The following is a 72,089-nucleotide window of genomic DNA, read 5'->3' as shown; positions in this document are numbered from 1 at the left end:
TTTGGCTTGCTCAGGAGGTACCTCTTCTATAAATTTATTAATTAACTGCTCAGCAATTATATCATTATAGGCAGTTAACAATTCTGGTGTCTTACTCAGTTCGCGGAGCTGAGCCTTTAACTGTCCATATGCCATTCTGTAATTAGTGGGCAATCCACGGAAGTCGTACCCAGTATTGTCCAGATTCAAATTTCACATCTCTCAGGTACTGCTCCTGAGTAAAAGAATCGTCTGGACTTTCTTCATTTACATTTATTCCAATGCTGTCTAATTCCCACAATTTATGCACTGGCTCAACACCATTCTCTATGGATGAATTATACTGGGGTACAACATCATGAGTAAGACACACAGTTATGGTATTTGTAGTTTCCTCTAGTCATGAATTATTATTACGAGGAATCCTACCATACATTATATGGCCTCCTGCAGTCTTCAAAAGGGTGACACCACATTTCTTTACCATACCCTTTACAAAGGAGGCATAATAGTCACTACCTATCAAAATATTTATTGGGCCTACAGAATCATCACTTACACCAGAAGGTGCTAAATTTACATTATGTGAAAGTCTTTCTGTAGCTTTACTAAGCCCTACTGCAGATATTTTCTCTGGAAGTCTATCTACAATTACTGCATTAACACGTTTTTTCTCATTGCCCAACCTGACAGTTACATAAACAGTGTCATACAATTGAGCTCTTTTATCTGAGAGAAAACCAGATAATTTTAGAGCTGTAGGATCTCCCATCTGTACTTTCATACCATTAAGACAGTGGTTCCCAAACTTTTTCAGCTTGTTACCCAATTTAACATGCCACATAAAGCATGTTACCCCTTTCACAAAATGTTGTTATTATTGATATATATGGCTAAATTAAAACACTTTTATTTATTGTATTTGAACATTGTGCATCTCTAATGACTATTACCAAAGATGTCAAGAACATCAGTGGGATGGATGGAGTTGCATACTTGAAGCTAGTTTAGGAATTCTTGGCTTCGTGGTTGAAAGTGCCAGCCTGGCATCGTTTGCAACATTCAAGCGAGTCCTCTTTTTTGTTTTCATACCCAGCACAGTTGAGAAGCCCTTCTCGCACAGATACGTTGTTGAGAATGATACCAACAACTTCAAGGCTCTCTTGGACAGAGTTGGCGAGTCAGGTAGTCGTGAAATCCAAAAGGAATCTGCATTTTGGTTTTGGAATTCGATTTTCAAGGCTTCATTGGCTCGCATTGTGATCCACTCCTCCTTTGCAGGGAAATCATCATCATGAATGGCATCATCAGGTACAGAGAAGGGATGAATGATCCACTGAAGAGTCGCTGTTTCTTGGTCACTCTCTGGAAAGTAGTGATGCATGCTTGTTTCAAGCCCCTTCAAATGGTCGCTCATTTCTTTGTTGATGGTCTGTAGAAGTGATCCAGTATCATGACTATTCTCCTCAACAAACTGGTCTAGGGTGGGAAACTGGGCGATCACTCCTTTCTCCAAGCGCCGAATCCAGAGTCTCAGTTTCCCCAGAAATGCAGTCACAGTGTGATGGGCATCAATGACAGTCGTGTTTCTGCCCTGGAGTTGCAGATTACCACTGATTTTCAAATTTCCCTTTTTTTTTTTTTTCTGTCACCCCCCATTCCCCCCAAAAATGGTTAGGGAATGAAATTTTTTGGGAACCACGGTTAAGAATTTACGTTTTTTTAAAAATCGTTGGGACCCTTGGTCTAAAAAGAAAGGTTCATTTTTTGATTTGCCTTTTAAATCACCCAATTTTTTCCTGTAACACGGGCCCAAGGCTCTTCAAAAAAATATTTTCCTTGCAAAATTTTTACATTGTTTTATTTTGTGTCAGGTTTAAACCCAACATTATCTTTAAATTACCCAAGTTTTATCATATGGGCCTTTCCCTGGTTTATGGTTTTCCCCAAAAGACATTGATAAAAAAATTTAATTTGGCAAACAACCCCTTTGCCTGGGGTTCCAAAACACCTGATACACCCCTTAAAGGTTCCCCCAATCTTAATTTTATCATTCCGGGAAATTTATGCATTGCAATTCTTGAAAAAAAAGGTACCCTTCAGAAGACAATCCCCATTTCTTTGCGGGTTTTTCTTATTAACGGGGGCTGTTTTGGGGGTACTTATTCTTCTTGTTGGGGAAAAATTTTATTTTTCTGATTCCCTGCTAATTTATGCCCCTTATGCAACTTTTTTTAAGAAATTTTTTGATTATTACCTTTTGGATTTTTTCCTTTATGAAACTTGACAGATACCTCAGGTTATTTTTATTTCACCCCAAAAATGAGTTATTTGGGCCCGGTCTCCTTTTGCACAATTAATTCTTTGGCCCCTGGTCTTTTTCCCCCAGCCCCAAAATAACCGATTTTTTTCAGGGGGTCACCAAGTTTTTATAGTTTAATTTATTTTTGTCCAATGGCACCCCAAAAACCAAACCCTTTTCCCTTCAGTTTATTTTATTATTTAAAAGTTTAAAGGAGTGTCCCCGGTTTAACTCTAAAGCTGTAAAACCCTTTAAGTGTGATCGGGAAATTTTTAAAATTGCAATGATTTCATAGACCCAAACCCAAATTTTTTCTAAAACCCCATAAAGTGCCCTTTTCAAAAAAGTCAACTGCTTCCTTTGGGGAGTCATCTACTTTTGGGAAAGGTTTTGTATCAGTATGGGGGCATCTCCTCTTACCTGTCCTTTGAGGTAAAATAATTTGGGTTAAAAGGCTGGGGTCACCCCTATCATCACAGCTGTTTTAAAAGGGGGTTTTGGAAAATTCCTCCCAATTTTCCCCAGGATTAAATACGGGTGGATATTTCCCTGGGAGTTTTGGTAAAAATTTTATTATTTGTTGGAGCGGACGTTATCTGCCGGGTTTTAAAATTTAATTTATTAAAAGGCCTATTTTTTACAAAAAAAAATTTTTCTTCTAATTCATAAAAACTGATTAATCATGAGATCAACCCCAGTCCCCATCTAAAATTTTACTAACAAATCTCCTTCATATTTGTTGTAATATAATTTGTATGAACCCCATATTTTACCTGGCATCTAAATCCAATTTTAAATCACCCAGTATTAAATTTTTTTTGATTCATTAATTTAAACATTTTTTTGTTTTGTTTATGACCCTTTTTTGCCTGCAGTGTTTTTTTTTGCTCTTTTTCCCATATGTTTTCTTCTATTTTAAATTCCCTCATTTTCAGCCATGATGCAATGTCCCAAAATTAAACAATTATGCTGTTTTAACCCAAACGCATTCAATTTTGTTGCGTACAACCAATCTGTTTAACACAACAATTCAACACCTTGCTAATTACACCCTTAACACTGTTCAATTTTAACCCTTTAACCCAACCTTACATCACAATCAATTTACAACATTTTACAACTTACAACACTGATACAACACCTTTAAAATAAACCCAAAATTTCTTAACTTGAATTACATGAAAAAATTATAATAAAAATTTTTAAATGTACATTAATAAAACCTTTTAAAAAAACCTTCAAAATTAATATTAAAAAATTAAATTAAACCCTTCCCAGAATTTGGAAAGGGGTTTAAATTATCCCTGTTTTAAAAAATAAATTTATAAAATTACACTTAAAAAATATAAATTTTTCCAAATTATCTTATCAAATTAACTTATACAAATAATTAATATAAACCCTAACCACTTTCTTTAAAATTAATACATTAATATAATTAGCCACAAACCATCAATTAAAATACATTTATAAAATTAATATAATCTTTAGCCACACTTACCTTAATTTTTGAATAATTATAATCCACTAAAATTTAAAAAAATTTTGAACTTAACATCCCCCTCCTTCTTTATTTCATATATAATTATTAAAATTTTAAATAATTAATGGCTTCACTATTTTCCCCCGGGTTTAAAAAGGACCAACGGCAAAAATTTAAAAGTGGAAAAAATTTCATTTTTTTTTGAATGTATCCCCAAAATAAAATTCATAACAGTAAATGAACAAAAATAATTATTATTTATCGGGTTAACAAAGAGGGTTTTGGGCAAGGTCACCCAAAAAAGTCCCCTTAAAAACCCCCACCCCTGTCATATCACCGTTTTCCGGACCTAAAATCATAAAAAAATATACATCACCAGGGAAAGCTGGTAAATATAAAATTTTGGACTGTATTTAAATTAAAAATGATTATATATAAATACACATTTATATAACAGAAAAAAAAATATCTTAATCATTTGCACTCCTTTGGGGTTTTTTTTGGGATTAATGTGTCATTGTGGACCCCCTTTTCCCCATTTTGAAGGAATTTACTGGCCCGAAATTTAAAACCCCAAAATTTTGACCCGCTTATCTAGGGTTCCTGGAGGTTTTTCCCGTCCTGTGCCTGATTCCTCAAATTGGGGAAAACTTTAACAATTTTTTTCTCTATTTGGGGGTGTCAAATTTTAACCTCTAAAACAGAAAAAATTTTTCCCATTAAACTTTTTCTAATAATTCAAACAAAAAGGCGACTCCTTCTGCCCCGGCTCAGTTTCCCCTTTTTTATGACATAAATGTTAATTTAAAAACCCCGTAGAAATCTATATACATATAAATAATTTAATTTCCGGGAAAAAATGTACCCCCTGTCTGGAAAAACCCTTCCCGCTCCTATAACATTTTTGTCTGGGATTTCCCCTTAAAAGGGACCTAAAATGGAGGAATATTTAAAAAAATTTTTTGCAAAAAAAAAACTTTGGGGGGCAGCTCGGTAAAACACTCCATAACTTTTAAATTTTGCACAAAATTCAAAAATTTTAAAAAGCAAAAAATAGAACCCCACTAGAAAAGGAGAATACACTGGGGGTCATCTTCACCCTTTTGATAATCTGATGAAATATCACCCCTATCAAAAACAAATACTCAGATCACAAACATTTGGGGTTCGTCATGCCTTTCGGGCCCCAGACCGACATAATGTTAATCCCGAGGGGCATTCACCAAATTTTTAATTAATAACAAAAACATAAAATGGGGAACCAAAAAAAAAGTCCCCAACCAAAAAATGCTGGGGGGAAAATATCTACCCTTAACCGGCCCCAACCCCGCCTCGAACCCGTTCTCCGGGGGCACTCCCATGTATCAAAACTTTTTCCGGAAGAAAAAGGAGGGTGGGTGTAAAACCGAAAGAGACGGGCGCTCCCTTTTTCGGGGGGCGGAAAAAAATAACAGGCGGGTAAAAAAAGGTCAAATATATCTGAAATGCGTAGGGAGGGCACTGGGGGGAAATAGAAGCATCAACTTAAGCTAAAAAAACCTTTTTGGAGTCGGAATTGGGAAGAAATAAAAGCCATAAATAAATCGAAAAGAAACCCCAAAATATTTCTTCTCCTTTCCAAATCAAAATCCAAAACGTCAGTATTGGGCCCCTATTAAAAAAGATGGGTCCCACACAGATGACAACAAAGGGAAAAGGTAAACCCTCAAGTCCCAATATTTACTCAGTTTTTTAGGCCCCTAACCGGGCTGGGGTGAAGATCAAAAAGAATTTTTATTGAGAGAGCCACAAAAAATTTATTAACACAATATCCGATGTTATCCCCCTAAATGACTTCGGGCCCATAAATAAAATTTCCATACCCCTGCCCCGGGGGAAATCATGGAACTCTGTTTCATCAAGGGCTTCGAAGCCCCCATCACGAGCCTTTTCCATCCTTGGGAGGGGAGCATGGACACGGGGGCGTCCCCAGTTACTAAAAACAACAGACATGTTACTCCACAAAGGGGGAGTAAAGCCCAAAAAGAACACAGACCCAAAAGCACTAACATCATATCATAAAAAAACTTTGAGGTCCTAAAACAAGATCCCCACCCATCTGAGCCCCTCAGTTACACAACCCCGGGCAGCATGGGTTTTTGGCAAGTCGCTCCTGTCTGTCTCAACTATTGGACCACTCAACAAGGTCCCAAATGCACTAGAAGACAAAAAAAAAATGCAGATGTAAATATACAGACTTTTCAAAAACCCCAAAAAAGTGTGACCATGGCGTAATGGGGCCCCAAAATGCGTGCTAAAGGGAAAAATTGGGGAAAAAAGATCAAAAGGATCTATAATTTTTTCCTAACGGGAAAACCCGAGAGTGGGCTCCCCAGGGAAAAGTCAAGGGGGCAGCTCGGGGAAAAAATCTGTTCCCCAAGGCACAATTTAACTCCCCCTCTTTTCCTCATCCTTATATCCGACATAGACAAGGGTTCCCAAACACCGTGTCTTCCTTTTCAAAATAGGGAAACCCATGACAATGTCTTCCCTTCCCGACACTCAAAACTCCAGGCAGACATAAACCTCTTTCAGTGAGCGAAAAATTGAAGTTCAGCTTTGGAAATTTCAATTACTCAGATTTTGGAAAAAACATGGGGAAATTAAATCTTAATCAGAGTACAAAAAAAATTTCCCAAACCACAAAATGAGGCAAAAACACCAATCAAAAAGACCGGGGTGATCATGTCGGGGGACCCACCTTCAAGGACCATAACTTTTAATAATCCCTCTGCTAGAAAAATGACAGGATGGATAATGAAAACCCTTTAAAACTGGGAAAGGGCCAAGCCAAAACAAATTCCTTCCACAAAATAGAGCAAAAAACTAACATCAAAGACCTGGGAGTGATCATGTCGGAGGATCTCACCTTCCTGGAGTTTACCTGGAGAGAGTTCCGGGGGTCAACGCCCCCGCTGCCCGGTCTGTGACCAGGCCTCCTGGTGGATCAGAGCCTGATCAACCAGGCTGTTACTGCTGGCTGCACGCAAACCAACGTACGAGCCACAGCCCGGCTGGTCAGGAACCGACTTTAGGTGCTTGTCCAGTGCCAGCTGCTAGAAAAATGACAGGATGGATAATAAGAACCTTCAGAACTAGGGATGCCAAGCCCATGATGACACTCTTCAGGTCGCTTGTTCTATCTAGGCTGGAATATTGCTGCACACTAACAGCACCTTTCAAGGCCGGTGAAATTGCTGACCTAGAAAATGTACAGAGAACCTTCACGGTGTACATAACGAAGATAAAACACCTCAATTACTGGGAGCGCTTGAAGTTCCTGAATCTGTACTCCCTGGAATGCAGGCGGGAGAGATACATGATTATATATACCTGGAAAATCCTAGAGGGACTAGTACCGAACTTGCACACGAAAATCACTCACAACGAAAGCAAAAGACTTGGCAGACGATGCAACATGCCCCTAATGAAAAGCAGGGGCGTCACTAGCACGTTAAGAGACAATACAATAAGTGTGAGGGGCCCGAGACTGTTCAACTGCCTCCCAGCATACATAAGGGGGATTACCAATAGACCCCTGGCTGTCTTCAAGCAGGCATTGGACAAGCACCTAAAGTCGATACCTGACCAGCCGGGCTGTGGCTCGTATGTTGGATTGCGTGCAGCCACCAGTAACAGCCTGGTTGATCAGGCTCTGATCCACCATGAGGCCTGGTCACAGACCGGGCCGCGGGGGCGTTGACCCCCGGAACTCTCTCCAGGTAAACTCCAGTAACCCAGGTATTAAGTTGGTTGGTTAATAGGGTTGAAGCTTATCGACTACACTACGGTCAGTATTAAAGCTGTAAACCAGTGGAAGGACTCGGTCAGATGACCAAAAGCTCCAGCTGGGGGCCATCATATACCTAAGACCCGCGTCAGGAAACACTTGTCCTGTTTCCTGACAAACATTACCTAACCTATTCCAAGGTAAAATACAAATAAATTGGTTGGAACGGTTTATTTAAACAATACTTAAAATTCCTTCCTCAAAACTTGGGCTAACAAGTCCTCACACTGCAGTGTGTCTAATGACAAACTATTTCAGCGGTTAAGCTATCTGAGGAAGGTAGCTTGATAAGTATTGTTAAGTAAGACACATGTGCAACAGTTGGGTATCCTTATCCCTAAACGTTTCGCCTACACAGTAGACTTCTTCAGTCGAAAACAGAGGCAGCATTAGCTGTAGAGATGTCAAGATGGTGGACTGATTATATTCACAACCCGATGCCTTGCATATGATTGTGAATATTTCCTTGTTTAGATTCCTGAAAGCCACTCTTAAAAAAATGCTATTCCGCATTGCTGAGGTAATTATTCGGTTGAGTTGTGCCTCAAGCAATGTGCTGACAACTATGAGGTCTTGGGGGGTCCCTGAGGTCTTTCTCTTTCAGAGATTCTCAGGCTTCGTCTCCTGATCCTGTACCATTTCTGGTCGTCTTTGCCCTTCCACAATTTTCATAACTTTGCATTTGCTGGGGTTAAATTTTGATAGCCACTTGTCAGACCAGTCCTGCAGGCTTGTCCAGATCCATTTATAGTCTTTCTTGGTGTGCTTCTGGTTGTATTCTCACCAGTACTACGTCAACAGCGAACTGGAACACCTCTGACTTGATTTCTTCTGTCATGTCGTTTACATACAAAAATCTCAGTCCCAGTATGAGCCGAATATCAAAATGGTATACAATACCGACAGGTTGGTAAGTAAGACACATGGGCAACATTTAGTCATCTTTATTCTGAAACGTTTCGCCTACACAGTAGGCTTCTTCAGTCGACAGACAGTAGGCAGAAGCAGTAGAGATGTGAAGACGATATAATCAGTTCTTCTTCACTGTCTGTACTCGACTGAAGAAGCCTACTGTGTAGGCGAAACGTTTCAGAATAAAGATGACTAACTGTTGCCCATGTGTCTTACTTAGCACCCAGTATGAGCCCTTGTGGGGTCCCACTCATCACTCTCCCATCTCAACAGCTCACAGACAATAACTGTTATTTTCCTGTTAGGTAGTCTTTAATATATTGTAGTACTATTCCTGCTTGTTCCTCTAGGTTTTCTCCCTCTTGTGAGGTGCTGTATCTTACAGTCCATCAATCTTCTCAAGTGTTCCTGTGTGTAGGTACAGGTACATATAAATATAGTTACACAAATTGTCATACATAGTAACATGTGTAAATTACCTTAGATAACCCAAAAAAGTCAGACAGAAAGCCTATGGTTATCCAAAGCATTTCGGGAAACCTTAAAGGGCACATCAGTTGCCTTATTAATCTTAAGATAGTTAAGTTTGCTCGAAATGAGGATGTTCTTGCATGCTCACCTAAATGTCTTTCACACTTGTACATTGTATCATGATGAAATAATCTTTAATCTTTAAAAAATTGTCTATCATCTCAATTTTACCTTTAACTTTGTACAGTATCATATAGATGATAATAATGCAAATTAATGAAAATTATTATTAATACTTAACATTATTTTAAATCAAAATGAGCGGGAGTTCCATCAATGTCACACTACAACAATAATAATAATTATATAACATTTATCAGGATTTGAACATCTACAATGAACGTCAGAAAACATTTATGCTTTCTGACCTTCATTGTAGGTGATCAAAATCGTAATATATATTATACAATCATTATTACTGCGGTGTGACACTAATTGAACTTCCCGCTCATTTTGATTTAAATAAATGCAAAAAAATATTGGTAATTACTTTCTTTCATTAGTAAGTAAGTTTATTTAGGTACAGGTACATATAAATACAATTATCATATATAGTGTAAATTATCTATGATAACCCCAAAAAAGTCAGACAAAATGACTTATTCCCATTGTGGTAATATCTTATTTTTTAAACTTTAAAAGTTAAAAACAGCATCATTACAACACATTAGATAAACTGACCCTCATCATCTATATAATGAGGGTAATCGGATTGTTATATATACAATAAATAATATATTTTGATTGTTTTAAAAGAGTTAGTGAGTGAGAGAGAGAGAGAGAGAGGCGGGAGGCTCGGCTCTGATAGTAAACAAACACGTCTCTAGTCTCTCCTCACAGTATTAATGGTCTTTATTTTGTTAATTAATGGCCTGAACAGTAGTAATGGCGTCTCTTCTGCCATCTGAAGTAGCCAGGCTTGTGTTAGGTGGGTGACTTTATTTCTTGGGTATAATGTTGGTGTTGATTTACACAGTTGAAGCAAAAGTTCAGTCTGTGTCGAAGGTATTTTTTCAGATTAAGTTTATTTAGGTACAAACATATAGTTACAAAATTATTATACATAGTAACATATGTATAAATTACCACCAGGATAACCTTAAAAACTTTACAGTGACTTATTTCCATTTGGGTCCTTGTTAACCCAGGATAACCCAGTAAAGCCACTGTACATTACTTGCCTTTGTGGTCCTTTGATAACAACTTGCCAGATCATTTTTTCTTCCAGGATACAAGCCGCAGCTGTCAGGTAATACTTATTCACCTACCTACTTACTGCTATGTGACCTCTACAGGTTTAGCGCTTCCCTGTTAAATTAATGATACTGTTAGGTACAAGAACAACCACTGGCAGGAAACAGGCTCATCATCATAGAATTTCTAATAGGTGTTCTTCAGATGTAAGCCAAATGTAAGGACCCCAATGGAATTAAGTCACTTAGACTTTCGGGTTATTCTAAATAGTTTACGCTGTATGATAATTGCACTTGTGTGTACCTCTGCCTAGATAAACTTATTTACCATTTAAATCCAGTAATTTCTGAACTGTTTGCATATCTCTAAGTTTTCAGGGCTCTGTATTGATAGACGTTAGCTATACATATGCTGTTATGTATGATTATCTACGTAACTGTATTTAAGTATACCTGAATAAACTTCGACCGACCAACCGGTTGTATGGCTCTTCATTCTCCATCTACATGGATGGCTCGGCACGGACCTCCCCCCTTTCCACATCCTCTGCGGCCTTCTTCGCTAATCTCTCCTTGTGTCAAACCTGGTGGTTAGACTCTGCTCATTCTGTACAGGCAGGGGAGCTCTTCGCCATTCACCAGGCTCTGGCTTTTGTCCTAGATCACATTCCCCCACAGCCATTGGTTCTGTTCTCTGATTCCCAATCCTCTCTGGCACTTTTGTGCTCTGCCCGTCCACGGTCACTACGCGTCCTTGTTCATCGGACACAATCTCTCCTTGTGCGCTTCTTGCGGAGCCCAGGTTGGAGCATCTCCCTTCAGTGGGTACCTGCCCATGTTGGAATCTGGGGCAGTGAAGTGGCGGATGGAGCACCCTCTCTCGCGCACACACTTCCTACTATTACCCCTCTTGCCCTGGGCCACAGTGATTTCACAAGGGCTGTTTGGAAGGGAATCCACCATCAGTGGCAGGAGGGCCTGGCACACTCCCTCTCTTCTTCGGCGTTGGGCTCTGTCCGATCTTTTAATGGCCCCTGCCCTTGGGCTCGCCATTCCAACCGCTCGGTGGATGTTGCACTGACTCGCCTTCGAGTCAGGCACTCACGACTGGCGGCTCATCTGTACCGCCTTTGGATGACGGACTCTCCGTACTGCCCATGGTGTCCCTCACAGCCTGAGACGGTGGAACACTTCCTGTTGTGGTGCCCACGTTACCACTCTGCACGGACTACTCTCCGTGCGGCCTTGCGCATGCTTCGGGTGCGCACTTTCACTACCTCTCCTTCTCAACGGGGAAGGGTTTTGCCATCTGGACCGTCAGGAGATATTGGCCTGTACCTGCTACTTCCTGCTGGCTTCAGGGTGTATCAGGGACATATAATACAGAGTTACTAGTCAAAACATTCTTCCACTTTGGTTGAGGTCCCCTCTCCTAGCACTGGACGGCCAGGCTCAATATGGCGTATGCTGTCAGTGGCCCTGAAACTCAACAGAAGACGACGACTGACAGACCGACCATATAAATGAGTTAGAAAACTCACAAGTTGAAGAATTAGACACTTGCATCATTTGAGAATCTTTATTGTGGAAATGTTTTGTCAACAAGTTGCTTCCTCAGTGTAGTACAGAGATGAATGGTGGAAGATGAGCAGGGGTTTGAGGTAATCAGTCTCTCAGCCTTGAGTTGACTATTGATAACAAATTGGCACCAGTACATCATCAGAGCCCCACCCAGAATAAATGAAATCATGTGTCGCAACTATCTGGGTACATACTAACCTGTGCAACGCTTCGGAACCTTCGGAACCTTTCTATTTGTGGTGTCATGTTGGTGCTTGATGAAAGATTTGAATTTCGGATTTTTTTTTAATTTTGGATGAGGAATACTCAACCTGTAGTAATAATTGATACTTACTTTGTGTTTATTGATACTGTATTTTTATAATCATTTTCTTTACAGGTTTTTTAGAGGAAAACAAGTGCCAAAAAGCATCAGAATGTCTCCTAAAAGAATTACCAATGTTAGAAGAATGTGCACAATTGAGGAGAAGAGGACGAAAAGCTAATTTGCGCATTGGGAACAAATCTCTGGAAGATATGTTAGCTGATTACACTGACACAAAGGACCATGGTTAGTCCTTATGCAATTAGGAACTGAATTTGGTCCTGTGATTTGTTAGCTTTACCATTGTAATGGTATTGACTTAAGCACAGTACATGCACTTGCTGTTCTTAATAAGGAATGTTTTAAATAACAAAAAAAGGCACAATACCGTGACTGGAACGATACACAAATAACCCGCACATAAAAGAGAGAAGCTTACGACGACGTTTCGGTCCAAGTCAGACCAAAACGTCGTCGTAAGCTTCTCTCTTTTATGTGCGGGTTATTTGTGTAATGTTTTAAAGTAATTAACAGACTCAGTTTTTTCTGTGGAAGCAATGTGGTTGTTTAAATTTTGCATCAGAGTTAAAAGAATGTAATTACAGATACTGTTAATATTAATGATGTAGAAGGAAATTAGTGGAAACATATTAATACTGGAAGATAGTAAAAAAGGAATGGGATTATTCTATAAATTTTTCTTATTAGAAAAATATTGCCAGTTTTGCACAGATCAACAATTTAAACCTTGCCCTTATTCCAGTTGCAGATTGCTCGAAGAATTACCCAGCATCTTTTAGCAAAGTATCAAGTACAGATAGTTTGTATGAACAGGTTAAAAAAATAACATCAATTGTTATTGAGGCTAAAGATTTAGTTAACCAGGTAAGCTATACAGTAATTCATTTGTAAAATAATTTTTTAATATTTGTAAGTTTCTGATATTATGAGCCATCTTTGTCATTAGTGAGTTTGCAAGAGAACTGATAACAGGGAGGTTCCCAACCTGTAAGCAGGTTGAGTACCTTGTGTTTCAGTGTAGAAATAAGCTGTTTGTATGGAAAACAGTAGTATAAAACAACATGATTCACACATTTGTACTATGGATTTGTGTTTGTAAAACTTCAGTTAGAGCATGTGTGTCCCATTAGTGAGGAGGGATGTCTGTGACTTTGGGTATGTGTTTTGTTACTCTTTAAATATTGATGTGTGTAATTTGAGATGTACTTTTATATATTGGGGACTCCTTGCATTGTACATATCACATTTGATAATTTGATTAACTTTTTTTTGGCAGTGTTATTTACCTTTATTTAGTCTTGTATTGCTCTTCACAAATGCTGTATACCAGTATGTAAAGATAACAGTTGTTTGTCTTTTTTCTTTGATAACATTAGGAAAAAGCATCCCAGTAGTTTCTGTATTTAAATGTATTATGTTCTAATTGATTTTTGGAAGAAATATTCTATTTACATTATCTATTTTTTTTGCAGCTTTGGTATTCAGAATTCTCATAAATTAAAAAAAAAATATTTTGGCTTTAAATGATAAATGAAATTCTGATTTCTTGTTAAGAAGAGCAAAAAGTCTTTATTTCAGTTTAAATACTGTATCAGATTCAGAGTTTTTCAGATGATCTAGAATTCTTTCCAACATTTTATATAGTAATGTTCTCCAAAATTAAAATTTTGGAATATTATTATTATTATTATCACACTGGCCGATTCCCACCAAGGCAGGGTGGCCCCAAAAAGAAAAACTTTCACCATCATTCACTCCATCACTGTCTTGCCAGAAGGGTGCTTTACACTACAGTTTTTAAACTGCAACATTAACACCCCTCCTTCAGAGTGCAGGCACTGTACTTCCCATCTCCAGGACTCAAGTCCGGCCTGCCGGTTTCCCTGAATCCCTTCATAAATGTTACTTTGCTCACACTCCAACAGCACGTCAAGTATTAAAAACCATTTGTCTCCATTCACTCCTATCAAACACGCTCACGCATGCCTGCTGGAAGTCCAAGCCCCTCACACACAAAACCTCCTTTACCCCCTCCCTCCAACCTTTCCTAGGCTGACCCCTACCCCACCTTCCTTCCACTACAGACTGATACACTCTTGAAGTCATTCTGTTTCGCTCCATTCTCTCTACATGTCCGAACCACCTCAACAACCCTTCCTCAGCCCTCTGGACAACAGTTTTGGTAATCCCGCACCTCCTCCTAACTTCCAAACTACGAATTCTCTGCATTATATTCACACCACACATTGCCCTCAGACATGACATCTCCACTGCCTCCAGCCTTCTCCTCGCTGCAACATTTATCACCCACGCTTCACACCCATATAAGAGCATTGGTAAAACTATACTCTCATACATTCCCCTCTTTGCCTCCAAGGACAAAGTTCTTTGTCTCCACAGACTCCTAAGTGCACCACTCACTCTTTTTCCCTCATCAATTCTATGATTCACCTCATCTTTCATAGACCCATCCGCTGACATGTCCACTCCCAAATATCTGAATACGTTCACCTCCTCCATACTCTCTCCCTCCAATCTGATATCCAATCTTTCATCACCTAATCTTTTTGTTATCCTCATAACCTTACTCTTTCCTGTATTCACCTTTAATTTTCTTCTTTTGCACACCCTACCAAATTCATCCACCAATCTCTGCAACTTCTCTTCAGAATCTCCCAAGAGCACAGTGTCATCAGCAAAGAGCAGCTGTGACAACTCCCACTTTGTGTGTGATTCTTTATCTTTTAACTCCACGCCTCTTGCCAAGACCCTCGCATTTACTTCTCTTACAACCCCATCTATAAATATATTAAACAACCACGGTGACATCACACATCCTTGTCTAAGGCCTACTTTTACTGGGAAAAAATTTCCCTCTTTCCTACATACTCTAACTTGAGCCTCACTATCCTCGTAAAAACTCTTCACTGCTTTCAGTAACCTACCTCCTACACCATACACCTGCAACATCTGCCACATTGCCCCCCTATCCACCCTGTCATACGCCTTTTCCAAATCCATAAATGCCACAAAGACCTCTTTAGCCTTATCTAAATACTGTTCACTTATATGTTTCACTGTAAACACCTGGTCCACACACCCCTACCTTTCCTAAAGCCTCCTTGTTCATCTGCTATCCTATTCTCCGTCTTACTCTTAATTCTTTCAATTATAACTCTACCATACACTTTACCAGGTATACTCAACAGACTTATCCCCCTATAATTTTTGCACTCTCTTTTATCCCCTTTGCCTTTATACAAAGGAACTATGCATGCTCTCTGCCAATCCCTAGGTACCTTACCCTCTTCCATACATTTATTAAATAATTGCACCAACCACTCCAAAACTATATCCCCACCTGCTTTTAACATTTCTATCTTTATCCCATCAATCCCGGCTGCCTTACCTCCTTTCATTTTACCTACTGCCTCACGAACTTCCCCCACACTCACAACTGGCTCTTCCTCACTCCTACAAGATGTTATTCCTCCTTGCCCTATACACGAAATCACAGCTTCCCTATCTTCATCAACATTTAACAATTCCTCAAAATATTCCCTCCATCTTCCCAATACCTCTAACTCTCCATTTAATAACTCTCCTCTCCTATTTTTAACTGACAAATCCATTTGTTCTCTAGGCTTTCTTAACTTGTTAATCTCACTCCAAAACTTTTTCTTATTTTCAACAAAATTTGTTGATAACATCTCACCCACTCTCTCATTTGCTCTCTTTTTACATTGCTTCACCACTCTCTTAACCTCTCTCTTTTTCTCCATATACTCTTCCCTCCTTGCATCACTTCTACTTTGTAAAAACTTCTCATATGCTAACTTTTTCTCCCTTACTACTCTCTTTACATCATCATTCCACTAATCGCTCCTCTTCCCTCCTGCACCCACTTTCCTGTAACCACAAACTTCTGCTGAACACACTAACACTACATTTTTAAACCTACCCCATACCTCTTCGACCCCATTGCCTATGCTCTCATTAGCCCATCTATCCTCCAATAGCTGTTTATATCTTACCCTAACTGCCTCCTCTTTTAGTTTATAAACCTTCACCTCTCTCTTCCCTGATGCTTCTATTCTCCTTGTATCCCATCTACCTTTTACTCTCAGTGTAGCTACAACTAGAAAGTGATCTGATGTATCTGTGGCCCCTCTATAAACATGTACATCCTGAAGTCTACTCAACAGTCTTTTATCTACCAATACATAATCCAACAAACTACTGTCATTTCGCCCTACATCATATCATGTATACTTATTTATCCTCTTTTTCTTAAAATATGTATTACCTATAGCTAAACCCCTTTCTATACAAAGTTCAATCAAAGGGCTCCCATTATCATTTACACCTGGCACCCCAAACTTACCTACCACACCCTCTCTAAAAGTTTCTCCTACTTTAGCATTCAAGTCCCCTACCACAATTACTCTCTCACTTGGTTCAAAGGCTCCTATACATTCACTTAACATCTCCCAAAATCTCTCTCTCTCCTCTGCATTCCTCTCTTCTCCAGGTGCATACACGCTTATTATGACCCACTTCTCGCATCCAACCTTTACTTTAATCCACATAATTCTTGAATTTACACATTCATATTCTCTTTTCTCCTTCCATAACTGATCATTTAACATTACTGCTACCCCTTCCTTTGCTCTAACTCTCTCAGATACTCCAGATTTAATCCCATTTATTTCCCCCCACTGAAACTCTCCTACCCCCTTCAGCTTTGTTTCGCTTAGGGCCAGGACATCCAACTTCTTTTCATTCATAACATCAGCAATCATCTGTTTCTTGTCATCCGCACTACATCCACACACATTTAAGCATCCCAGTTTTATAAAGTTTTTCTTCTTCTCTTTTTTAGTACATGTCTACAGGAGAAGGGGTTACTAGCCCATTGCTCCTGGCATTTTAGTCGCCTCATACGACACGCATGGCTTACGGAGGAAAGATTCTTTTCCACTTCCCCATGGACAATAGAAGAAATAAAGAAGAACAAGAGCTATTTAGAAAAAGGAGAAAAACCTAGATGTATGTATATATATATGCATGTGCGTGTCTGTGAAGTGTGACCAAAGTGTAAGTAGGAGTAGCAAGATATCCCTGTTATCTAGCGTGTTTATGAGACAGAAAAAGAAACCAGCAATCCTACCATCATGCAAAACAGTTACAGGTTTTTGTTTCACAGTCATCTGGCAGGACGGTAGTACTTCCCTGGGTGGTTGCTGTCTACCAACCTACTACCTACTACCTACTTCCCACCTCCAGGACTTAAGTCCTGGAGGTGGGCAGTTCTGGTAACTGGTTTCCCTTGAATCCCTTCATAAATATTATCTTGCTCACATTCCAGCAACACATCAAATCATAAAAACTACTTGCCTCCACCCCTGTCTTCCATGCTTACTCAAGCCTGTTGGATATGTAAGCCCCTAGCACTCAAAACTCCTTTATCTCCTCCCTTCACCCTTTCCTAGGATGACCCCCTACCTCTCCTTCCCTGCACCCCAGATTTATACTCCCTCCTAGTCATCCTATTTTGCTCCATCCTTGCCTGTTCTGTATCTACAAATAAGTTTGCTACATGTAGAGACTGACTGATGAGGCTGGAATATACAGATTCTTTCTACCCTGTTTTTATTTTCTGTTCTTGGAGATTTACCTGTTTAGTTTACTGCATATATTTATTATAGAGATAATGTGAAGTTATATATATTGCACATTAATATATTTAGGAATCTCTCAGTAGGCAAGGTGACCTAAAGAAGGTGAGCTATTTCACTGTCACTAATAATAATACTGTACCTCACTTATTCTCATTTATTCTTTTGTTTTCCTGCATCTCTTTATTTATGTTTTCTTCTTGTAGTCTTTCATTTTTAATTTTCATAGTAAAAATCTTTCATGTGCTGATTCTCTCTCTTTTACCTCATTACTCCACTAATCCTCCTCTTATGTACTGTCCCTCATCACTCCACCAATCCTCCACTTATGTACCTACCCTCATCGGTCTACCATTCCTCTTATGCCTCTTCCTTCATCACTACCTATCCTCCTTTTATGTATTTTTTCTCATCACTAAAATGATTCTTATGAACAGTTTCAGTCTGGTTGTAGATTACATATTCCTACAATTAATTTGATACAACATCTGTTATTTTGATCTTATAAACACATCAGCTCCATTTCATTCTTAATATCTTACTTTTACTAAAAATCAGTTTAAAATGTAAAGGTACTGTAATTGGTAATTCTCATAAGTGCCTGTGCATATTTCCTTAGTGCTGGAGATAAACACTACACCTGCAGAAAGTCTCCCTGGATCATCATCTTGTGAACCAATCCGTGTAGAAATTATGCCAGGGGCTCATTCATCACGTGTAGATGAGCCAAATCCTTGTGGTTCCATTAGCAGCAGTCCTCTTGCCACTCCTCCTGCAGACATTCACACAAACATAGATGATATAGATAATTCAAGAGGAGACACTATTGGTGGAGGGACTGCATCATTGCCTTTAATTGGTCCAGAGTTTGACCCAGCACCTCAGAAAAGGAAAGGGTAAGTGATGTTTTACTGAGGCTTTATATTAAATATATAAATAAATCTGGTATTCAGTTCCATGTACTGCTGGAAATGTGTATGTTGGTGCATAGTGAAATACATAATTACTAATAGTATGTGATAAAACGAGTTTAAACATGAGTGTACTTGAAAATGTGTATTGATGACAAATTTACATCACTCATGGCCAGTAATATTTTGTATTGTAACTGCTGCCACCTCCACAGCCTACCAGCCACCTGTCACCTATGATCACCTGTCAGGACTATCATCACCTAACACTGCTTATCACCATTTCTCACCACCTTATATGGAAGTAATATTTTGGATTGTAACTGCTACCACCTCCGCAAACTACTAGCCACATCAGCTATGATTACCTACCACCACCTGCAGCCAATAGATGCCTATGGCATGGAAGAAAATTTTCTGAGTGGGAACCAACCCAAATTAATTTCTTCCAATTCTAACTGTGTTTCACATAGGCTGGAGCCACATTCAAATAATTTTGGGATCTGACGAGCTGTTGGAGTGTGAGCAGGGTAATATTTAGTGAAGGGATTCAGGGAAACCAATTATTTTTATAAAGCCGGACTTGAGTACTGGAAATGGGAAGTACCATGCCTGCACTTTAAAGAAGGGGTTTGGGATATTGGAAGTTTGGAGGGATATGTTACATATCTCTATAGTATATGCTTCTAAACTGTTGTATCTGGTTGCCTCTGCAAAAACAGTGATTATGTATGAGTGAGGTGAAAGTGTTGAATGAAGATGAAAGTATTTTCTTTTTGGAGATTTTCTTTCTTTTTGAGTCACCCTGCCTCGGTGGGAGACGGCTGACTTGTTGAAAAAAAAAATATGATTAGCATTGTAATAAAAAAGTGCCTACTTAAATCTGTGTTGTGAGAGACCTGTCTGTAAGTTAATGCTGGTGAGATCATCTTAATTCAAGAGACTACTTCCACTTCCTTGAAATGAACCTGTTTCTCATTCCCCAGTTGCTATACAATTCTTGTGAGTAGTGTTTCCCCCCAATTAAAAAAATTCATGGGAGATAAGTGGGTTACCTTGGAGTCTGGAGGAAAGGCACCATTCCTTAACACCTCAAGTTGATTTCTCCACTTCTACCAAGACTGAAAGACTGAATTCCTCCAAATCTCCACTTCCTCAACTATCTCCATTACACTAGTCACCATGTATTCAACTGAAGAATCTTGCTGTGCAGGTGAAATGTCTCAGCAATATATGTCTCATTTGTATACCATTAATAGGTTAAATACTGATGACCATACACTATGTGCTCAGGTCTGTAGCTGAAACTTTAATTATAAAATAATGTTTATTGCATATTTTGTATGTTGCTGCATTGGAATTACTGATTAATTATGTAATATATTTTGTTTATTTTAGTAACCAAGTTAAAAGAAGAAGCCAGGCCTCGGACCATATAACAAATGGAATTAGTCCAATTTTGGACAGTGAAGCCAGTTTTGAGGTAAAATTTGTGATTGTTCTGAGAGGTTTCTCGTGTTCAGTTATAATTAATTTGAGGTGTTAGCCAAAGTGGATCCCCAAGCACATTTTCCATAGATGAGGTATGGGTAGATAAGGGAAAAGTAGTGTTAGTGAGGGTGTTTGTTAGTAATCATCCACGTGTGAATGTTTTGTAGCTTATTAATAACTATTTTTTAATATGAAAACAAGTGGTGCCTAGTTTCTATTATTCGAACACCCCTATACACATATTTGTCTGAATAAGGATGACATATAACTATTTAGTAATTGTAGATGAATGGTTCAAAGAACCGACACGTTGTTAAATTAGACACATGTGCAACTCTTGGGTATCTTTATTGAGAAAACGTTTCGCCACACAGTGGCTTCTTCAAGTTTATCCTTTGTATGGACTGATGAAGCCAATGTGTGGTGAAACGTTTCCTCAATAAAGATACCCAAGAGTTGCACATGTGTCTAATTTAACATATTTAGTAATTGTTGATAAATTATAATTTTTATTTGTTATTTTCTTTTTCAACTTTCAGAAGATACTTAAAAATCTATTTGAGAATACAGCCCTTCATGAGAAAATAGCAGAAAATATCAATAGAGGACTAAGTAGCCAGAGTAAAACTAGTGGTATTGAAGATGATGGTGGTGATGAAGAGTCTTGTGCTACCACAGCTCTTGGCAATGACACTAGTGGCAGCAATAGTAATAAGAACAAAGGAGTTTGCACTAGTAATACCAAAGGAAGTCCTGATGACAGTATTAGACGTAAAAGCAGTGTAAATTATTCGTCCATGATTTCCATTGGGGATATGACCCCCATCAGAGAACTGGACCACATTGTCTCTGAAACTACAGCAGATCCTGCTTTTGAGTCTCTTCTTGACGAAGTTTTTGGTAAGTAATTTTTCCTAATGTACTAATTTGGTTGACTAATTTTTTTCTGTTGCTTTATTTCTCTCTAAAATGTTGAAAACAGATTGTGTACTGTGATTGTATTGACTTTAAACCCTAAACTTTTGCCAAAGCAAATCTTGATACCACAGGTAAAACAAGCCCAAATCTGAGAAAATCAGTTATATGGACAGTATCGGTTTCTTAATTTGCAGGACCTCTAGAAATATATCCTCCATGAATTCAGAGGGAGCACTATAAAATTTATGAAGTGATTCAGGAAAAACTGGTTAGGTAGACTTGAATTCTGTGGGTGGGAAGTACAGTACCAGTAGTCTGAAGGATCACATTTTATTGTGGTCAAATTGTGATGTCTACACTTCTGGGAAAGCTACTAGAGAATGAATGATGATAAATGTGTACATTTCTACCTTGGTGGGAAACAGCTGATATATTAAAAGTTAACATTTTGAAAAATTAAAAGGCATTTCTATGTCAATGCATGATGACCTCTCAGGAACACAGCCAGTTCATTCCTCCACCACCACTCAAACCTGAACACACACATCTCTCACTTTTCTGTTCAGTTCACCTTTTGTTTTCCTTACTTTTTCTTTTTTATAAGGTCAGAATTATCTTGGCAAGAGGTGTGGAGTTAAAAGGTAAAGAATCAAACACAAAGTGGGAGTTGTCACAGTTGCTCTTTGCTGATGACACGGTGCTTTTGGGAGATTCTGAAGAGAAGTTGCAGAGGTTGGTGGATGAATTTGGTAGGGTATGTAAAAGAAGAAAATTAAAAGTGAATACAGGAAAGAGTAAGGTTATGAGGATAATAAAAAGATTAGGTGATGAAAGACTGGATATCAAATTGGAAGGAGAGAGTATGGAGGAGGTGAATGTATTCAGATAATTAGGAGTGGACATGTCAGCAGATGGGTCTATGAAGGATGAGGTGAATCACACAATTGATGAGGGGAAAAGGGTGAGTGGTGCACTTAGGAGTCTGTGGAGACAAAGAACTTTGTTCGTGGAAGCAAAAAAGGGAATGTATGAGAGTATAGTTGTACCAACACTTTTGTATAGGTGTGAAGCATGGGTGATGAATGTTGCAACGAGGAGAAGGCTGGAGGGAGTGGAGATGTCATGTCTGAGGGCAATGTGTGGTGTGAATATAATGCAGAGAATTCGTAGTTCGGAAATTTGAAGGTGTGGGATTACCAAAACTATTATCCAGAGGGCTGAGGAGGGGTTGTTAAGGTGGTTTGGACATGTAGAGAGAATGGAACAAAACAGAATGACTTTGAGAGTGTATAAATCTGTAGTGGAGGGAAGGCGGGGTAGGGGTCGGCCTAGGAAGGGTTGGAGGGAGGGGGTAAAGGAGGTTTTGTGTGCAAGGGGCTTGGACTTCCAGCAAGCATGCATGAGTGTATTTGATAGGAGTGAATGGAGACAAATGGTTTTTAATACTTGACGTGCTGTTGGAGTGTGAGCAAAGTAACATTTATGAAGGGATTCAGGGAAACCAGCAGGCCGGACTTGAGTCCTGGAGATGGGAAGTACAGTGCCTGCACTCTGAAGGAGGAGTGTTAATGTTGCAGTTTTATAACTGTAGTGTAAAGCACCCCTCAGGCAAGACAGTGATGGAGTGAATGATGATGAAAGTTTTTCTTTTTCTGGTCACCCTGCCTTGGTGGGAATCGGCTGATGTGTTAATAAAAAATAAAAAAAAGAATTATATTGCTGCAGCAGCAAAAATCGAACATTCCCTCTACTTTGAGCTTAATTTCAAGCTACTTTCAGTCCTGAAATCAGTCAGAATTATTTCTATTTATGTAATATATCTTCTTTTCTAATGTCTGGGCCCACGTGTTTCTCGTAGGACAGCTATTGAATGAATAGTGGTGAATGTGTTTCTTCTTGATTTGAGTCACCCTACCTTAGTGGAAGATGTCTGGTGTGGTAAAAATAAAATACAGTACTACTATTATACATTTGTATTACTTTTGTTCCTAGGTTCTGGTACTCCACAATCAACTTCATTGAAAAGTAATGGCTCCTCCCAGTCTAACAATGGCTGTATGCAGGATACCCCATTGACAGCATCAAGACTTCTATCAACACCAGTACCACCATCAACTTCAGCACTCAAACAAATTTCAATGCTTTATTCTCCTACCTCCCATTCTCGTCTCCCATCTTCTACCCCTAACAACGTACGTTCACCTATGTCTCATTTATTACCTGCTTCCCCACTAAATCATTCATCAGTGTCTGAAGCAGCTCATAATCGTTCATTGCCAGAGGTTACTTCACAGTATGCGCAGCCTCCAGAAGAGTGTTTGCTAGCCTGCTCTCCTCCAGCCTCCCCTTCTCCTCCACAGGCAGTTGTACAAGTTTCAAACACATCATCAAAAACATCCAATAAGAAAAATAAGAAATTACCAAGTAGTGAGCCAATAGGTGTAAAGGGTCGGATAACAAGAAGTGCTGCCAGAAGTTTTCAGTCAGTGGCTTGTGAAGGCAGTACTCAAAATATTGCTCCATCTGGCCAAAAGACCTCTTCACTCAGGTACAGTAATAGATATTTTGCATTTATTGCAGAAATCTGAGATTTATTTATTAATACATAGTACTTAAATATCATATCATCCAGCTTTATTGTGGAGGTAGTCATATACTTGCATGGTATACATGTCAGTTTTACTGACATGTATACCATGCATAGTAATGGAGAAGATAATCAGAAGGAGAATGATAGAACACTTGGAGAGAAGTGGTTTCATAAACAATAACTAGCATGGGTTCAGAGATTGCAAGTCTTGTCTAACCAACCTGTTGTAATTCTATGACAAAGTAAGAGAAATGAGACAGGAGAGGACTGGTTGGATTGCATTTTTCTTGCAATAACCTAGCAAATCTTGCTTCACAGGAAGCTAATTGACACTCAGTAATGTGAAATATAGTGCATCATTTTAACTTTAATGTGCATCATTTTAACTTTAATGTGGAATGTAGGATTGCGGATGATGAGTAGATGTGTAGATCAGGTGTTTACATTGAAGATATATGTGAGAAGATAAAGATAGGGAAGTTTTTATTGCATTTATGGAACATATGAAGAGTGGATAGAGGAGCTGTGGCAGCAAGTATATGGAATAGGTTCTGTAGAGATGAGGATGCTCAGGTTAGTGTGTAGAAGAGAGGGAGACTACTTCCCGTCTTAACAGGGATGTGTAATGTCACCATGGTTGTTTAATATATTTATAGATGGGGTTGTAAAGGAAGTAAATGCTAGGGTGTTTGGGAGAGGGGTGGGATTAAATTATGGGGAATCTTCAAAATGTTGACACAGTACTTTTTGCTGATTACTATGAGATTCTAAAGTTGCAAAGAGTGGAAGTTTGGGATGAGAGAAAGTTGAAAGTGAACATAGGAGTAAGGTGACTGATTTAGATTTGGATATCAAATTGCATACTTTTGACTTGCAATAAAGGATGAGGTTAATCACTGAAAATCTGTAATAAAAGTTATTATAAAAAATATTTAATTTATCCACAATGCAAAAATGTTTTTAGGAAATATGTGACATATACATTATTTTTCAGTTCACCGGATGCTATTCCGTCCAAAGCCTTATCGACGAATTCTCCTGTATTACAAAGTCTCAAATCCAAAAGCAAAAGAAAGAATTCCAAGTCAATTAAAAAAAAAATAAAGGAAGATGAAAATAATCTTGGGGAACAACTTTTACAAGAATTTGCTGACTTTCAGTCTTCTCGGCCTGATAAACTTAATGAATGTGAAGGTGGTGGTGACTCAGGTGAGAGGGAGTCTGCCACACCTAGAAAAAGATTAAGTAAATGTGATGAAGAAGATCAAACTCCAACTAAAGAAAATAAATTTAATGCTTGTTCTGCTGTGCCCAAAATATCTGGAGATGTGCTTATTTCAGGGGTTCCAAGTGAAGCTGGTGCTTGTATGGCTGAAAACTCTGATGAGCACTCTCCTTTCCTTACTGGTCACAAGGCATCTGTGTGTGATGATGCTCCAGCTGAAGAATTAGCAACAGCACCCAGTATATCTTGTCATGTTAGTTCAGCTAGCCCAGATAAAAGTAACAATTTTGCATCTGACATACAGGCAACAGAAAGTGTGGGACAAAAATCAGATTCAGTCCAGGAATCCTTGCCAGTAACAGAACCTTTGCATGTTCTACCATATAGTGAAACTCTTGAAATTCTTGAACCTTCTGCAAATTATGAGAATGGTCTAGGTCTCTTAACCACTGTACCTTCAGCTGTCCTTCCAGTGCGAAGTAAAACAATACCAGGTATTGCTACGTCTGTTAGAGTGTGCAATAGCCAGCTTGCTGCGACACGCAATGATAATTATACTTTATCCGAACTTACTCCAGTAAATTTAGAAGGATTTCCTTATGTGGAAGGTTCATACTATGTGGATGAAGGAACAGGATTACTATACCCTGCATCTATGCAAAATGTGGCATCGGGCAATGTTGAATTAGCAGGTTTGGCTGCGGCATCTGTTTGCCCTTTCTCAAACTCACTAATAACAAGAAATGATTCTGCTGGACTTGCTCCAAGTCTTTCTGGCATTAGTGTCTTCACCTCAAGACAAGATGAACAAGGAACAGAGCTCACACAACACGTCCCACAGATTATTAATGGAAATGATAGAGATATCACTACTATTCTGCTTCCACCAATCCCAGAGGAAGCGATAAATAATGGGCATATCATTACATTTGCTAGTGGACAGGAAAATGCAGGTATGTTCCCAAAGTATTATTTCTAAATGTTATTTAGCTGTATTGTGCATTTGTGATCACAATTAAATTTTGGTGGGAAATTGCCGATGTGTTAATAAAAAATAATAAAATAAGTAAATTTTGCATGAGTTATGCATAAGATGAGTTTGTCATGGTTGACCATAAGAGCATTACTGTGGGCAAGTAAAAGGTGGGGTGCCTGTTCTCATTGATGGTTATTGTCATCATTTACACTACACTTACAGTGGAACCTCGGCACTCGAACTTAATTCGTTCCACGAGGCTGTTCGAGTGATCTGTCCGAGTACTGAACAAATTTTTCCCAACCAATTTTCTTTTTGGTTGGAAGTTATCACTAACCCTCTTAAGCCCCATGGTGACTTATTTAAACAAATAATATAAAAAACACCAAAAATGTGAGAAAACATGCAATAGTTTGCAGCAAAGTTCTGGCAGGTTGTTTGTTTGTTTGAGTGCCGAGCAAACAGTTGACCACCGAGTGATTTGTTTACTGAGCAAAGCGTTCGAATACTGAATTGTTCAAGTAAGGAACTGGTCAAGTACTGAGGTTCCACTGTACATGGAAGTTACAGTAGATGGGTTTGCTTGGTTATGAATTATGTGCATATTGGCTATGGTTATGAGGAACATTATCTTAACATATTCTAATGAAAACCCTTTGTTATGCAAAGCATTTTGGGCAAACTAGTTTTAAGCCTTACAAACTACAGTACTTAATACCAGTCATGGCATGTGGGTTTTGGCTTTTTTTTGTGACAGTTCAAGCATGACTATTTAATGCACAGTAAAAGTGTTTAGGACTGACAAGATAAAGCAGTGCATGTCCCAATCAATCTACCCCTACACCTATCTTCTGGATCTTTAAGCCCCTGAAGATCAAACTCTTGTATCCCCTCTCTCCAACTGTTCCTGAGATGACCCCTTTCCCTTCTACCTTCAGGGTAGGAGTTGGCCTAGGAAAGGTTGGAAGGAGGAGGTAAAAGAGGTTTTATGTGCAAGGGGCTTGGACTTCCAGCAAGCATGCGTGAGCATGTTAGGAGCGAATGGAGACAAATGGTTTTTAGGACTTAACGTGCTGTTGGAGTGTGAGGGATTCGGGGAAACCGGCACGCGGGACTTGTCTTGGAGATGGGAAGTACAGTGTCTGCACTCTTGAAGGAGGGGTGTTAATGTTTCAGTTTTATAACTGTAGTGTAAGTGCACCTCTGGCAAGACAGTGATGGAGCGACTGATGGCGAAAGTTTTTCTTTTTCAGGCCACCCTACCTTGGTGGGAAACGACCAGTGTATTAATAAAAAAAAAAAAAATTCTATTTCAAATTTTCTTGAGGATGGGTAAGGCCTCTAAACTGCCTAGTCTGTTGTAGTATTAACAAGGTTGATTCAGTTATTGGGATGGTGTAAACCATGACCAATCATTCTTGGTTATATTTTGTTATCTGAGCAATAAGGTAAATCTTAATTTTTTGTGTGCTAAATTCAAAATGGAAGGCAGGTGTAATATAGTGGAGGCCTGGGGATGACTAATGAACAGAAGAAATGTTGTTTCAGTGCCTGAAATGTTTACAGTGTTTATTATGGACTCTTTTTAAATTGTAATTTTTTTTGTGTGTAAAATTGATAAAATTGCTGACTTCTGTACACGTAATAGGGTAGTTCTGATAACTGAATTGATAATTTCTTATGCTCGATCAATAAGGCGGAAGGCATACTAGCAAAATAGCTAGGAATATGGTTAAATTAAAAAATAGAATTAGCTTAAAATAGGACTCAAAGTGTGCAGAATCCCTGCTGCATAAATTTTGCCCAGACTGCTAACTTTCCACCTGTGTAATTCCATAAGTTTCCCATTCCAGATTTTTTTTTTTTAAATAATGTGGATGCTGTGAGAACTTTTAATTTCTTGGCTTTGGACAGTGAAGGGGTTAATATAGTACTGGTAAATATTAAAGGATTTAGGTCATAGGGAGGAAAAGAGTCTTGGCTTGATAGTATTAATTGAAATCATTTTTAGTTCATGATTACCCTTGCTTCTTAACATTTTGGAATAAAGTGGTGTGACTAATGTAAAGAACATTAGAATAGTCTTTTAAGTGTGTAAATGTCCGTTTTTGTTTTGAAGAAATTTTGTTTGATAATGTCTGAGTTTGTTATGATTTACAGATGACCAAGCTACAATAATAATGATGCCACTTTCCTCGTATTCAACCTTACCTCAGTTTTTTGGGATGGGTTATGGAGGTATGAGTTATAACCAGTGTGATTCGAGTGTAATTAAGACAAAACCTTTTGCATCACAGCAGACACCTAGAGCTTGTATAAGGAGGAAAATCACAAATGGTATGTAGCAACTTGTAATGAATTTGGTGCCTTTATTTGAACTTGAATCTTGTCATTTTCCACAAACCAATGTTTAGCTCTTTACAGTTTGGCTGTGATTCATGTAAGAATGGTAAATAACTGGAATGAGCTAAGCTGTGACACTTTAGCAAACCCTGTACAAGGATTCAAAAATGGATATAAGGCTCACTCATATCATTCAAAAATTAAGAGACATGACCAAGAGCTGGAGCTTGCCCCACTAAACTCAAAGACGTAATTATAGAATAGGTCTTTTTGTGATTATAGATTTTGCTGTTGCTACATATCCATCCAGCTGAAAGTTATGGCAAATGGAAACAGCTGTTCAAAATTGCAAGCAACTAGCAGTAATCAGCTTTGCCTTACAAGAAAAATATTATATTCAGCAAAAAAAAAAAAAAAAACTTAAGTGTCACAAATGTTAGATTGCATCAGTGGATTGTTACCATAGAGGCAGTGTGCAGAGAAGCAAAAGAGATGAAGCAAGACTGTTTTGAAGAGTAAAATGAGAGTTAATTATATATGTAGAGAGACTGTTTTTAAGAGAAAAATTTGAGTTCACAAATACAGAGATATGGGTGGTTAGTGGTCTGTAGAAAGCAATGAGACATAGTCACTGCTAGCAGGGAATTCTTGTAATACAATGCTTTGTTTAAGGCTGGGCATTATCAGGTATGGCACATTCATGGTAATGAGCAAATACATCCATCATCTTATAAAGCAAACAGGCACCTTGAGGTTAGACTTCGATAAACATAGGTCGATAAACATAGGTCACACATCTTATTTCTTTCAACACACCAGCCGCATCCCACTGAGGCAGGTTGGCCCAAAAGGAAAAACAAAAGTTTCTCCTTTTACATTTAGTAATAAATACAGGAGAAGGGGTTACTAGCCCCTTGCTTCCGGCATTTTAGTTGCCTCTTATGACACGCATGGCTTGTGGAGGAAGAATTCTGTTCCACTTGCCCACGGAGAATAGGTCACACATATAGCCATAAAGTACAAGATCAAGTGTGTAAGTCCTCACTTGATGTTGTTTCCTTCAATGTCGTTTCGTTATAATGCTGATGAGGAAAAAAATAGATTCCTTACTAGCGCCACTGTCTGTGTGGAGTTTGTACATTCGTTTTTGAACTGAGTGGTGGTAGGAGGCTCACCTTACAATTTTCCCTTGGCAAACATTTATTCCTTGATTTAACCCTGTTGCACTGAGTGCTAGAGGTGCACTGTGCACCCCTGTTGGTTATACTTATCAATTAGTCTGTGGTAAAGCTGGTTTCCTTATACGTATGTCATTTTGCTTAAGGTCACAGTTTCTAAGAACCTGTCAGTGATGTTAAATGAGAACTTACTGTACTGGGTGAGGATAGGGTGACTAATAAGTTTACAGTGGTACCCTGAGTTTCGGCCATAATTCATTCCAGAAGGCTGTTTGAGTGCCATTACTAAACGAACGTGTTCCCATAAGGAATAATGTAAATTAGATTAGTCCATTTCAAACCCCCAAAATACACTTACAAAAGAACTTACAATAATACACTTACTTAATTGTTCGAGTTGGGAGCTGTTTGAAACTTGGGGTACCACTGTATTATATGAATCATGGAGAGTTTTGGTAATAGGTCCAGACAACACATACAGTGGAACCCCAGTTTTGGAACTTAATCCATTCCAGAAGGTGGTCCGAAATCTGAAACGTGTGAAAACTGAATAAATTTTTCCCATGAGAAATAATGTAAATACAATTAATCCATTCCAGACACCCAAAAATATTCACAAAAAATTAATTTTTTAAAGAACAAATATAATTTTACATACACAAAACAATGATAAATATATATAAACATTACATACCTTTATTGAAGACTCTTGTTGGCATATGGAAGGTGAGGAGGGGAGAGGAAGTTGGGGTTATTGTTTAGAAGGAAATTCCCCCTCCATAATGACTTCAGGTAACAATCCTTCTCTGGGAGTTATTTCCCCTTCTTTATCTTTTAATGCCACTAGGACCAGCTTGAGAGTCACTGGACCCCTGTTGCACAAAAAAATTGTCCAGAGAGCTCCTGCAGCTCTACCCTCTACCACCATCATTACCATCCTCTACCACCATCACTACCACCCTCTACCACCATCACTACCACCCTCTATCACCATCGTACCCACTACCACCCTCTACCACCATCACAACCATTACCACCCTCTACCACCATCACTACCACCCTATACCACCATCACTGCCACCCTCTACCACCATCACGACCACTATTGCCCTCTTCTGCCATCACAACCACTATCACCCTCTACCACCCTCACTACCACCCTCACTACCACCCTCTACCACCATCACAACTACTACCACCCTCTACCACCCTGACTTCCACCCTGACTTCCACCCTGACTTCCACCCTGACTTCCACCCTCTACCACCATCACAGCCACTATCACCCTCTCCCACCATCACTACCACCATCACAACCACTACCACCCTCTACCACCGTCACTACCACTACCACCCTCTATCGTGTTTTTCGCCTTCTTTATCAAAGGGCTGGCACTAGAAACTTTCTTTAGGCCCATGCTGGCTAAAAAACAAGCACCAAAAACAAGGAATTATTACGAAATGTTTTGGAATGCACCAAGTAATGCTCACTCAGTGACAGAGGCAGACTGAGGTGTACTGGCGGCGTCCCCCGGGTGGCCAGGCGGGCAGACGCGTATCATACCTCCGATAACCAGAGCAAAGTCCGATATCTGAAGCAAAATTTCGCACAAAAAACGGTCTGAAAACCGAAACGTCCGATAACTGGAGCGTGCGAAAATTGAGGTTCCACTGTACATTACACTGGCTTGCTCAGTGATTTTAGTGAGGTGGATCATTGCTGCTTCCAGAATTCTGCTTCTGATCTTGTTCTTGTGATGTAACAGTTGTGCTCTTCTAAAGTCCATGAGGTAAGAACGAAGGATGTGATGTATTACTCACACATTTTTGGTTTTATTCCTTCTGCAGGCATGTTTATGCTCCAGAAGGTGTGTCTGAAAGTCTCTGTCGGTCTCCCCCGGTAAAGAATTTATTGCGACTACTGCAAGGTAAGCTTTATGCTTCATAAAATTTATTACAACATATTTATCCCCAGCAAAATATACCACAATTACCTTGCAGTGGTTGCAGTAAATTCTTTGTTGGGGAGACTGGCAGAGACCTTCAGACATGCCTTCAGGAACATAATTGTGCCTGCAGGAGGGATAATACAAAACACTCATGAGTACATTGCATCCTTTATTCTCATATGAACTGGGGAAGAACGACAAGAACAACAGGATCATAAGCAAAATTATGGAAGGAGCAATGATCCACATCACTAAAACCATTGAGAAAAAATGTGGAATGTATATGTTGGCTGGACCTACTACTAACTCTCTCTGTGATTCATATAATGAACTTGTCACCCTGTCCCCACCCCCTTCTCTTACTAATACCTGACCTCACTTATACCTGATCTCACAATTTATGAGATTTCTCTATCCAAGCCTGACCTTTTAATGCTCATTTGCCATAGTATAAGGCAGTGTAATTTGCTTATTCCTGTCTACTTAATAAAGTCAAGCCTTAGGCATAGCATTGAACTTAAAGGAGTCTCTGCTACCGGTGTCTTCATTTCCACTTGTCAGCTTTTGCCATTGTCTGTCAAGCAGTGAAAGAGTTGTGAGTGACAGTGTCTGAAGAAGTAGTGAAGGAATGAAAAATGTAGTGTTATGTAGTAGTAGTAGTGAAACATTAACCATTGTAATGCTGTGTAGTATTAGTGACCAGTATAATGCTGTGTAGTATTAGTGACCAGTATAATGCTGTGTAGTATTAGTGACCAGTATAATGCTGTGTAGTATTAGTGACCAGTATAATGCTGTGTAGTATTAGTGACCAGTATAATGCTGTGTAGTATTAGTGACCAGTATAATGCTGTGTAGTATTAGTGACCAGTATAATGCTGTGTAGTATTAGTGACCAGTATAATGCTTCACTGAGATAGTGTGAACAGGTAGAAGTAGAGAGTAATACAGTAGGTGGATAGCATGAAAAACTAAACTTTAGAAGGCAGAGTTTTGAGGGATTGATAGACTTTCTGAATGTAATGGCTTAGTACAGTGAATTAGAAGGTAAATCAATAGATAATATGCTGGAGTATACTTAGTTCGAAAATTCAGGGAAGCCAAGGAAACCTTCATACCAAAAAGATGTAGAAACAACAAAGACCAAGAGAGAGCCCTTGGTTTAACCAGAGATGCAGGGAGGGAAAAAAGAAAACTGTAAGAGAATGTAATACAGAAAGAAAAGGACATGATAATGGAGAAGTGAGTAGATTGGCCAGTTGTATAACCAGACATATATCATTTGGCCTTCAAGAATCACAACAAAGATTCATTCCTGGCCCTTTTTAGAACTTACGTTTGGCCCATTTTGGAGTATGCAGCACCAGTATGAAACCTAAACCTGAAAAAAAGTTAAAAAACAGGAAAAAGTGTAGCAGTATTCAACAAGGCTTGTCTCTGAGCTAAAGGGCATGAGCTACAAGGAGAGAGTAATGGAATAGGACCTAATGGTATTGGAAGACAGAAGAACCAGAGGGAACATAATAAAAACACAAAATATTCAGGGGAATTAATAAGATAGACAATGACAAGATATTTGAGAGGCAGAACACGGGTACTTGAGGCCACAGCTGGAAATTAAAGTCATAGATGAGCCACAGAGATGTTAGGAAGTATTTCTTCAATATCAAAGTGGTTGGGAAGTGGAATGATCTTGGTGAGGAAATTTGGGAGGCAGGCCCCTCAAGGAAGGTTCCTTGATGTTGGTGAGGGGCTCTTGATTTAGGGAATTGGATCTGTGCTCCAGTTCCCCGAATTAAGCCTGAATGCCTTCCACATCCCTTCCCCTGGTGCTGTATAATCCTCCGGGTTTAGCGCTTCCCCCTTGATTATAATAATAATTGGGAGGCAGGCTCCATATATTCATACAATGGTTTTAATATCGGGAATGATAGGGCCTGTGAGGTTAGGGAGGAGTGAATCTGGCAAGTTGAGATGTGGGGTCAGGAGCTAAGACTCCACCCCTGCAACCATATACAGGTGAGTACATATTCTCATTCGCCTATTCACCACCCCACCATCCCCACATAGTATCTAACTTGAGACTTTTTACTTATGTTCACTAATACTTTATAGTGTCGATATTAGGTACCCTAATTGAAATAAGTCACTTTGTTTGACCTTTTTTGGGGTTATCCTAGGTAATTTACACCATGTGTTACAACTGTTCTTATGTGTACCTGTGCCTAAATAAACTTAACAGCACCTCACACCAACGTGTCCAATTTTCAGACACCAATGGCAGTGACTGTCATAGCCCAACATAGTTATTTAATCTACTGTTCTTAACCATTCTCTACCAAAAATATATGAACTCCTCCACACATGCATGAAAAGAACAGATGCTAAATGCCAGTGCATTTGAGAAAAACTAACCAAGAAAAATTATTTTGTACTCTGTATTTATGATTTAGCATTAAAAGAATCATAAATGTTAAATCTGTAGTTCTCAACTACTCCTTACATATTAAAATGATATAAAAAATTTGAATGCATTTGGGAAAAGAGAAAATACAGTATTTGCAGTGATCATAATTGCAGATCAGCTATTACAAGTATGTAAATAAGCAGTTCCAGAGTGCCAGTAGTATTGTAAATGTGGATCACGGTAAGTCATAGTAGCATAAGTTTGGGGGCTTACTGTTAATAAAAAGAGTGAAAGGGAAAAAGAACTTGAACTATAAACCAGTTTGAATGGTAAGTGTTGTTGTAAAATGTACAGCAACTTCAGTACAGCATAAAATATATACAGGGACTGTACAAAGACTTATTGTGTTAATGTCAGAAAAAAAGTGCCTGAAATTAAGTACAAATCCTCTTTTTTTTCAGCTTGGAAAAAACCACCTGTGCTTATTGCCCCAAAGTGTGATGCACCAAGAGTTCATCATGCAGAGGCTTCAGGTATGACAGTGTATATGCTCAAATTTTATTCAGTTAATTATCTTACATTATCAGTAAAAGAGCATGTAGGCAGAGAATGTATTACAGCGTGTTGATAGTCATGTGGGGAAGAGGAAAGCAACACTTCTTCAGATAAAGGAGCTGAGAAGTTGAGTCAACTCTGTAGGCAAGTGAACCATCACTTCTTCAGGTACAGAAGTTTAGAGGTGAATATTCAAGTTGAAAGAGAAAAGGCAGTTTCCAACTAAGAATTGGGTAACAAAAAACAAGGGATAGTTTTCTTGTGTTACTTTGGTTGTGGTGTAAATAAATATGCAGCCTTGTGCTTTTGGCTTCAGTGTTTAGAAATAATGGGCCTAGATCCTTAGCTGTATAGCAAGAAATAATATATATCATTTTTATTGAAAATGACATATGCAGGTAACCAAGATCTATAAAATTAGTTCCTCTACAGTATCTTATAGATTTTGTTAGGTTTGTGAATACATTCTATATTTCTGTTTCAGTTGCTGCTAATGGAAAATCTGAAGGAACTTTTCAACCTGCCACTACCTACGTCTTGCCCAATAATGTAAGCTTCTCTCTGCCAGATGTTAAGAAGACTGATGGACCTCTTCAAGCTAACAACTCCAATAAGAAAAGCAGAGCAGCGAGTATAAAATCTACTCAAAAGTCCCCCGTAGGGTGCAAGAAAGCACCACTTGGGAGACACGTTGATATGACTAAGATTAAAAAGCGAGGCATAGGGAAAGCTGGAAAAAGAACAAAACGAATGCAAACAAAGCTGGAGGAATCTGTGTTAAGTAGCAATATTGTAGCAACAGCTTTTTCATTTGCTCTTAATTCAGTAACTCCTGTTAAAGCTAATGAGGTGCTTGGTACTCAAATGTCAAATAGACAGTCAGATATAGTAACTGCCTCACCACTCAGAGAAGAGGAGCCTCATGCTGTAAAGGACACTTCAAAAGATTCTTCATTGGTTCATAATAGCTGTACTGAAACATTACCTCATACTTTTCAAAATGATGTAGGTGAGGACCAGGATCAGAAAGAAACCCCAGAACTAAAAACATTAGAAACAGGATCACATAATGATAGAGGTGCTAATGCAGAAATAAGAGTTGAATGTCTCAGTGATGATGTTTGTAGCACTAAAGGCCAAAAAGAAATTTCAGGTTTAAATTTGAATGTGATACAAACTTATAGTAATGATTCATCAGATTTTTCAGTCAATAAATGTAATACAGGCAGGTCTCCAAAACTGAAAGCCCTTCTTCAACTCTCACAGAGTATTTCTCCATCAAAGAAGTTTATTGCCAGAACAACAAAGAAGGGAAGCCAGAGTACTCCAAGTTACAAGAACAGTCATGTTAGAGTTCTAGATTTCAGCACACCACAAAAGTGTAAAATACCCAGCAGAGCCCCACGGAAAGCTATAGCCAACTTGAAATTTTCACCTCCATTAAACAAAAGATCACCAAAGAGAACAGTTAAAGTGCCATATTCAAAGCCATTGAACATTGCTAAAAAGATAATAGAAGATAAAGATGCAGGAGAAATTGGAAAAGAAACTAAGTCTAGTAAAAAATCTATAAATAAGGAATTGTCAAACCAAAAACCACTAAGTTTATCCAGGTTAAAACAAAACGGAGTTAAGACAGATAGTAATTGTTCTAATAGTACATTAAAAAGTGACAATTTAGACTCTGTGAGGGGTATAGCACAGGCAAGTAAACAGTTGGAGTGTCAGTTAGACATAGAAGAGGAGGAGAATTTAGTTTTACGCATTGACGATGACGATAGCGAAAGTTCAGATGTTGAAACTCAAGCTACAGATGTAGGTAGTATGGAACTTATTGATTTGCACAGTAAAGCTGGTAGTTTTGAGAATCTAACACAAATTCTCTCTGAAGAATTTAACCATAATCAAAACAATGAAGGTTGCATTAACAATTCTAAAGGTTTTAATACAGATTTTATTTTGTCAGCAAATATACAATCAGAAAATGTTGATTCATCTAACGTGTTTGGTCAGTGTGATAAAGTAAAAATAAAAAACCTGAACACCCCATGTAAGGCTGGTGAACTTTTATCATCAAACTGTAGAGAGTTGCTCCCCATGACTCCTGTGTGCTTAGAACCTACAACCCCATTGTTCCCTGGTGAGCATGGAGCTCTGTGTCAGGAGGAGAGGGACCTTAACACTCCACTTCCACCCATTGTTTCCCAAATGACTGCAGACTCGTCCCCACTAATCAAAGAATATCCTCGTGGGCCTTATTCAAACAGCTCAGTAGGCACTTCATATTACATGCCATCAGAGCGCTCCTTAACAACAGACTCTGACATACGCTCACCTTCCAGGTTAGAAACCGTGTGGGAAACAAGTGTAATAGAAAATTTGAGCACTAACGTTAGTGTAACTAACAGCAGTCCTGATTGCCAAAAAATACAATTGGGCTCTCACATAAGCTCTACTAAAATGTCAAGGAAATCAATGGGGGAGGTAATTGAGAAAGAGATGGTTAAGTTGTTTTCAGATGATGCTAGAAGTACACATTTGAATGTTCAAGCTGAAAAGTCAAGTAGTCATTCCCATTGTTCTACAAAAATTGAACTTTCGGACAAAAATGAGAAAAAAATCAAAGATCCTGCAAAAGGTAAACAAGTCAACAAGAAAAGAATACCATCAAAGAAATACCAAAGTCTTGCTGAATTGGAACATTCTGAAGATGAAGCTGACCCTAAACTCATAGTGCTTACTAATCCTAGTGTGAATAAAAAGCCCAGGTCTTTGAAAAACACCCCTAGGACTAGAAGCAAAGTCAAAAAGGACAGAAAGTTGGTTAGAATTACACAAGATAATTTTAGTGAACCTGGTGAAAGGAGCATATCAGCTTGTGAACAAAGTACTCTGGAGGCAAGAATACTGGTGCAGAACACAGTTGAGGATGAATATAAGGAAATTTTTTCATCACAACAGAGTACACAAAGTACTAATCATTTTAGAATATCTGCCAGAAGGAAAAGAGGTGAAGCTATATTAACAGATACTGATAAATCTGTGGAAAATAAGGAGTTCAGAAGTACAAGTAATGAGGTTTTGAAGCAAAAGATATGTAATATTAATGTTTATTGTGAGAGCACTACAAAGGTTTCTTCCCGGGTAAAGGAAGATAAAAATTCGTATTCAGGTAATACATTAAAGAAATCCATCTTTGAATCTGTGAACAAAGATTCTAAAAATAAAAGTAAAACAAAATGTACTCATGTTAATACAAAGTTGAAAAAAGTTATGGACATGTTTGGCTCTGATATCAGCTTAACAGATGAGTCAGAATCTGAAATTCCAGAAACTAATAGAATAAAACCACTGGAGAAAAATTGCAAAAATGTGCTTGTGAAGACTAAGAAAACACCTGACAAAGATCTTGGGAAAAGAAATAAGACTCGTGCAAGAGGACGTGGTCGATCAAGGGGTCGATGTCGAAAATCTGGATTATCCACAACTGAGCCAGAGGAAAGGTCTTCTACAGTGAAATCAGGCAGGGCTACAAAGGGTGGTCAAGTAGCCAACACAAGGCAAAGTGCACCAAGAGGAAGGGGTAAAGCTCTTTGTAGAGAGAGCATTAGTGTTGATGAAGTAACAATAGAGGTTGTAGTTAAGGATATGAATGCATGTACTAGGGAGCCATCTGAAGCACAGCCATCTGACAGTGTAATAGTAAATGAAACAAATAACAATAGAATTAGGACTGGCAGAAGGGGCAGAGGGAGAGGAAGAAAGTCTGTAATTAAGAACAGAAGACATGCTGCAACCTCTCCAGATATGACAACTCAAATACCTAGAAATGAATTAAAGCTGTTAGATATTGTTGAATTTCATGAGCTTCCTGAAATTTACGATTATATGATTGAAGGTGCTGGCAGAGACAGTGAACATTTTGAAAATAATGTCCATGACCAATCTTTAAATCCGAATCACTCGAAAAATTATATGACTCCTTTTTCTTCTTGGGGTTGTAAATTAAAAAGAAAGCAGTCAAAGCCATTTAGTTCCCTATCACCCAAGGATCTTAAAGCTCGTTGGTCATCTAGCCTGGCACTCCATTCGTCTACCTCTGATGTTAACATTACTGATACAGAGGATGAAAGTCCTAATAAAATGTGGCGTCAGGCCACACCTGAACAAGTCATCTTCCACACCAGGGTTGTTAAGGATAATAATTTATGTGTTCGTTCATCTTCTGGATGTGCTCGCACTATTATATACAAAAAGGATGCCTCTGCAGTATCCCTTCATCGTCATTCTGAGAGAGAGCTTGGCGAGATTCAAAATGTTACACCGAAGCACTCTAGGCATCAAAGGATAGCTAGTACTGGATCATATTCTGTAGGTAAGAGTGTCATTAATTTATACCCTGTCTTAGTTTTAAATTATTGATTATTTATGTAATTTTAAAGTGAATTATAAATTAAATTAAGTATATTATGTTTATTGCAGAAGAGTTTTATGTTATTTCTGTTGCATTTTCAGAATATGTACCTGATCTTGCATGTCCAACAGCCAAGGATATCTATTCAGATGATTCATTTAAAAATGAATTACCTAGTAGTGTTGATCCCTTGATCTCTGATCAACTGAATTTGCAAAAAGATAAAACTGGAGTAATTGTTACAGCCTCAGATGTCCCACTCAGTTCTGATAATGTCAAAGATGGTAAGCCAACAGTATTATTAGCTACAGATAATGTAGGTGACTCAGACAGTAGTGTCAGATGTGATAATGCAAGTGGTGTCCAAAGTGAAATAATAACTCTTTGTGCACAGGATAGTGAAGGTGTAGCATTAATATCTGCAGCAGCTGTAGCATCATTATTAAATAATAAAAGCCTCTTGGAAATAGAGAAACAGATTGAAATTTCAGATCCGACTTGTAGGAGTATCAGTACTTGTGAAATAGATGCAAATGTGTCGCAGAAAGCAGCAGCTGAAGAGACTAGACTGAGACAGAGCACACTGCTAAATTCACCTGAAGAAAGTAATAATGCTGATTCACCACCCAGGTCAGTTGAGAGCACTGGTGATTTATGGGAATCTTCAGAGAAAGACTGTTTAATGACCTATAAGCATTTACCTTTAACCCCAGAAAAGAAAATGGGCCAAATTTGCCATTCAATTGTTAAGAAAAAGAAAGCATTAGTTGCTTTTCCATCAAATATTGTTATGCATCCAAAATATGTGAAAAGTGCCACTAGTCCTCAGCATAACAGTGATACTGAAGTATTTACCACAGGTGCTGAGGATACAGAGCCCATTTTGAGTATGAATAAAGACAAATCTCGAAAGAATACACATTCTCTGCATTTTGAAGATGAAAGTACAAAATTATCTTCATTGGACATAAAGATGATAAATGTAAATTCAGATGTTAAGAGAATAAGTATTTTTCATAGTCCTGGGGAAACCTCAATTCTAAAACACCTGGAGGATAACTCTCTTACCTTGAAATCAATTGAAGTTGTAAATGCAGATGACATCCCTGCCAAACTGTTAGGCTCTGACAGCCAGAAGCTAAATGCAGAATATGACAGTAAGAGTAATAGTGAGAAAACACTCATTGATGCTGGAAGTAGTGTATCACTACCCAGTGAGGCACTCATTATGAATAGAAGAGAACCACAACATGTGCAAATAGCTCAGCAACACGAGCATAATCAATATCTTGAGAACGACGTACCGGAACGGCACTCACAAAAGCACATAGACATTGAAAATTTTAACCAGTTCAATGACACAGTTTCAGAGTGTTTGAAAAGCTCAAGTAATACAAATTTAAGAGAAAATGGTGGTGATAGTTTAAATCAAAATATACAAGACAAAAATGTTAATTTCAAGCAAAAAAGTGGAAAAGACTGTTTTTCAAAACCTGATAATAACTTTGATAAGACAGAAGAGGAGGAAGATAGTGATGTTTTGAGGATTGAAGTCCCTTCTGAAAATGAAAATGAGGATAGTGATGAGTGGACAGATTTATTAACCTTAAAAGATTCAAATTTTATAGATTTGTTCAGTTTAAATTTAGAAAATGATAAACAGAGAACTAAAATAGTAAGTGATAAACCTAGAAAAAGACAAAGTATGTTGAAACAATTGACCTCAAAAACTATAGAAAGTAAAGGCACAATAAAGGGCAAAGTAAAACAAAATTTAATATCAAGAGAAAAGCATGAAGTAAATAATTTAAAGAAAAATGTGGGTAGAAAAAGGAATGAAGAAGGAGCAAGGAAAAATTCAGCACAAACTGAGAGAGACATTCAGTTAATTGACAATGAAAAGACAGACTTATCATGTAGAAATTTACAAGCTGTAATTAATTTAGGTGATGAAAAGCTTAATTATGATGATGGTATCTGTGAGTCAAGTGATAAGGAAAAACATTTTACAAATAGGAAAAGACTGAAAGAGGATTCCTTTGAAGAGATGAGTAAATTAATGGAAAAAATGGAACCTCAGCAAAGCCCCCATAAGAAGAGACGAAGAATTCAGCCAATCAAGATAGGAGAGGTAGAAAAATACCCTAGGCAGTCAGGAAAATTGTGGCTGCAGAGAAAAAGAAGAAGTCTGTTTTGTGAATTAGAAGAGAATGAAGCTAAAACTGGAAGAGAATCATGCCATCAGTAAGTAATTTTTTATAGTTTGTATTTATAAAGTAGTCTACAGTACTCCATTATGTAGCTCTTGTGGAGCTGCATAATGGAGTATAGATCTTGCAAACATTAACTCCAATTAATAACATTTCAGTTTGTGGATATTCTTGTGCAAAGTGCTCATTGTTAAAGTATGGCAGCCTTTTTTAAAATGGCAACCACAAAATAAGCCGTTGCTTGTGGTTCAGTGAGAGAGAGAGAGAGACTGAATGAATGAACAACGAAACATGCATGCACACATGCAGGGTGCACTCACTTATTTGTAGTTGCAAGAGTCAAGTCTCAGTTCCTGGTCCCACCTCTCAACTTGCCACTTGCCAGATTCACTCCCTCATAGCCTCATAGTCGCTATCATGCCCACACTTAAAACTGTGTGAAGCATGGCTCCACCATTTCTTTATTACGATCATTCCAGCTGCGTCTTCAAGTACAGTAGGACCCTCGTATCTGCAGGGGCTACGTTCCAAGGACCTGCCACAGTTACTTAAACCGTGGTTAGGAGCTAACCCTATATGAATGTCATTTTTTGTTTACATACATTATTATTATTATAAAGTTTAATTAATAAATTATGCACAATAAATATAGAATTATCACTTTTTCACTGATGGGAAGCACTTCATGGCTTCTCTTAGGCCTTGAAGAACTTTGCCATCACTACTTTTGCACTTTGAGGCCATTATTAAGCAAAATTAAGGGTTATTTTTGGGCCATGGCAAACTGTGGATAACTGAAACTGTGGATACAGGACCTGTGGATACGGGGGTCCCATTGTACTTCTTTCTTGCCTCTCGAACAGTATTCAAATCTACCCTTTCAATTCCTCTGAGTATTTTGTAAGTAATCGTGAATCCCTTGGTTCTTCTGTCCTCCAGTGTTGTTAGATTAATTCCATTAGCCTCTCCACATAATCATGTCTTAGTTCTGGAACAGTCCTCTTTGCTTACTCCTGCACTTACTCCAGTTTCATAATGTTCTTTATTTCAGGTTTGGATTCCATACTGGTGCTACATACTCTTAAGATGTGCTGAATGTATGTTGTGTAAAAAAACCCACAATGCTCGTCTCTAGGACTGGGGTTGACTTCAAGCAACAACTTACAGTTTGTCCAGATCCATTTGGCTCTTTTCTCTGTCTGTTTTTATTCTCTCAGTTTTACATCACTGTGTGTGTGTGTGTGTGTGTGTGTGTGTGTGTGTGTGTGTGTGTGTGTGTGTGTGAGTGTGTGTGTGTGTGTGTGTGTGTGTGTGTGTGTGTGTGTGTGTGTGCACGCAAAGTTTTCATGCATTGTGTGAGGACAGGTTTCATAAGGGGACATCTTTAAATCTCATTTTTAATACTTCTACACAATAATAATTTTTTTTTTATCTTTAACAGACATGGTGAGCTGGAGGATGCAATTTTCAACTTGTATGAGACAGTTACTGGACCTGAATCTGACTCCTTGAGGCGTGAGGTACTCTTAGGCTCAGGTGTGTAATTTTCTCTCAAGTCAGAGTGGAAAAGAGCTGTTATCCAGTCAAGACTGTCATAAAAAAATACTATTTTTAATTTATATTTTCTCAGTTTGGTTACAATGATGTAAGTATTGTATTCAGTAGAGCTGTTTGTAATTACCTTACAGTTTGCAACTGCAGGAGGAGGGCTAAAGCTTGTGGTATCCTATCTTGTATTTAGTATTTTATAATGTTTTTAAAGTTTCCAGTGGTTATGGCACTTACCACTAATAAGGCAATAACAGTTCATGTGCTCATTAGATGAGTTACAATGAGTACAAGAGAATGGAGTAATCTGTTAGTTAATGCTATATGACTTTAATAAGTCTAGTAGAGCAATTCAGTGTAGAATAAGTACAGTTTTGATGTAGTTTATAGAAAGTACAGTATTACAATTTAGAACATTAACCCTTAAACTGTCCAAATGTAGATATATGTTGACGTGCGGCAGGCTCCGAACGTAGATCTACGTTGACGTGCGGCAGGCTCTGAATGTAGATCTACGTTTTTTTTTTTTTTTACATGCTTTCAAATGAGGAAAATCAAGGTCGGAGAGCTACGCATGTGAACGTAGACCTACGTTTGGACAATTTAAGGGTTAAAACAATTTACACGTGAAGTATTACAATTTAGTACATTTTAAAACAATGAGATTGAAACACTTATATGTTTGAAGATATGAGTACATGTATATGGTTGAACAATCATCAGCAGTATACAATAATGAAATTGAAACAATTTTAAGTTTGAGGTAAATTATCAAATAGTTGAAGAAAACCATACCATGGGCTGGATAGAACCCGCGATCAGAGAGTCATAAAACTCCAGGCCGACGCGCTAGCCACTGGGCCAGCTGGCTACAATAAGATTCGTCCAACTAATATATTTATACACCATAGGAAGGTTAGCATAGGCACCACTGTAACCACAAATGCAAGTTTTTTACAGATGAATCTCCTGCCAGTATGGTCTTGAGTAGCTCTAGCTAAAGTCCCCTCAGAGCTGTCATTGTGACTCAGCAAATATTAATGACACAATTGCAAACAAACCATACCACAGGCGGGGGGAGAGCCCGCATGATGACGGCTTTGAGGGGACTTGAGCTAGAGCTAGCCACAGCCATACTGGTGGGAGATTTGTCTGTAAAAATTTGCACTTGTGATCACAGTGGTGTCTATGCTAACCTTCCTATGATGTATAAATATACTTAGTTGGACGAATTTTCGTGTAGCCAGCTGGCCCAGTGGCTAGCGTGTCGATCTGGAGTTTTATGACTTTGATCGCGGGTTCTATCCCTGCCCATGGTATGGTTTGTTTGGAATCATGTCATTACGATTATGTGAGTCATATCAAATAGTTGAAAATTTTTTAACCCTTTCAGGGTTTATCAAAGTGTGCACCAGTGTCCAAGAATTTTCAAAAAATAATTTTGCTTGTTTTTTTCTTATGAAATGGTAGAGAATCTTTTTCTGAAGGTAATAAAACAAAAAGTATGAAATTTGATGGAAAATTGACGAATTTGTGCTCTCACGAATTTTGATGTTTCAGCGATATTTACGCATCAGTGATTTTGCCGACTTTGACTCCCACTTTAGGCCAATTACCTTATTCTAGTCGACCAAATTCTTAGCTGTTTCACTAGTATCACTTCTATTCTATCGATTGAGCACAAGAAATCGCCAACTCAACTATTTCAACTACAAAATAAAGTGATTGGAAATTGGTAATTTTGCCAATTTAATGCAAAGTTCAAAATACATGTATTCCAATTTCAAAATAGGGTCCAGAATAAACAATGCAGGCATTCCTGGCACTAAACTAACATTTCCTCTGTTCATTAGTTATTCTTTCAGGCTTTACAAATAAATTCCATTTTGATTTTTAATTCACATAATGAATTTTTATTCAAACAAAAAAATAGATTTACTGTCAAGCAATATTGTAATACATGTAACTGTATAAATAATATCAGCACATTTGTGAACGTATATTAGACCCACCAGCTGGCGTGTATTATATGTGTAAGGTCATTTATTTACTCTTGAACATCGCCAAAAATTTAACATTTCTGCTACTTTGAGCTCAGTTTCAAGCCATTTTCAGCACTAAAACAAATCAAAATCATCTCTATTTCTGTAATATATCTTCCATTCTATAAAATGAGAATAAGAAATCACAAATACAACTATAAAAAACGTATGAAAATACACTGCAAAGTTGCTGTTTTAATTGGAAATTACGGTCTCAGTTTTTTCTCTCATTATGCACTGTGTGCTGCAGGATTTGTTTTATGTGGTGCACCCATACCACATAGATGTATTCTCTCATATTTAGGCCAAAATTTACCGCTCACAGCTTATCAGAGTGAGCTGAGCTCATGGCGTAGATCTACGGTTTGGACCCTCAACGTAAAGCCGTAGATCTATGGTACGGACCTTGAAAGGGTTAAATTATTTAGAAGTTCTTTTTGAATAACTGGTAGGTATTAAGTAATTTGACTAGACCAAGTTAAACAAAATCTGTGGAGGAACTTTCTTTAATGAGCGAGTATTGTCACTTTATCTTCTGATTAGTTGAGGACTACTATTAGGTTCAGGGAGGGACACCATATTAGGTAATTAATGAATCCTTGATGAGTTACTCATACAAATAATAATTAACGAAAAAGACATTTAAGAATTACTCATCTAAAATTGCTCTGAAATAAATTTTTTAAATGAGTAAAAATGTTTATGAAGGTTATTTTCTTACATCTGATACTACTTTTACTCTAAGCTTAACATAATTCCATATCTCTTTTAGGGGAATGGAAGGTTGTTGTTTTTAAGATTATAGCTAGTTTTATTTTTTCTTTAATCCTAATTTTGTTTATTTTAAGATACTAAATTTTGATGCAAAATGATGCCCATAAAAATTTTGTTTGGTATGGATTCAGCAGCAGGTCAGCTAAGTACATGTAGATAACTTTTTTTTTTTTTTTTCAACAAGGTGGCCGTCTCCCACCGAGGCAGGGTGACCCAAAAAAGAAAGAAAATCCCCAAAAAGAAAATACTTTCATCATCATTCAACACTTTCACCACACTCACACATTATCACTGTTTTTGCAGAGGTGCTCAGAATACAACAGTTTAGAAGCATACACATATAAAGATACACAACATATCCCTCCAAACTGCCAATATCCCAAACCCCTCCTTTAAAGTGCAGGCATTGTACTTCCCATTTCCAGGACTCAAGTCCGACTATATGAAAATAACCGGTTTCCCTGAATCCCTTCACTAAATATTACCCTGCTCACACTCCAACAGATCGTCAGGTCCCAAGTACCATTCGTCTCCATTCACTCCTATCTAACACGCTCACGCACGCTTGCTGGAAGTCCAAGCCCCTTGGCCACAAAACCTCCTTTACCCCCTCTCTCCAACCCTTTCGAGGGCGACCCCTACCCCACCTTCCTTCCCCTATAGATTTATATGCTTTCCATGTCATTCTACTTTGATCCATTCTCTCTAAATGACCAAACCACCTCAACAACCCCTCTTCTGCCCTCTGACTAATACTTTTATTAACTCCACACCTTTTTCTAATTTCCAAACTTCAAATTTTCTGCATAATATTTACACCACACATTGCCCTTAAACAGGACATCTCCACTGCCTCCAACCGTCTCCTCGCTGCTGCATTTACCACCCAAGCTTCACACCCATATAAGAGTGTTGGTACTACTATACTTTCATACATTCCCTTCTTTGCCTCCATAGATAACGTTTTTTGACTCCACATATACCTCAACGCGCCACTCACCTTTTTTCCCTCATCAATTCTATGATTAACCTCATCCTTCATAAATCCATCCGCCGACACGTCAACTCCCAAGTATCTGAAAACATTCACTTCTTCCATACTCCTCCCCAATTTGATATCCAATTTTTCTTTATCTAAATCATTTGATACCCTCATCACCTTACTCTCTTCTATGTTCACTTTCAACTTTCTACCTTTACACACATTCCCAAACTCATCCACTAACCTTTGCAATTTTTCTTTAGAATCTCCCATAAGCACAGTATCATCAGCAAAAAGTAACTGTGTCAATTCCCATTTTGAATTTGATTCCCCAAAATTTAATCCCACCCCTTTCCCGAACACCCTAGCATTTACTTCCTTTACAACCCCATCTATAAGTATATTAAACAACCATGGTGACATTTGACATCCCTGTCTAAGACCTACTTTTACCGGGAAATAGTCTCCCTCTCTTCTACACACCCTAACCTGAGCCTCACTATCCTCATAAAAACTCTTTACAGCATTTAATAACTTACCACCTATTCCATATACTTGCAACATCTGCCACATTGCTCCTCTATCCACTCTATCATATGCCTTTTCTAAATCTATAAATGCAATAAAAACTTCCCTACCTTTATCTAAATACTGTTCACATATATGCTTCAATGTAAACACTTGATCTACACATCCCCTACCCACTCTGAAACCTCCTTGCTCATCTGCAATCCTACATTCTGTCTTACCTCTAATTCTTTCAATTATAACCCTACCGTACACTTTTCCTGGTATACTCAGTAAACTTATTCCTCTATAATTTTTACAGTCTCTTTTATCCCCTTTCCCTTTATATAAAGGGACTACACATGCTTTCTGCCAGTCCCTAGGTACCTTCCCCTCTTTCATACATTTATTAAACAAAAGTACTAACCACTCCAACACTATATCCCCCCCCTGCTTTTAACATTTCTTTTATGATCCCATCAGTTCCAGCTGCTTTACCCCCTTTCATTTTACGTAATGCCTAACGTACCTCCCCCACACTTACATTCTGCTCTTCTTCACTCCTAAAAGATGGTATACCTCCCTGACCAGTGCATGAAATTACTACCTCTCTTTCTTCCTTAACATTTAAAAGTTCCTCAAAATATTCTCGCCATCTACCTAATACCTCCATCTCCCCATCTACTAACTCCCCTACTCTGTTTTTAACTGACAAATCCATACTTTCCCTAGGCTTTCTTAACTTGTTTAACTCACTCCAAAATTTTTTCTTATTTTCATTAAAATTTCTTGACAGTGCCTCTCCCACTCTATCATCTGCTCTCCTTTTCCACTCTCTCACCACTCTCTTTACCTTTCTTTTACTCTCCATATACTCTGCTCTTCTTATAACACTTCTGCTTTGTAAAAACCTCTCATAAGCTACCGTTTTCTCTTTTAGATAACTATGTACTGTAATAATATTGCTTGTGAAAACAGTAGTGTTGAGCTACAGTATTATGTACTGTATTTAATGTCTAGCTCAAAAGCATATACTGTGTAAGTAATGAAGGTAAAGTACATTTATAGAATTTTAAGTTAGTATTATGTATTTTATTAACTTTGAAATGTTCACGTGCAGGAAACTTGAGTGAACGCAGTGTCAGTTCATTGTCAAGTGCGAGTCCTGGGCGTCTTCTCATCTCGGAGTCCCCAAGGGGTGTTGATACTTCTCCAACTGCACATACTGATCCAGCCATGGTCACCTTGCATCAATCTGAACCTGCTGCATCAGCTTCACCTTTCACTAAGTGTCAGTCTGCCAAGGCTAGTAATCTTGATTGTCTTACTACCCAGAGCACTCCACTGGCTGCCACTACACCTCAAGTACAAATCACTCATTGCAAACCATCAACTAACAGTCTAGAAAGGATCCAGGAAGATGCTAATGCTGATGGTGAACAGCTGTCTAGAGCAACAAATAGCTATATCATTGAATCTGAAACTTCAAGAGAACTTGAAGAGGATTTTGGCTGTGGAAGGTACACATTCAAATTATTTATTAGAACTTGAGGGTTGCACATTTTGCATCAGGAGAACAATTAGCTTTTCTTTTTTACTTATCAACTTTTCTTAATTAACAAATCAAAACTAGCATTGACATTTTGTTCCTTGAGAACTTTGAGAGCTACTCAAGTTGTTTCATGTAGAGTATGGGCAGTCCTGGTTGAACAAAGTACCATAAGAAATTAACTGTTTGTAGCTACAGGAGCAGAGCCATGCTTGTGGTGTCCCTTTTTCATTATTATTGTATTTTTTACCTCAGCTGTCTTCCACAAAGGTAGGGTGACCCAGAAAATGAAACACATTCACCATCACTCATTCAGCTGCTGTCTTGCCAGATGGTGCTCTGAACTTAACATCCTCACCCCTCCTCTAGAGTGCGAGCACTGCCCTTCCCACCTGAAATTAAGTCCAGATAATCAGTTTCTCATGAATTCCTTCTTAAATGATACCTTGCTTATTCCTTCAGATTGCAGGCACTGCCCTCTCAATCTCCAGGACTCAGATCTGGCTAACCGGTTTCCTTGAATCCCTTCATGAAAGTTACCTTGCTCAAATTCCAACAGCATGTCCATTACAAAAAAACTTAAATCTCCATTCACTCCTATCTAAAACACTCACACATGCCTGCTGGATGCTAAGACCACTAAAACTCAAAACCCCTTTTTACCTCCCTCTCTCCAATGGTTCCTGTGATGATATCTAACCCTCTTACTTTCCACCCCAGATTCATACACCCTCTTCATCAACCTACCTCTATCCATCTTCTCTACATGCCCAAACCACTTCAACAACCTCTCATCAGCCCTCTGAATTATACACTTTTTTTTTTTATTTTTTTTTTTATTATCACACTGGCCGATTCCCACCAAGGCAGGGTGGCCCGAAAAAAGAAAAACTTTCACCATCATTCACTCCATCACTGTCTTGCCAGACGGGTGCTTTACACTACAGTTTTTAAACCGCAACATTAACACCCCTCCTTCAGAGTGCAGGCACTGTACTTTCCATCTCCAGGACTCAAGTCCGGCCTGCCGGTTTCCCTGAACCCCTTCACAAATGTTACTTTGCTCACACTCCAACAGCACGTCAAGTATTAAAAACCATTTGTCTCCATTCACTCCTATAAAACACGCTCACGCATGCCTGCATGAGGAACAGCTCAAAACTCGAACAGTTATGTAAGTGTATCTATGTGAGTGCTTTTGTAAGTATATTTTTGGGGGTCTGAAACGGATTAATCTAATTTACATTATTCCTTATGGGAACAAATTCGTTCGGTATTGGCACTCGAACAGCCTTCTCGAATGAATTAAGTTCATATCCCGAGGTACCACTGTATTTCATTTTAACCCTATCGGGGTGGGTCCCATTGTACTATGGCTTTGAAACCCGGGTTGGTCCCTTTGTTTTATGTGATGAGCTCTGCTCTCTCAGATAAGCTGTGAGCAGTAATTTGGGCCTAGATATGAGAGAATGGGTCTATGTGGTAAGTATGCACCATATAAAAAATCCTGCAGCATGCAGTGCACAATTAGAAAAAAACTGCAATCGTGTTTTTTGCTTAAAAATATGAGTTTTGCAGGGTATTTTCGTATGGTTTTTATGGTTATATTCTTGGTTTCTTGATCTCATTTGATAGAGTGGAGGATATATTACAGAAATAGAGATAATTTTGATTGATTTCAGGACAGAGAGTAACTTGAAATTGAGCTCAGAGTAGCGGTAATGTTCAATTTTTTCCAATATTCTAGAGTACACAAATTACGTCACTCGTCCAATACATGTCCAATTGCTTGGTCTAATACATGCTCACAAGTGAGCTAACATTATTTATACAATTATTACAATAATGCAGTAGTCTGCATAACGGTAAATCTTTTATTTTTTTGTGTGAATAAAAATTCAAAATGGAAAACAAGTGTAATATAGAAGAGGCCAGGGGACATATCTGATGAAGAGAGGAAATATGTTTTAGTGCCAGGAATGTCTGCATTGTTTATTCTGGACCCTATTTTTTAATTAGCATTTTTTTAATTTTGTGTGAAATTGGCCGAATTACCAATTTCTGATCACTTTATTGGGTGGTTGAAATAGGTAAATGGGCAGTTTCTTATACTCAGTTGTTAGAATAGAATGAATACTAGTGAAATAGTTATGAGTTTGGTTGACTGAAACAATGGAATTTGCCAAAAATAGGGCTCAAAGTGGGTGAAACTGCTGATGTGTAAATATAGCCGAGGCCACTAACTTTGCAAGAGTGTATTTCTGTAGGTTTTCCATTAAATTTCACACTTTTGGTTTCATTACCTTCAGGAAAAGATTTCTGCGATAAGTTTTTTTTTTTTTTTAAATTCTCTGACCCTTAGAGCAAGTTTCAGATCAAGGCTTCTGACCTGAAAGGGTGTGAGGCATGGGTTGTGAATGCTGCAAGAAGGAGAAGGCTGGAGGCAGTGGAGATGTCCTGTCTGAGGGCAATATGTGGTGTGAATATAATGCAGAGAATCCGTAGTTTGGAGATTAGGAGGAGGTGTGGAGACAAATGATTTTTAGGACTTGACATGCTGTTGGATTCAGGGATTCAGGGAAACCGGCAGGCCGGACTTGATTCCTAGAGATGGGAAGTACAGTGCCGGCACTCTGAAGGAGGGGTGTTAATGTTGCAGTTTTATAACTGTAGTGTAAGCATGCCTCTGGCAGGACAGTGATAGAGTGAATGTTGGTGAAAGTTTTTCTTTTTCAGGCCATCCTGCCTTGGTGGGAAATGGCCAATATGTTAATAAAAAAAAGATTATTTATTTAAATTTGCACCTTTATAGTTGGATTTCATTGGGCGACATTACGCCAAGTGTACAAGTAACATAAATGTAAAACTTTATACTGAGGTTAACCTGGATCAAAGTTTTTTTTTATTCAGTCTTAATAAATTGGTTTATGCCCACCGTTTAAGCTAGCATTAGGCACTGTCCTGGCCTTGACACCAACTTTAGTAGTAAGCTTGGTAATTACTAGTAACAGAATGATTCTTCTTAATGTTGGCTCTTGGCACTAATTGTTATATATTATTTTACAGACAGAGACGAGCACGACACATAACAAGTGAGTTGTACAGTGGTGGAAGCCTGGAGATTGCACACATCCCAGAGAAACCATTGGCAATAATGACAAACCATGAGTCTGAGGTGAGCTGTCATGAGCTGGTATTCTCTTCACTGGTCAGCTTCTTCTAATTTGAAAAGTTACATTAGAGTGTACATTGCCTTACACATTGATGAAATTTTTTTTGGAGGTGGGCTTCTAGTTTTTTAATTAATTTTTTATACCTATGTCTTTCTTCTCATTACCAGTACTATGTACTAGAGTGAAGAAGTAATTATGTCATTCCTGTCTGATCAGGAAAAGCTAAGTGTCCTTCAATTCACCATAACTTAAGAGCATCTCGGTACTTAGTCACTTTTGAGCATCGACAGTAAAATCATCAAGCCTTTGAATTTCAGTGACTTCATTCAGACCTTGTCACAGCTAAAGTCAGAAGAAAAGATTGAATGGTTATCTCAGTTTACATAAAAAATGATAAATACTGTATCATAAATACAGTCCATCAATCTTGAATAGAATACAGCATATGAGCGGAGAAGCGGCTTATAAACCGTATGGCAGGAGAGGTGCAGCAGTCGTAGGTGATGTCACATTTGTCCAATGTGGAAGTAGGTTGTGCCCAAGGGTTAGGATTGATGGACTGACCACATCGACTCAAGGTTGGGGGACTGATTACCTCATTCTCCTCCTGTTCTTCAAGTTTATCCTTTGTATGGACTGATGAAGCGCTTCCACTGTGTGGCGAAACGTTTCCTTAGTAAAGATACCCAAGAGTTGCACATGTGTCTAATTTAACAACATGTCGGTTCTTTGAACCATTCATCTACAATCCTGTCAGACACTGCAACTTCATGGGATCTTAATACTTGGGAATTCTTCGCTTGCCTAACCCTTGGGCATGACCTACTTCCACATTGGACAAATGTGACACCACCTACGACTGCTGCACCTCTCCTGCCATACGGTTTATAAGCTGCTTCTCCGCTTATATGCCGTATTCTATTCAAGATTGATGGACTGACCACATTGACTCAAGGTTGAGGGACTGATTACCTCATTCTCCTCCTGTTCTTCAAGTTTATCATTTGTATGGACTGATGAAGCCACTGTGTGGCAAAATGTTTCCTCAATAAAGATACCCAAGAGTTGCACATGTGTCTAATTTAACAACATGTCGGTTCTTTGAACCATTCATCTACATTCACGAGGTTCTTGATCCCCTAACCCTCGCGAATGTGGAGGGCCACCTGTATATGATTTTTTAGCTTTTACACCAGTGTTTATAGACCAAGATAGAGTGATCCTAAAAGAAAAGTACATTCACTATTATACACACCCCTATCTTTTTTTTCTGAAATGCATGGAAATCACAAGCTAAATTGAACTACAGGTCTCCCTCAACATTCGCGAGGGTTAGGGGATCAAGAGCCTCGCGAATGTTGAAAAAACGTGAATGTTTGGTGCCCCAATATATTGTAGGGAAATATATTACAATACTGCTTCCTTAACTTGTTGAACCATGAATAATCATAAAATACATGCAAACGTCGTAAATTATACTAAATATATACATGTTATGCTTTAATAACGTATGTTATTTAATAACATGTATGTTATTAAATACCACAGACTCCACCACTGCCTCCACCACTGTGAGTCCCTACTAACCTCCCACCGACCCCCGCAACTGGCAGCCAGCCCTCCCACCACTCAGTGTGGTGAGTGTTTTGTTTGTTCATTATTTGCTATTAAACTACAGAATAAATACAGCATACATGCAAACGTCGTAAATTATACTAAATATATACATGTTATGCTTTAATAACGTATGTTATTTAATAACATGTATGTTATTAAATACCACAGACTCCACCACTGTCATTTCTCATCACCACTGTGAGTCCCTACTAACCTGGCCCACCGACTTTAGCCCCCCTACCACAATTACTCTCTCACTTGCAACTGGCAGCCAGCCCTCCCTCCACTCAGTGTGGTGAGTGTTTTGTTTGTTCATTATTTGCTATTAAACTACAGAATAAATACAGTGGACCCCCGCATAGCGACTTTAATCCGTGCAAGAGGGCTGATTGTTATGTGAAATGATCGGTATGCGAATGAATTTTCCCCATAAGAAATAATGGAAATCAAATTAATCCGTGCAAGACACCCAAAAGTATGAAAAAAAAATTTTTACCACATGAAATATACATTTTCCTACACACAAAGAGAAGGATACATGCACAATAGTAGAGTAGTACATGCACAATATATATTGTGTATGTACTACTCTACTAAATGAAGAATAAATGACACTTACCTTTATTGAAGATGCAGCAATGACTGATGAGACACTGTGTCCTGGGAGTGCCTTTTCCTCCTGAGTACTGTAGGCCCTGTTTGGCATTTTCTTCCAGAACAGTCCTTATCACACTGTGTATGCCACTACGATTCTTAAATCTCTCAAACCAACCTTTGCTGGTTTTAAATTCACCAATATGAGCACTAGTTCCAGGCATTTTTCCCTGTTCACCTGGGTGTTAGTCGACTGGTGTGGGTTGCATCCTGGGAGACAAGATTAAGGACCCCAATGGAAATAAGTTAGACAGTCTTCGATGACACTGACTTTTTTGGGTTATCCTGGGTGGCAAATCCTCTGGGGTTAATTGTTTCTTGGTATTCTCAATAAGCCACACCAACAACGGTGCTACAGCAGCAGCAGCTGACAGTGCTACAGCGGCAGCAGACGATGCTACAGCAGCAGCAGACGGTACTACAGCAGCAGCAGACGGTACTACAGCAGCAGCAGACGGTACTACAGCAGCAGCAGACGGTACTACAGCAGCAGCAGCAGCAGCTGACGGTGGTACAACAGCAGCAGCAGCAGCTGACAGTGCTACAGCAGCAGCAGACGATGCTACAGCAGCAGCAGACGATGCTACAGCAGCAGCAGACTGTACTACAGCAGCAGCAGCAGCTGACGGTGGTACAACAGCAGCAGCAGCTGACAGTGCTACAGCAGCAGCAGACGATGCTACAGCAGCAACAGACGATGCTACAGCAGCAGCAGACGGTACTACAGCAGCAGCAGCAGCTGATGGTGGTACAACAGCAGCAGCAGCTGACAGTGCTACAGCAGCAGCAGACGATGCTACAGCAGCAGCAGATGGTACTACAGCAGCAGCAGCAGATGGTACTACAGCAGCAGCAGCAGATGGTACTACAGCAGCAGCAGCAGATGGTACTACAGCAGCAGCAGCAGCTGACGGTGGTACAGCAGCAGCAGCAGCAGCTGACGGTGCTACAGCAGCAGCAGCAGCTGACAGTGCAGCAGCAGCTGACGGTACAGCAGCAGCAGCAGCTGTGCCACCAATAGTAGCGATGGTTGATTGGGGTTTATTATACAACCTGGCCAGCTCGGAGACACGCACTCCACTTTCATACTTATCAATGATCTTTTTCTTCATCTCTATAGTAATTCTCACCCTTATTGCTGTAGGGTTGGCACTAGAAGCTTTCTTGGGGCCCATGGTCACTTATTTTCCAGATAAAATCACCAAAAACACTGTAATAATACGAAATGTTCCGATTGTATGCTTGGATGTTACCGCGGAGGCTGGCTGGTAAACAATGCCACCGGCGGCACATGTGAGGCTGGCTAAGGGCGCACATTGGACGCGTCTCGGACGAAGAGCGGTGAGCGGGTTTTTGAGCGGTATGCGAGGCAAAATTTTTGCGATAAAAGCGAGCGGTATGCGGATTGAACGTTATGCGATGCGTACGGTATGCGGGGGTCCACTGTAATGTAAACCCATTCATGACTGCATATTGGAATGGCTATTGGGAAAGGTATTAGATGGTGACATCATGTGTTTACTCTTGAACACAGCAAAGAATCGAACATTTCTGCTGTTGCTAATAATAACAATAGTAATAATAATAATAATAATAATAATAATAATAATAATAATAAATACGTATAATTGAAGAAGGAAATTGTACAAAAATACGAGAGAGTGGTTGACACATCGTCAGTGTGACTTTGTTTATGCTGGAGTGAACATTAGTCTCCCTGCTCTTCCAAACATTTCACAATAATTCAGCGGTTGAGGCAGTGGTATTTAATAACATATATTGGCAATTTGGAGGGATATGTTGTGTATCTTTATATGCGTATGCTTCTAAACTGTTGTATTCTGAGCACCTCTGCAAAAACAGTGATAATGTGTGAGTGTGGTGAAAGTGTTGAATGATGATGAAAGTATTTTCTTTTTGGGGATTTTCTTTCTTTTTTGGGTCACCCTGCCTCGGTGGGAGACAGCCGACTTGTTGAAAAAAAAAAAAATGTTATAAATAATAATAGTACATGTTATTATTAATAACATGTATTATTATTAACATGTATGTAAAAGGTAGATGGGATACAAGGAGAATAGAAGCATCAGGGAAGAGAGAGGTGAAGGTTTATAAACTAAAAGAGGAGGCAGTTAGGGAAAGATATAAACAGCTATTGGAGGATAGATGGGCTAATGAGAGCATAGGCAATGGGGTCGAAGAGGTATGGGGTAGGTTTAAAAATGTAGTGTTAGAGTGTTCAGCAGAAGTTTGTGGTTACAGGAAAGTGGGTGCGGGAGGGAAGAGGAGCAATTGGTGGAATGATGATGTAAAGAGAGTAGTAAGGGAGAAAAAGTTAGCATATGAGAAGTTTTTACAAAGTAGAAGTGATGCAAGGAGGGAAGAGTATATGGAGAAAAAGAGAGAGGTTAAGAGAGTGGTGAAGCAATGTAAAAAGAGAGCAAATGAGAGAGTGGGTGAGATGTTATCAACAAATTTTGTTGAAAATAAGAAAAAGTTTTGGAGTGAGATTAACAAGTTAAGGAAGCCTAGAGAACAAATGGATTTGTCAGTTAAAAATAGGAGAGGAGAGTTATTAAATGGAGAGTTAGAGGTATTGGGAAGATGGAGGGAATATTTTGAGGAATTGTTAAATGTTGATGAAGATAGGGAAGTTGTGATTTCGAGTATAGGGCAGGGAGGAATAACATCTTGTAGGAGTGAGGAAGAGCCAGTTGTGAGTGTGGGGGAAGTTCGTGAGGCAGTAGGTAAAATGAAAGGGGGTAAGGCAGCCGGGATTGATGGGATAAAGATAGAAATGTTAAAAGCAGGTGGGGATATAGTTTTGGAGTGGTTGGTGCAATTATTTAATAAATGTATGGAAGAGGGTAAGGTACCTAGGGATTGGCAGAGAGCATGCATAGTTCCTTTGTATAAAGGCAAAGGGGACAAAAGAGAGTGCAAAAATTATAGGGGAATAAGTCGGTTGAGTAAACCTGGTAAAGTGTATGGTAGAGTTATTATTGAAAGAATTAAAAGTAAGACGGAGAATAGGATAGCAGATGAACAAGGAGGCTTTAGGAAAGGTAGGGGGTGTGTGGACCAGGTGTTTACAGTGAAACATATAAGTGAACAGTATTTAGATAAGGCTAAAGAGGTCTTTGTGGCATTTATGGATTTGGAAAAGGCGTATGACAGGGTGGATAGGGAGGCAATGTGGCAGATGTTGCAGGTGTATGGTGTACGAGGTAGGTTACTGAAAGCAGTGAAGAGTTTTTACAAGGATAGTGAGGCTCAAGTTAGAGTACATAGGAAAGAGGGAAATTATTTCCCAGTAAAAGTAGGCCTTAGACAAGGATGTGTGATGTCACCGTGGTTGTTTAATATATTTATAGATGGGGTTGTAAGAGAAGTAAATGCGAGGGTCTTGACAAGAGGCGTGGAGTTAAAAGATAAAGAATCACACATAAAGTGGGAGTTGTCACAGTTGCTCTTTGCTGATGACACTGTGCTCTTGGGAGATTCTGAAGAGAAGTTGCAGAGATTGGTGGATGAATTTGGTAGGGTGTGCAAAAGAAGAAAATTAAAAGTGAATACAAGAAAGAGTAAGGTTATGAGGATAACAAAAATATTAGGTGATGAAAGATTGGATATCAGATTGGAGGGAGAGAGTATGGAGGAGGTGAATGTATTCAGATATTTGGGAGTGGACGTGTCAGCGGATGGGTCTATGAAGGATGAGGTGAATCATAGAATTGATGAGGGGAAAAGGGTGAGTGGTGCACTTAGGAGTCTGTGGAGACAAAGAACTTTGTCCTTGGAGGCAAAGAGGGGAATGTATGAGAGTATAGTTTTACCAACACTCTTATATGGGTGTGAAGCATGGGTGATGAATGTTGCAGCGAGGAGAAGGCTGGAGGCAGTGGAGATGTCATGTCTGAGGGCAATGTGTGGTGTGAATATTATGCAGAGAATTCGTAGTTTGGAAGTTAGGAGGAGGTGCGGGATTACCAAAACTGTTGTCCAGAGGGCTGAGGAAGGGTTGTTGAGGTGGTTCGGACATGTAGAGAGAATGGAGCGAAACAGAATGACTTCAAGAGTGTATCAGTCTGTAGTGGAAGGAAGGCGGGGTAGGGGTCGGCCTAGGAAAGGTTGGAGGGAGGGGGTAAAGGAGGTTTTGTGTGCGAGGGGCTTAGACTTCCAGCAGGCGTGCGTGAGCGTGTTTGATAGGAGTGAATGGAGACGAATGGTTTTTAATACTTGACGTGCTGTTGGAGTGTGAGCAAAGTAACATTTATGAAGGGGTTCAGGGAAACCGGCAGGCCGGACTTGAGTCCTGGAGATGGGAAGTACAGTGCCTGCACTCTGAAGGAGGGGTGTTAATGTTGCAGTTTAAAAACTGTAGTGTAAAGCACCCTTCTGGCAAGACACTGATGGAGTGAATGATGGTGAAAGTTTTTCTTTTTTGGGCCACCCTGCCTTGGTGGGAATCGGCCAGTGTGATAATAAAATAATAAAAAAAAATGTTATAAATAATAATAGTACATATTATTATTATTATTATTATTATTATTATTTAGTTGTAGCTACAGTTAGAGTAAGAGGTAGATGGGAAAAGAGGAAGGTGGCAACAACAAGTAAGAGGGAGGTGAAAGTGTATAAACTAAGGGAGGAGGAAGTTCGGGTGAGATATAAGCGACTATTGGCAGAAAGGTGGGCTAGTGCAAAGATGAGTAGTGGGGGGGTTGAAGAGGGTTGGAATAGTTTTAAAAATGCAGTATTAGAATGTGGGGCAGAAGTTTGTGGTTATAGGAGGGTGGGGGCAGGAGGAAAGAGGAGTGATTGGTGGAATGATGAAGTAAAGGGTGTGATAAAAGAGAAAAAGGTAGCTTATGAGAGGTTTTTACAAAGCAGAAGTGTTATAAGAAGAGCAGAGTATATGGAGAGTAAAAGAAAGGTAAAGAGAGTGGTGAGAGAGTGCAAAAGGAGAGCAGATGATAGAGTGGGAGAGGCACTGTCAAGAAATTTTAATGAAAATAAGAAAAAATTTTGGAGTGAGTTAAACAAGTTAAGAAAGCCTAGGGAAAATATGGATTTGTCAGTTAAAAACAGAGTAGGGGAGTTAGTAGATGGGGAGATGGAGGTATTGGGTAGATGGCGAGAATATTTTGAGGAACTTTTAAATGTTAAGGAAGAAACAGAGGCAGTAATTTCATGCACTGGTCAGGGAGGTATACCATCTTTTAGGAGTGAAGAAGAGCAGAATGTAAGTGTGGGGAACGTACGTGAGGCATTACGTAAAATGAAAGGGGGTAAAGCAGCTGGAACTGATGGGATCATGACAGAAATGTTAAAAGCAGGGGGGGATATAGTGTTGGAGTGGTTGGTACTTTTGTTTAATAAATGTATGAAAGAGGGGAAGGTACCTAGGGATTGGCGGAGAGCATGTATAGTCCCTTTATATAAAGGGAAAGGGGACAAAAGAGACTGTAAAAATTATAGAGGAATAAGCTTACTGAGTATACCAGGAAAAGTGTACGGTAGGGTTATAATTGAAAGAATTAGAGGTAAGACAGAATGTAGGATTGCGGATGAGCAAGGAGGTTTTAGAGTGGGTAGGGGATGTGTAGATCAGGTGTTTACATTGAAGCATATATGTGAACAGTATTTAGATAAAGATAGGGAAGTTTTTATTGCATTTATGGATTTAGAAAAGGCATATGATAGAGTGGATAGAGGAGCAATGTGGCAGATGTTGCAAGTATATGGAATAGGTGGTAAGTTATTAAATGCTGTAAAGAGTTTTTATGAGGATAGTGAGGCTCAGGTTAGGGTGTGTAGAAGAGAGGGAGACTACTTCCCGGTAAAAGTAGGTCTTAGACAGGGATGTGTAATGTCACCATGGTTGTTTAATATATTTATAGATGGGGTTGTAAAGGAAGTAAATGCTAGGGTGTTTGGGAGAGGGGTGGGATTAAATTATGGGGAATCAAATTCAAAATGGGAATTGACACAGTTACTTTTTTGCTGATGATACTGTGCTTATGGGAGATTCTAAAGAAAAATTGCAAAGGTTAGTGGATGAGTTTGGGAATGTGTGTAAAGGTAGAAAGTTGAAAGTGAACATAGAAAAGAGTAAGGTGATGAGGGTGTCAAATGATTTAGATAAAGAAAAATTGGATATCAAATTTGGGAGGAGGAGTATGGAAGAAGTGAATGTTTTCAGATACTTGGGAGTTGACGTGTCGGCGGATGGATTTATGAAGGATGAGGTTAATCATAGAATTGATGAGGGAAAAAAGGTGAGTGGTGCGTTGAGGTATATGTGGAGTCAAAAAACGTTATCTATGGAGGCAAAGAAGGGAATGTATGAAAGTATAGTAGTACCAACACTCTTATATGGGTGTGAAGCTTGGGTGGTAAATGCAGCAGCGAGGAGACGGTTGGAGGCAGTGGAGATGTCCTGTTTAAGGGCAATGTGTGGTGTAAATATTATGCAGAAAATTCGGAGTGTGGAAATTAGGAGAAGGTGTGGAGTTAATAAAAGTATTAGTCAGAGGGCAGAAGAGGGGTTGTTGAGGTGGTTTGGTCATTTAGAGAGAATGGATCAAAGTAGAATGACATGGAAAGCATATAAATCTATAGGGGAAGGAAGGCGGGGTAGGGGTCGTCCTCGAAAGGGTTGGAGAGAGGGGGTAAAGGAGGTTTTGTGGGTAAGGGGCTTGGACTTCCAGCAAGCGTGCGTGAGCGTGTTAGATAGGAGTGAATGGAGACGAATGGTACTTGGGACCTGATGATCTGTTGGAGTGTGAGCAGGGTAATATTTAGTGAAGGGATTCAGGGAAACCGGTTATTTTCATATAGTCGGACTTGAGTCCTGGAAATGGGAAGTACAATGCCTGCACTTTAAAGGAGGGGTTTGGGATATTGGCAGTTTGGAGGGATATGTTGTGTATCTTTATATGTGTATGCTTCTAGACTGTTGTATTCTGAGCACCTCTGCAAAAACAGTGATAATGTGCGAGTGTGGTGAAAGTGTTGAATGATGATGAAAGTATTTTCTTTTTGGGGATTTTCTTTCTTTTTTGGGTCACCCTGCCTCGGTGGGAGACGGCCGACTTGTTGAAAAAAAAAAAAAATATTATTAATAACATGTATTATTATTAACATGTATGTTATTAAATACCATTGCCTCAATCACTGTCTCTACCACTCCAGTTACACTCAATCCACAAGCACCAAACACAATGAATTATTGTGAAATGTTTGGAAGAGCAGGGAGACTAATGTTCACTCTAGCATAAACAAGTCACACTGACGATGTGTCAACCACTCCCTCGTATTTTTGTACAATTTCCTTCTTCAATTATATCATATTTATTATTATTATTATTATTATTATTATTATTATTATTATTATTATTATTACTATTGTTATTATTAGCTGTAGCAGAAATGTTTAATTCTTTGCAGTGTTCAAGAGCAAACACATGATGTCACTGTCTAATACCTGTCCGAATAGCCATTCCAATATGCAGTCATGAATGGGTTTACATTATTTATACTGTAGTTTAATAGCAAATAATGAACAAACAAAACACTCACCACACTGAGTGGTGGGAGGGCTGGCTGCCAGTTGCGGGGGCCGGAGGGAGGGTAGTAGGGACTCACAGGTGGCGGGAAACTTAAATATGATTTGGCGGCTGGGAATTTGGTGGCTGGGAATTTGGCGGTTGGGAATTCACGAATGTGTGAAGCCCATGAAAGTTGAAAACGTGAATGTTGAGGGAGACCTGTACATCTTCCCCACCTGAGATGTTAGCATATTTATCGCCTGACGTGGGTCTTTGTCGTAAGATGACCTGTTTTAATTTCTATGAAAATATAGTCTCTGTTACTTGCTTTAAAGGACATTGATCATTCATTTAGCAGGAAGACAAAAATTTTTCAGGCTTTTATTTTTCATGATTATAAATGCCTTAAAATTTCTTAAACTTCCTTTTCAACAGGCAAGCAGTTTGCATCTGAGTGAAGAGAGTGCAAACAGCTTTTCCTCTATGCCTCCCACTCCTGGGAAACATCTCTGTGTTCCCCCAGTTCCTGTGGCAGTTATCTCGTCAGCAAGCTCCTGCAGTTCCGATTCAAAAAGTATGCAACAGCCAATGTCACTTCCACTGAAGAAACGCCGGAAATTGGTATCCATTCCTGAAATAGTAAGAGAAATCAAATTTCTGTTATACAGTAGCATTGACTGGTGACTGCTAAGTCATCCAAAACACACACTATAAAAGATTAAAATAAAAGAAACACACACACACACACACAATGTACACATGCATGCATGTACACACGCAAGTACACATTCACACACATGCACTCACATACAATATACACACGCATGAACATACAGTATACACACGCATGCACATACAATATGCACATTCACGCACGTGCACTCAGGCATACACACACATGTAGCAAGGTATGCGCACACACATATATGCAGGTATGTACACGTGCATGCACACACTCGCACGCATGCACACACACATGCACACACGCGCACACATGCACACACACATGCACACACGCGCACACATGCACACGTGCGCACACACATGCACACGCACGCACACACATGCACACACAAGCACGCATGCACACGCACGCATGCACACAGAATGTATGCATGCATGCACGCATTTATGCATGCATGCACACACATGTATGCAGGTACGCACACACATACATGCACGTGCACAAACACACACTGTACACATACACAATGTACACCCATACACAGTGTACATGCACGCACACGCATGTACACAGGTATGCACACATGTTCACAGGTATGCCCACAAGTACACAGGTATGCACACATACGCAGGTATGCACACACATGTTCGCAAGTATGCACATGTACACATGCATACACAATGTACGCACTCACATGTATACAGACGTATACACGCATGCACACGTAAACACACAATCACACATACGTATATTTAATTTGGTTTGGAAATAGAGTTGTAGATGAGTGAAACAAGCTGCTGAGTGGCACTGAAGCTGTGGGAGGAAGAGGTTATAAAGCAAAGAAAGTAATAAAAAGAGACTAGCAAAACAGAAAGTTCATTTAGATGGCAGTTTGCTTGAAGGCCAAACTTTCTTAAGTCTTAGACTTAAGAAGACTTCTTGACCTACAAGTTTGTCCTGAAAGTAAGCCACTCTCCATTTTACTAGTCTTTTTTTTTTTAATTGAAACTAATACCCTAATGCAGTACTCCTATTTTATATTCTTAAATTACATACACAACTTTTTATTCTTTTTTTTGGTAACTATGTATTTAAGCCTTTGCTAAAAAAAGATAAAATTTCAGGTAAAAAGGAGACAAGCACACAAAATAACCCGAAAAATTGATGTAAAAAAGTTCCTCGATAAGATCCATTACTCTGATGACCTTGATAGTGAGATTGACTCACTGTGTGATGATCAGCACTTGGCACAAAACAACTCCAGAAAAAAATTAAATTAGGAGTAGATGGCACAGACTTGTGGGCTGTGAATATTATCCTCAGAGGCTTCAAACCACCAGTGAGAGTAAGATCAGCAGTAAGGCACAAGCACATTACTCTACCTTATTATCACAAGTACGTAAAGTTCAACAACAGATACAAGAAACCAAGTAAGAGTGAAAATGACCAGTAAGTACAATATCACAACTAAATTAAGATTGCCAGTAGGCATAAGAACACAGGTGAATAAAGATTGCCAGTAGGCATAAGAACACAGGTGAATTAAGATTGCCAGTAGGCATAAGAACACAGGTGAATCAAGATTTCCAGTAGGCATTAGAACACAAGTGTATTAAAGCTGCCAGTAAGATTTTTACAGGAAAACGGTTGCACTACTGAGAAGGAAAAACAGCAGTAGTTAAGATCAATAGTTAGAAATATACTTATTTTACTGTTAGAGAAACTATTGAATGTTTTATCATTTTGAGCAAGATTTAAAAAATTAATACTCGAATAACTTCCTAAATTTAATTTCATCATTAATGGCAGTTTGTACATTTTTTTTTTTCAATGAACTGGCTGTATACCACCAAGGCAGTTAGACACATTAACACTGTGTTGAAGACCTTCATTACTGTATACAAAATTTTTGTTTGCATATTTGTAGAGCTTTTCCTGGTATATTATTTGGTTGTATCTCCATTATCCTAAAAAAATTGTATATACATTCAGTGCTGTACTTTAAAATTACTGAATTATGTCCTTATTCTGATATTTAAGCATAATTTTTTTCTCAAGCCCAGAATATCCTGTAAAGTTAAGAAAGTCGTCATCAGTTGCTGACAATACTGTATTATAGAAAGGTTATATGAAATTGTGTATTATACAATTTTTCATTATTTTGAGAGTTTGGGTGAATGAAATTTAAAGCTCTTGTTCCCAGTGTTATATAGTCCCATTGGAAACAGGACATAAAGCATTAAAAAATAACTTGCTAAAGCTTTAATTAATTTATTATTAATTCTGTACTTTCCCACTTTGTTTCCCAGACAGGATTATTGTGTAGTATTTATCATGATATATTGAGATATCCCAGACATAAATTAAAAGCATGTGTCCATCATAAAGTTAGAAACTGTACTGTCATTTGTATATAAAATGAGAATGGGACAAAGTTCAGTCAGATGTTTAGGAAAGAAAATTGATTATTTACAAAGTTTGAATCCACATACATGATTTGTGTATTGAAACACTACTTGGCTATCTGCTCCATTTTCTTCATCATTGCATTGTCTCTCAATATATTACACTGTTACACTATATCTGTTACACTGTATCTGTTAATATTTCCAGAATCTTCACCACTGTGGACCTGTTTCAGACCAGGCCTCCTAAATTAGGAAAGTTATTAAGAAGAAGACCAGCAATCCTGCCAGAGTGGAAAACATTTATGAAGCTTTTATCTCACACTTTCATGACAGTTGTAGTAATATTGTCTTACTTTATTCATTCATTTAAGTTTATTGATGTTCCTTCCAGTCTATTTTCTTAACCTGTATCTCTTTACTAACTACTACAGTTTTTCACAGCAAGCATCTTTTATGTTGATAAAACCATCAGTAATTTGAGAAATGTTTTAGGTGCTCTTAAAAAGTCTTATTTAATCCTTTCACTGTCTAGACCTTGAAATTAAGTGTTACAGTGTCCACATTTAAAAAAAAAAATTCATTTGAAAGGGAAGAGAATCTTTTCCTGTAGGTAATAACACCAAAAAAATGCTAAATTTGATGGAAATCTTGCAGAATTATGCAGGTGCAAAGTTAGCAGTATAGGTGCAATTTACATATTGGCAATTTCTCCAACTGAGTCCTATTTTAAGCCAAATTCTTATCTATTTTACTAGCATGCCTTTTGTTCTTTCTGTTGAATACAAGAAACAAGAATCCATTCAGCTATCAAAACTGCCATATAAAGTGCACAGAATTCAGTAATTTGGCCAATATAATGCAGTATTTAAAAAATATATACAGTGGACCCCCGCATAACGATCACCTTCGAATGCGACCAATTATGTAAGTGTATTTATGTAAGTGCGTTTGTACGTGTATGTTTGGGGGTCTGAAATGGACTAATCTACTTCACAATATTCCTTATGGGAACAAATTCGGTCAGTACTGGCACCTAAACATACTTATGGAGAGAAAAAATATCGTTAACCGGGGGTCCACTGTATATAAAAACAGAGTAAAATTAAATTGTAGATATTTCAGGCACTAAAACATTTCCTTCATTCATTAATCATGTCCCCTAGGCCTTCCTATATTGCATTTGCCTTCCATATTGAATTCATCACAAAAAATCAAACATTTACCCTATTTCTTGGGTAATAAAATATAACTAGGAATATTCTTCCATAGTTTACTGTGTCCCAGTAATTGAATCAGACATAGTAAAAACCCATAAAACAGACCAGGGGGCATAGGGGAGGCCTTACCCATCCTCAGGTATATTGGCAAAAATTGAATATTTCAACTAGAGGCCAGTTTGAAGCTACTACCCATCCTTAAACCAACTAAAGTCATCTCTTTTGCAGTAGCAAGTCTTCCATTTATTAAACTAAGAAATGGCCAATAAAATCATAAAAAACCTTTCTAGAAAACACCTCAAGGTCACTATTTTAAATCAAACACAAGGTCAGAGTTTAGCTTTTCAAATCATGCAGTGCATGAGGCAGGATTTTTTTTATACAGTGTGCATTCACTCCACAGAACCATTCTCTCATATCTAGGCCAAAATTTACCACTAACAGCATATCTGAGTGATCTGAGCTCATGATGTAGACCTACGTGACGGACCTCTGCATCAGTGACAGTTCTACACAACAGACAGTGAAAGGGTTAATGCTTGGTGGCATCTTATATGTTTTGGGGTAGACTTGGTATGTAATGTCTTCCTCAGAAATACACAGTTTCAAAAGTAATAAAGCACTACAGATATAGAGATGATGACTATTGTTTAGGTAAATAGACACATTTACAAAACATTGTATTTATGTCCTCTTATTTAATTGATTGTTGGCATTTTCATGCCAACAATGTTATGTAAAACTCGCCAATTTGCAAGAATTATTAATGCATTATTAGTAAAGTTTTGTTCCATGTTTAGGTATGCATCTAATGAAATACTTAACATATAAGTTCCCAGTCTTATGATTTCAATAAGTATATGCAGTAGTTGGCCCTCTAAATTTACAGTACTCTAAATTAGCTAATTTTGATTTTTCAGTTTTGTTACAGAAGGATCCCATGCAGATAATTTAAATATTCAGTTTTTTTGTGGTATCCAAATTACTGTAAAAATTAACCATTGGACTTTGTATAAAATCTGTCCAGAATTCCCATGCCTAATTTTTTTTTTTTTTTTTTTTTTTTTTTTTTTTTTTTTTTTTTTTTTTTTTTTTAGCATTCTTCTTTAAGAATGTCATTATTAATGAGATTAGAGCAAGATATAAAGAATTATGACCACTGGTTTAGAAAATAAGCCAAATCTAAAACAGAATTTAATGTTTTTGTGGTTTTTAATTTTCTGGGACGTCAAGAACTGTAACATTGGTGAATTTCTAGGGCTGATTGTACTGTACTTGAAACCTTTTTAGATTTTTTGAAGTTGACAGATGATTTAAGCTTTGTATTTATTACTTTTCACTAGACCTGCATTTTTGCTTTCTGACTTAGAATAAACTAAAATGATTCCGACAAATGAGACACTTGTACAACATTTGAGTATCTTCTGGAAATGTTTTGCCAGCCAGTGGCTTCCTCAGTCCAGTGCAAAGACAGGTAGATGAGATAATCAGTCCCTCAACCTGGAGTTGATGTGTTAAGTTCATCAATCTTGATGGACTTTTCTTACAATATTAACATTCAAGCAAGGGGCTAGTAACCTCTTCTCCTGTATCATTTATTAAATTTAACCCTTTCAGGGTCGGCAGGCTCTCTCCTAAACTTGTTCTCAGGGTCAGAAATTTTTCGAAAAAAAAAAAAATCATATGAAATGATAGAGAATCTTTTCCTGATCATAATGACACCAAAAGTATGAAATTTGATGGAAAACTTACGGAATTATGCTCTCACTCAGTTAGCAGTCTCGACAATGTTTACGCATCGGCAGTTTCGCCCACTTTGAGCCCTATTTTCGGCCAATTCGAATGTACCACTCGACAAAAATCATAACTATTTCACTAGAACTCCATTTTTTTCTATCGAATGAGTACAAGAAACCACCCATTTACCAATTTCAGCTATCCAGTAAAGTAGTCAGAATTTGGCAATTTTGCCAATTTCACACAAATTTCAAAATATGCCAATTTCCAAATAGGGTCCAGAATAAACAAGACAGACATTCCTAGCACTAAAATAACATTTCCCCGTTCATTAGTCACGTCCCCAGGCCTCTGTTACATTTCTTATGCTTTCCACTTTGAAATTTTATTCTCATAAAAAATAGAAAATTTACTGTTATGCAGACTACTGCATTAGTATAGAAATGGTACAAATAATATCAGTGCACTTGTGAAAGAATATTAGACTCGCCAGTTGATGTGTATTTGACATGTGGCATGCTTTGTTTACTTTTGAACTTTGGCAAAAATTGAACATTTCTGCTACTTTGAGCTCAATTTCAAGGTAGTTTTCATTGTGAAACCAATCAAAATCATCTCAATTTCCATAATATGTCTTCCATTCTATAAAATGAGACCAGGAAAACTAGGATACAACCATAAATAGCATACGAAAATACACTGCAAAGTCGCTGTTATAAACCACAAACATGGTCGGAGTTTTTTTTTTTCTCATTATGCACTGTGTGCTGCAGGATTTTTTTTATACTGCTCACACTGACCACATAGACCCATTCTTTCAAATGTAGGCTTACCAGCTTTCTCTTGCTAGATTTGAAGGCGCTGGAATTTATGCATACTAGTACAGCACCAACCCTGGCGTGCAAGCCGTACTAGTACGGCACCAACCCTGAAAGGGTTAAAAAAAACTTAAGTTTATGTTTTTAGGTCACCCTGTCTCAGTGGGATACAGCCTGTTTATTGAAAAAAAGATTATCATTAGAAAATTTATAGTAATCTTTGTATCACAGTGAATTATCCATTTTCTGACTGATAAGGAGGATTTTATACAATACTGTATAATGGATAGTTTTTTGTAGTTCTTATTTCTTTGTATTACTCTTTTAAGCATTGTTGGGTTGGAAAGGGAAAGAGAGAGAGAGGAAGGGGTGAGAGAGGGAGGAAGGGGATGGGGAGAAAGAGGGAGGAAAGGGATAGGGAGAGAGAGGGAGGAAAGGGATGGGGGTAGAGAGGGAGGAAGGGGATGGGGAGAAAAATACAGGAAGAGGATGGGGAGAGAAAGGGAAGAAGGGGATGGGTAGAGAGAGGGCAAGGTAATACTTTTCATGTACTGTTTTCACTGAAGTGTTCCATATGTTTTTATTTCACATTAGCCCTTCCAGTGGCCGTCACATGGTACTACGCAGTTGAGGCCAGGGTCCTTCATGTAGTTCTATGTCATGAGTTTAGCTCACTCACATAAGCTGTGAGTGGTAAATTTTAGTCTAGATATGAGAGAATGGGTCTATGTGGTGAGTGTGTACAGTATAAAAAAATCCACGGCATGATGGTAAAAGCATAAAACTGACCATGTGTTTGGTTTAAAATAGTGACTTTGAGTTGTTTTCTAGAATGGTTTTATTGGCTGTTTCTTGGTATCATTTGATAGAATGGAAATAGAGATGATTTTGATTGGTTGTTTCAGGACTGGAAACAGCTTGAAATTGGTCTCAAAGTAGTGGAAATATTAAATTTTTGCCAATTTTCTTGAGGACTGCAAGGGCTCTCCTCCACCTCCACTGTGTGTTTTATGGGTTTTTAATAAGTCTGATTCAACTATTGGAGCACTGTAAACCATGACCAATCATTTCTGGTTATATTTTATTATCCAGGAAAGAGTAAATCTTGTATTTTTGTGATTATAAATTCAAAATGGAAGGCAAGTGTAATATAGGAGAGGCCTTACTGATGTGATTAATGAACAGAGGAAATGTTTTAGTAATATGAATGTCTACATTGTTTATTTTGTACTCTATTGTCAAATAGATATTTTTTAATTTTGTGTAAAATTGGCCAAATTTCCAAATTCTGTGCACGTTATAGAGCAGTTGTAATAACTGAATGGGTAGTTTCTTGTGCTCATTCGATAGAACAGAAGGCATACTACTGAAATAGCTAAGAATTTGGTCGAAAGAAGGAATGGAAATTACTTAAAATAGGACTCAAAGCTGGCGAAATTGCTGGTGCATAAATTGCGCCAAAACCACTAACTTTGGAGCTGTGTAATTCCATGAGTTTTCCATCAAATTTTGCCCTTTTGGTGTCACCTCCAGGAAAAGATTCTCTGCCATTTCAGGATTTTTTTTTTTTTTAAGCGGACACTGGAGCAATATTAATTTTGGGGTCTGGATAGTGAAAGGGTTAAACAATTTGCAGTATAATATAATACATATAGAAATATTAAGAGTGCATTTTTCTTGAAGGAAAATTTCTATATGTAATGGAAATTTTTAACTATTGTTTAATACATTCATTAATATAATTGTAATATAATGTAAATATTATTTATTGTAATCATTAATGCAATTATTTCATGATTAAAATTTGTTATTTACTCAGTTTGATCATGAAAGTTGTTGGTCAGTGGCAGCTCCAATGTCTAGACAAAATGCTTGATTCTAATTTTACTGAAATGACATAAATTTTTATTTTTTTTCTTATGTGTACTTGGTTTTTTGCCATACATTTTTCTCATTTTGTTATTTTGTACTAAAAATTTTTTTATGATTTTTCATCATATAATTAGAAAGTATAATTGAATTGAACACACACCAAAACAATTAATTTTCTAGTATTTCTGAGATTTAAAGCAAAGTGCTTTAAAGCACTTTGCTAAAACTTTATGACTGCCTTTGTACAATTAAACACACAATTGAAGTACAGTCACAGCTAGGTATTTTGAACTAATATTATTTGTACAGATTCACAGATAAGTGTCCAGTAAAATCTTCACCAATATTCTAGATACAGGAGATACAGTGGTACTTTGAGTTTTGAACAGCTCCCAACTCGAGCAGTTATGTAAGTGTATTTTTGTAAGCGCTTTTGTAAGTGTATTTTTGGGTGTCTGAAACGGACTAATCTAATTTACATTATTCCTTATGGGAACAAATTCATTCGGTAACAGCACTCGAGCAGCCTTCTGGACCGAATTATGGCCGAAACTCGAGGTACCACTGTACATATTGAGACATGTTTATTTTTCACTGTATTTAAATCAGGATCTTTAGTTTTTTTTTTTTTTTTTAAGAATTAAAGCATTCTTGATGTTAGAGACTTATAGTCTTAGTGTGTACGTATTTAACCCTTTCAGGGTCCGTGCCGTAGTTCTATGGCTTTGAGTTGAGGGTCCAAACCGAATTTCTACGCCATGAGTTCAGCTCACTCTGATAAGTTATGAGCGGTAAATTTGGGCCTATATGTGAGAGAATACATCTATGTGTTATGTGTGCACCACATAAAACAAATCCTGAGACCGTAATTTTTGATTAAAACAGCTAATTTCCAGTGGTTTTTCATATATTTTTTATAGTTATATTTGCGATTTTTTGGTCTCGTTTGATAGAATGGAAGATATATTACAGAAATAGAGATGATTTTGATTGGTTTTAGTACTGGAAATGGCTTGAAACTGAGCTCAAAGTAGTGGAAATGTTAAATTTTTGCCGATGTTCAAGAGTAAACAAATGACCTCACACGTCTAATACACACTAGCTGGTGGGTCTAATATACGTTCACAAATATATTGATAATATTTATACAATTATTACCATATTGCATAACAGTAAATCTTCTATTTTTTGGTTTGAATAAAAATTCATTCTGTGAATAAAAAATTAAAATGGAATTCATTTGTAAAGCCTGAAAACATAACTGATGAACAGAGGAAATGTTAGTTTAGTGCCAGGAATGCCTGCATTGTTTATTCTGGACCCTATTTTGAAATTTGAATATTTTGAACTTTGCGTTAAATTGGCCAAATTACCAATTTCCGATCACTTTATTTTGTAGTTGAAACAGTTGACCTGGCAATTTCTTTTGCTCAGTCGATAGAATGGAAGTATGTAATACTAGTGAAATAGCTAAGAATTTGGTCGACTGGAATAATGTAATTGGCCTAAAACGGGAGGCAAAATCGCCGATGCGTAAATATCACTGACACATCAAAATTCGCAAGAGCATAATTTCATCAATTTTCCATCAAATTTCATACTTTTTGTTTTATTACCTTCAGAAAAAGATTCTCTACCATTCATAAGAAAAAACAACAAAAATTTTTTTTTTTAAATTCTTAGACCCTGGTGCACACTTTGAAATTTTGCCTCTGGACCCTGAAAGGGTTAAACATGCCGTATTTTCCTGCATATAAGGTACATGATCACTTGAAACATACAAGACAATGTCTCCAAGCATTTGTAACGTAATGTTCGTAAACAATTGCGAAGGCATAACCCAAAGACTACCCTTGACTGTGACTATATAAGGCAAAGGGTGATTTTCCAGGACTTTTTAAGGGAGGGGGAAAATCACACCTTACATTCTGGAAAATAAGCACCAAAATTCCATGAATGTTGTTTAGATATATG

At 38.3% G+C, this 72,089-nt stretch overlaps 2 protein-coding genes across 5 annotated transcripts; both read left to right on the top strand.

Annotated features, from left to right (window-relative positions):
- The first annotated feature begins 9,817 nt into the window (after nucleotides 1–9,817).
- On the top strand, nucleotides 9,818–14,001 carry LOC138855017 (uncharacterized). The gene is made up of 3 exons (XM_070101616.1): nucleotides 9,818–9,964; nucleotides 12,190–12,360; nucleotides 12,878–14,001. Exons 1-3 carry the CDS (start codon nucleotides 9,922–9,924, stop codon nucleotides 13,024–13,026), a joined length of 363 nt encoding a protein of 120 aa, XP_069957717.1. The 5' UTR covers nucleotides 9,818–9,921; the 3' UTR covers nucleotides 13,027–14,001.
- A 4,024-nt stretch (nucleotides 14,002–18,025) lies between these two features.
- Nucleotides 18,026–66,721, top strand: LOC128701583 (serine-rich adhesin for platelets-like). 4 transcript variants are annotated; one of them, XR_011394175.1, is made up of 15 exons: nucleotides 18,026–18,709; nucleotides 20,123–20,207; nucleotides 20,755–21,115; nucleotides 23,126–23,681; nucleotides 24,718–25,901; nucleotides 28,085–28,261; nucleotides 34,262–34,333; nucleotides 34,840–38,730; nucleotides 38,871–41,013; nucleotides 42,421–42,515; nucleotides 47,953–48,352; nucleotides 51,448–51,556; nucleotides 61,814–62,017; nucleotides 63,188–63,458; nucleotides 64,677–66,721. XR_011394175.1 is itself a non-coding variant. In XM_070101614.1 (15 exons), the coding sequence occupies exons 1-15, from the start codon at nucleotides 18,507–18,509 to the stop codon at nucleotides 63,341–63,343; spliced, it is 9,468 nt and encodes a 3,155-aa protein (XP_069957715.1). In that variant the 5' UTR covers nucleotides 18,026–18,506; the 3' UTR covers nucleotides 63,344–66,721. The 4 variants fall into 4 exon arrangements, 3 of the variants coding, with proteins under 3 accessions (XP_069957715.1, XP_069957714.1, XP_069957716.1); XM_070101614.1 differs by having other exon boundaries at nucleotides 23,126–23,325; nucleotides 23,494–23,681; nucleotides 63,188–66,721; XM_070101613.1 differs by having other exon boundaries at nucleotides 63,188–66,721.
- The last annotated feature ends 5,368 nt before the right edge of the window (nucleotides 66,722–72,089 follow it).

The sequence above is a fragment of the Cherax quadricarinatus genome, chromosome 78 (genome assembly GCF_038502225.1).
Source record: "Cherax quadricarinatus isolate ZL_2023a chromosome 78, ASM3850222v1, whole genome shotgun sequence".
Taxonomy (NCBI): Eukaryota; Metazoa; Arthropoda; class Malacostraca; order Decapoda; family Parastacidae; genus Cherax; species Cherax quadricarinatus.
This window is presented reverse-complemented; position numbering and strand designations above follow the sequence as displayed.

Bases quoted from the DNA above. Each gene is read 5' to 3' on its own strand.
- LOC128701583 (XM_070101613.1), top strand. From the start codon at position 18,507: ATGCCAGGGGCTCATTCATCACGTGTAGATGAGCCAAATCCTTGTGGT. The intron at 28,262-34,261 runs GTATGTAGCAAC...CTTTTTTTTCAG, and splicing joins AAGGAGGAAAATCACAAATG to CTTGGAAAAAACCACCTGTG. The intron at 62,018-63,187 runs GTAAGAGAAATC...ATAAAATTTCAG, and splicing joins TGGTATCCATTCCTGAAATA to GTAAAAAGGAGACAAGCACA.
- LOC138855017 (XM_070101616.1), top strand. From the start codon at position 9,922: ATGGCGTCTCTTCTGCCATCTGAAGTAGCCAGGCTTGTGTTAG. The intron at 9,965-12,189 runs GTGGGTGACTTT...TTTTCTTTACAG, and splicing joins AGTAGCCAGGCTTGTGTTAG to GTTTTTTAGAGGAAAACAAG. The intron at 12,361-12,877 runs GTTAGTCCTTAT...CCCTTATTCCAG, and splicing joins CACTGACACAAAGGACCATG to TTGCAGATTGCTCGAAGAAT.